This window comes from Amphiura filiformis, chromosome 14, assembly GCF_039555335.1.
Source record: "Amphiura filiformis chromosome 14, Afil_fr2py, whole genome shotgun sequence".
In the NCBI taxonomy this organism is placed as follows: Eukaryota; Metazoa; Echinodermata; class Ophiuroidea; order Amphilepidida; family Amphiuridae; genus Amphiura; species Amphiura filiformis.
Window position 1 is genome coordinate 22,865,721 of NC_092641.1, and position 72,089 is coordinate 22,937,809.

Genomic DNA, 72,089 nt, shown 5'->3' on the forward strand with positions numbered 1-72,089 from the left:
TGGATTTCTTAAACGTACAGTGCATCCCTATGCTATGTACCGCTGCAAGACTTCAGCCTCAGGTCCGATGGCATTAATAATGACTAACCTGTGTGCACGATTCGGTGAACCGGTCAATTACTAATTTTATTATTTGTTTGTAAACAACAACAAATTAAAATTTGACAGATATTAAATGTTTAAAAATTGTTTGAATACGTACCGGATTTACACCAAATGTCATGGTACCCAAGCAAATATTGGACACCGATACACCAGAGCTACCCAGGTAACGATACATGTTGTCGTCGTCAACGATTTGCTGAAAAACGTCTCCAGGAGTTGCTTTTTCGTCAGCTAAATCGGACATCATGCGAACTCGTGCACAACTTGAAAGCTTTGTAGATCGTATCAACGATGGTTTGAAATGTATTATACCGAGTCTGACAGCGCACTTTGGTTTAAAAATAGGTAAGCTTACAGAAACTTCTTGCACGAATTCTGTGCATGTGTCGACTTTCCGTAGCTGTTTCTCTGTTTACACGCCCTCGTGGGCAAATCGATATGGGTTATAAGAATTCAAGGGCGCACACCACCAATTCAGTGTCCCATTAAAAATACACGTGAAAACGAAACGTGCCTTTTCTTTGCTCGATTTTTAGACCTTTTCGGCAACAAATTGAAAATAAAAATAATACCAATGGATTGCAAGTCGATGAAAATTTAACATAATGTTTCAAGGAACGAGTAGTCCGGGGGTAGTCTTGTGATTTATTTCCAGAAATTCAGATAAAAATGTGCGTTTAAACAGCGCCACTGATTTTTCAATCCGAGGGCCTACTTTATTCAAAAATTGTGTTATGCAACATAGCACCCTCTTTTTATGACATTTTCAGTAGATATCCACGGAAAAAGCTTTATAGCCTATTCCAAAAATCATCAGTTGATTCCGATTTTGTTTTGCAAGTTATGCATGTTTAATGTATATAGGCCTAGGCCTACACTAAGCTACACTACTACATAGCATATAGACAATGTGTTGTAATTTCGTATTGTTGTAGGCCTATCAGGACGTAATTCTAATTTCACAATATTTTTGCTAAACAAATTTATAATCTGCATGGTAGGCCTATTGTTCATACATAAACTTTATGTAGCCAGAGGTTTCCAGTGGTATAAAAATCTCAACTTTTGTTGAGAAAAGTGGGGGATGATGCTGAGGGTTACGAAATGCCCTTTGAAAGGGCATATCTATTGCAAAAACAAGTTTAACTCCATTCGAAGAGAATAATTATTACATTACAAGTTGACACTTGTTGCAATTTTTTATGCGTATTTCTCATGAAAAAAGAGAAATTGTGTTGGTAAAGTTTGGCCTCATTCGGGTCCTTCCCGGCGAAATTAGGCCTATTTTTCAAGGCAGCGGGCTGATGACGTAAGAAAATGAAGCGAACACTATAGGGGAGAGTGGGGTAATCCCGAACATCTTCTCATTTACTATTACTAGGCCTACACATTAAAACAACGTATTAAAGATAGAATAAACTATTACCATACCAATATCAAGAGTGGGATTACCCCAGCAAACACAAAACGTTTTCGACATCATTCGCAAAAAGTTAGAAAAGGTTGCTAGAAAATGTTTAAATGTCGGGTTATATAAAGGGTATATATAAAAGGGTATAAAACGTTTGCATAACATTCAAAAACATTAACTTACTGTTATTTAAAGGGGCATTTCGTGATCCACAGCCTCATCCCCCCACTTTTCCCAAAAAAAATTGAGATTTTTACACCACTGGATACCTCTGGCTACATAATGTTTATGTACCAAATATTTCTTGCAGATTAATTCGTTTAGCAAAAATATCGCCAAATTTGAATTTCGTTCTGGTGCACCAGAACGAAATTACAACACATTGTCTATGGAGCAGTGTAATACACATAATCATGCATAACTCGCAAACGCAAAATCGGAATCAACTGAAATTTTGGAAATAAGCTTTTTTTTTGGTTATCTACTGAAAAATGTCATAAAAAGAGGATGCTAGGATCACGAAATCCTCCTTTAAGTGTCTACAAAATATTTGGCCCAAAAATTGTTTGCAAAAATATTTTACAAAAACATTTTAAAAACATTTCACCAATATTTTTGTAGTGAGTTTTCATACAAAACGTTTTAAAACTCTGTCTCGTTCGAAGTACATGTAACTCATCGCTTACAGTTGGTTTTTGCGGAATATCAATTTTACTAACGTCTTATTTTCTCAAAAATGGAGTCATTTTCATTGCCCTCATAATATTAGCTTGCCAATGATATGATGTTGTCCGAGCAATATATATATGACCTTTAAGCTATAACATGCTTCTGAATCTCTTTTTCTTTCAAGTCCACAGCTAGGCCCAAAATACCTCTAAAAAGATCCTGTTTTTAATACCAGAACTCATCCACATTACATCGCGTCGGCGTGCGGAGTGATTTGGTGACGTGCGCCAATAATAAGCAATAGCTACTGTAGTCTTTTTCACAGCCTGTCATAATACTCGTCATTTGATGCTGGTCACATACAGTCTGGACTCAAGACTACAGGTGGGCGGTATTAACCTATGGACTGCAGCAACGTACTGAATGGTCTATTGTTCTATTGTGTCCGATTTGAGCGCTGACATATTGGAAAATGTTGCCAATCAATATTTTATGAGAGTGTACATTTAACGTCCAATTTTCGAAATTGGGTGACTTGTGCTTGGCAGGTGTAAAATACAGTGACTGGGCGTTTTAAATACGTAACGCATAAAGGCATTGGCATCATCGAATGGCTGCCTATTCGCTACTTGCACGGTTCCGCCATTATGCACTATGTGCGGGAGAGCCTCGAACTGGCAGCATACATGAAAGGAAGAATTATGTAACCTTACACAGAACGTTATGACTAGTTCAATTCCCATTCATGTATGCTGCCAGTTCGAGGCTCTAGCTCCGCACATAGTGCATAATGGCGGAACCGTGCAAGTAGCGAATAATAGTGCTGTTAGTGTTAGGCAGGTGTGTGGGGGGGGGGGGCTGTGTTTAGTTTCTATAATAATTATTATAAGGCCTACATTTATTTGTCATTCATTTCTTTTCCTTTCTCTGTACTTGCTAAAGTATCACTCCCTCTTCTTATCTCCCTTCCCTTCTCCATCCCCTCTTACGTTTTGTCCCCTCTCATTCCTATCATTTTCCTCACCTTTCTACTTATTTACGTCTATTTATTTATTTCTCTTCATTTCTTCCTCTTTCTCTCTTCCTCCAGTCCCTCTCATTCTTCATATCCCTCCTTCAACCTCATTCCCTCCCAAGACCTCTCACAGAAGAGCTGCCCCCTTCAGTACGCCACTGATTATGACATTCTCCTTCTTGAAATAAAATAAAATAAAATCTCTATTTGTAAAACAACTTTTATATAGGCCTATACCGGTATACTTATTATATGTTACATGTATACGTAGCTCCCGGGACGTAGCTATTTAATACCATTATAGACATGGCAGCCATGATGTGTAATCATTCAGCAGGCGCATTCAATTTATTTAAATGAAGCACCTAATGTCAGTGGGGTGACAACGAACTATGCATTAGCGGCTAATGTGTGCCTTTTGTGCTTACAGCTACTCAATCACACCCTTGGGTTTATGTATAACAATAGGTACTTTTCATTCCATTAAGGGCTTTCACGCGACTTGCATTTGATCACTTATTGACAGTAGCCTGCTAGGTAAAGCGTTAATACACTGTCGGGTCAGCTTACCGATTTAATGGTGGAAGCCCTTTGTCCCAAACAAAAGGTACCTTTCGATGAATAGCTTGTCAGATTTCAAATCGGCACAAGGTTTCAATGCCTTACGTAATCTATTTCCTCTCCATCTTATAATAGCTCCATGGACTGCAGCAATCTATTCATAATATTCTAATATATTGTGTCCGATTAGAGCGCTGACAAAAATGTTGCCAATCAATATTCATGAGAGTTCAAGTAGAATACTTCTCAACACCTTTAATATTAGGGCCAAGCGAGAAGGATTTCTGTGTGTGCTGCGTGAAGCGATGTTATACCAATGAGGTAGAAAGGATAGAGTCAAGGGGGTGACACTAAACTCACGGTTGTTCTATTAAACACGCAAAGCAATGACAAATCCCGCTGGTTTGCTTGGTAGAAAATGAGTCCAGTTATTAATCGGTTATGAATATTCATGTTCGACCCCTTGGTCATATTAATTACGGTTGACAAATGAAGCCGCCATTCAGTATGCGAACTTTGTCTGTTCAATGCGAGTACCAAGCTTGAAAGTGCGCCCGCTATGAGAGCTGAGACCACTGACCTCTGCACCCGTAATGGCGGACGGTATTTCCATTAGGCACCAGAGATATGTTTTTTATTGAAAGTCTGCTAATTTGAGAAGGGAATGTCTTTTTACAATAGCAATGTCGAAATTAGGACTTGCTGTCAATAATGCGATGGAAATTCGAGATGGTATGAAATACAAGTAGTATTTCAAGTCAAAATCTTTTACACCACATCTGACCGATCAGAAATGAAGACCACTTCATCCCTATTCATAGGTCTATCACCAAACGCCGTTGTGGAAATTACGTAACCAAATGTCCTTGAACATTTTAAGATCTACGGCTGGTTGACATAATATAATGACATTGTGATACTCGATTATATATCTATGGGAATTAACATTTCTTTTCAAAAGCAGACCAATGGTGTTTGCTTGAAATGAATCTGATATAATTCAATATTATTGCAATTGAATTCTACATGCAGCCAGGGACGGCCACGCTGGCACCATCTATAGCTTCAAGCTGCTTCAGTCGGCGGAGCTCTGCACTACAGACAATACAAAGGCACGTAAATGTCACATTTTATAAACTTAACACATTTAATATCACCCCCATTGTTGTATAAAGAAATCGTGTACAAAATATACCAGCCTATACCTATATACAGAACGGTGATTTATGCATCAATTAAAAATGCCTGTACACTTCCACTGGTTGGAACAGGCTCCGTCTGCATGCCATGACTAGCGCCATCTATACGAGCTGAGGCCAAATTTAAATAACAATACGCTATTTAAATAACAGTACAGCTCATACTAATGAGATAGTGCCTTTTCCTACCAATTATTCCATGATAGAGTGCCCTGCTCGCCGAATCTGTGAAGCAGGTTTGGGTCCCGGTTTGGGTGCTGTATAAATACACAAAGTTGAACAAATCATGTATTAAAACGCATTAAATTTCCCAGTATACCATTGTTTTTATCAAAAAATTGCTGAATTATAAAGGCAAGCACGCCTGAATCTGGTATATCACCAGTGTTGCCACGCTAAACAACTCTACCACTTTACGAAATTTCGCCTTCAGTGGTCATGGTGGTAGAGTTGTTTAGCGTCCGCATGGCAACGGGCGAATGAATTAGATTTAGGAGCGTGCCTGCCTTTATTATTCAGCGATTTTTTGATAAAAAATGGTACACAGTAAAGTTGAATATGCTACAACAAGTAATTTATTTAATTTTATTAATCCATACATGCTAGAGTAAATTCAGTTCCCATTTTAGTTGCATTTGATGCTGATTTTGTTAGGTCCCTTCATTTCATAATGGCGTATTCAGTGTGTGATTGTCAATGAAACGGCAACGTACCAGTTCGAGCTCAGCGATCTATGTTTTTCTACGTCATTGTGTTATACTGAGTGTGGAGTGATTTATGACTTCTTTCTCGAATTACTAGTAGGGGCCTATACTTGGACGATTCTATGGTTATGATTTCGTCGGGTAGTTGGTTCCAGTGCTTAATCGTGTTAGAGAAATAATAGGCCTACTAATAATAATCGGTCTGTCATTTCACGTAAGGAGTTTTAGTATTGGTTTTAGTATATTGGTCACATAGTTTGCTATTATCCTGCCTAAGCTCCTGACTGACATCATTATCGATATCTTTGTTTGTACGTACCCTTTGTTAGACAATTTAAAACTTGTAGCAAGAAGTTTCTGTTTTCATTTCAGTTTGTTACATTGAAATAATTTGTGACCATCCACCATGAAGTGGTAGTAAAGTCGGCCCAAGGTCATTTTCTTTTTATTACAGATTTTGAAAGAGTGCACTTTCAGCTTTAAAATGACACCTCAACCAGCTTCATCGGACATCTGGAAGTGGAAGTATCAAAGGTCAAATTCCTAATATACTTTACATAGAAATCCATCTACTGTTTTTGATTGTATCTCAAAATGGAAAATGCCGACTTTACGACCAGTTTGTGGTGGATGGGCACATTTAATCGCTTGGTGTGAAGTTACCTAATCTATGTGTACAAAAGAAATGATTTTGCAGTGTAATATTGATGAGCAGAGAAATCGAACATGTCAATCTACATCTAAAAGCGTGGTTTAGAGAATCCAATGATGTGATCATTTTATTAAATTTTAAATTTTAAATGTTTTTTTGAAAATCTCGCTGCTATTTGTTTCTCTTTTCCTGATGTTTTAATGCCATCCCGGTAAAGATGAAAACACGATTTAAGATAAATAGCGCCATCAGTGTTCACATTTTCTTGACGTACCGGTAGTCTTACATGCTATCAAACAACCGTGGTCTAGGCTTAATCCAGCTGCAAAAAATATAGACCATCGAAATATTTCCACCGAGATTACAAAAGAATAAACACTTGGGGTGATATTATACACATCTATTCATGTGATAATCCACGCAGGATGATCGATAGAAATAGCTATTGGGCCTATGACTTCCATAGGCTAGTTTAATTTCATTCAAGTTATTTTTACTCGAAAGAAGAAATGAGAAGAGAGAGAGAGAGAGAGAGAGAAAGAGAGAAGAGTAGAGGGGGCTAAAGTAAGGGGAAACAGAGGAGGGAGAGCATTAGGAGTGGGGAGGGAAGGAGGGTGAGATAAGAGCTCCAGAGTGGTGTGGAATCACGGGAATAATGTGTAGAGGAGCTGGCCCTGCTACGGGTATGGCTTTGTACATTCAACAGCCAGTTTTCAACTGTGACTTGAGTTTCACTCAGAACGCTAGTCACTCGCTAGCTATTGTTATACAAGGCACATCGTCCACGCCAGGTAAATAATGTTTTGTATATGCATCAAACCACGTGTCTTTGTAAACTGCTAGCCGGCTGCTGAGATAAATAATTGGACATGATTAACTGATAGATTGATTGATTGATTGATTGATTGATTGATTGATTGATTGAATTAGCAGTATTACAAAAATAAGTTAATACTTACACTCCGCTTGTTTTTTTTTAAAGGTAAACTTCATAGAAGAACAGAATGGAAGCTTCCTACGGCCCCGGCCTACAGCAGCTCCATTTGACAAGGGCTGCCTATCAGTTCTTTCAAACCCTTCCAATAGTCATCTATCCTGTTATGGTATATGAAGTGGCATGCCAACTCTGATAATGATGTAAACTTCTTCACTCAGGATATGGATTCGTGCATATGTTCCGGGGCGGGGGTCACTCTCACACATAATTGCTACCCACCCGCGTACAGAGTGCGTCGTAAAGGGTAGATTTTTGACATATGACGTCGTCGACGTCTTTTGCAAAAAGTAAAGTCCATTCGCTCTAAGAGTGAAGGTTTTGACTGGATGTGTTTACTAGTTTAATGGGTTACCTTATTGATATCACTAACCACAAGTTCCAAAGTGGTACTCAAGAAGTCATAACAATGATAAGAGATTGTATAAAATTTAAACTATTTTAGTCTAAAATACTATGCCATTTTATCAGTTGTTGACAGAAAACCTCTCCAGTGTGCAGTAGTGGTGGTTTAGTTTTTATCAATATTGGGAATTGTCAACTCCCAAAAACCTTCACAGTTAGGGCAAATGGACTTATACATTTTTTGCTGCTAATCGCACTTTAGGGGTGCCAGTATGAATCGAGTCTTTGCTGTTTATGATTGAAAACTAGGGTTAATCACTTAAGACTTTCCCCGGGAGACTATCCTCAAGAGTAATTGCCCTAGAATACCCAGATAGCAAGACGGTAATGGTCCAGATGGTCGGCATAGTCGCGGTCGGTAAGCCGACGCCAAGCCAACGTTGGACCAGCATTGACATGCCAACCTTAAATTATGGTTGGTATGGGAACGTCAGGCCAACGTTGGATCAACGTTGTTATAGCAACCTTATATTATGGTCGGTATGCCAACGTCAAGCCAACGTAGCCAGTCAACCTTAAAATGAGGGTCGGCATGCCAACGTACAAAATATGGTTCAAGCATGCATTTAAACATATTCATTCACCAATCTTTGAACAAGAACAAATGATAATGATACAAATGAAAGGGAATAATCCGAAATAATTAGGATGGTTACGTAACTGATGCATGCTTCACACTTTGTTCTTTATTCTCAAAATTACAAAAAATGACTTAGGCAATTAGCGTAGCAGGCTGACGATATGTGCTTTGTCTTTGTCTGAAATAAAGAGAATAATAAAATGTGAGACATCATCTCCTCTGTGTCATTTTTGGAGAAAAGCTTCAAAAGCTAATTGAGTTAATAGAGAGATCTTCATCTTAAGAACTGTTGTTTTGATATTTTGGGGTAAATATGAGTGTTTGTCTTAATTTATTTTGTACGAGAACTTTGTGTCTTTTGCTTGTGAAGAAGTTGTTGTTACCGGGACTACTCAGAACTGAAGAGCAAACTTGAATTCGTGATTGTCAGACCAATGAGGGTTCTGGCACTGTTCTGGTTTGTATACAATAACTGGGTGCGATATGCCACTGGAAAAATCAGTAAAAATGACATTTGAGTTCAGAACCAGAAAGCCGTAACTCACTATGATCATAAAATCAGCATAAAGTTTCCTGATCCACAGCCTCATCCCCCACTTTTCTCAAAAAAGTTGAGATTTCTATACCACTGGAAACCTCTGGCTACGTAATGTTTATGTACCAAACATTTCTTGCAGATAGGTTCGTTTAGCAAAAATATCGTCAAATTCGAATTTCGTTCTGGTATACCAGAACGTAATTACAACAGTGGAGCAGTGTAATACACATAATCATGCATAACTCGCAAACGCAAAATCGGAGTCAATTGAATCGGCTTTTTTCGTGGATATCTACTGAAAAATGTCATAAAAAGAGGATGCTAGGATCACGAAATCCTCCTTTAATTTTAACTTCTTTTTTATTAATATTTTCCATCCTTTTGTTTGTTTTTTGCCTTTTTGTGGTAATTTTTATTCTATAAACTGTTTACTTGTGCGCAAATTGAGGGCGCTATTTACATATACAGTATTTTGAATTTAATTTAGCCAAAGATAATAGTTATATTATTATTTTTTTGATTAGTGTTTATTCCTTCAAAATTGGTGATTACTTAAGGTCAACGTTTCGATAGTATATATATATATATATACAATAATATTTACAATAATAAAAAAAGCCGGATGTTAATAACACTAGATTGTCAGATATAATAATGCAATAATATTTGGCTTATTATTTAGTAATATTAATTAGGAGAAGGTTGGAAATATTACGCCATAATTTATTACGCACTCATCATACTGCTTAATTACCTCATACGTCATGTCTTTGTTACCAGCTTGAACTCATTACGCATAAATAATAATAATTTTTATAAACAGAAAATTTTAATTTTTAAGTGGGTCTTGAGCAACTCTGAAATGGCAAAATTTGATAATAGCTCTTTGTTATAAAATGTCCAGAATACATAATTGAAAATTCAGCAGAATACATAAGAAATTGAAAATTCAATGGAATACACAAGAAATTGAAAATTCAATGGAATACATAAGAAATTGAAAATTCAATGGAATACATAAGAAATTGACAATTCAATGGAATGCATTAGAAATTGAAAATTCAATGGAATACATAAGAAATTGAAAATTCAATAGAATACATAAGAAATTGAAAATTTAATAGAATACATAAGAAGTGAAAATTCAACAGAATACATATGAAATTGAAAATTTATTTGAATACATAAGATATAAGAATATTTAAGATAGTGATGAAAATGATCCTCACAAATTTCGTGATTTGTGTAATGCAGTGTGTGTCAAAAAAGTGCAATAGGATAATAATCCATCTTTATTTTAAATCCTGGTTGAATTTGTTTGGTTTTAAAACGTTTCATAAATGATATATTCATAAGTGACGTTGTGTGAAAAAATGAAGTAATTAGCATTTACCGTTCTGTTTTTATGACACAATTTACAGCGATACCCAATTGAGGTTATCCACTTTACTCATGTATGACTTCTAACAAAAGGCACTGGTTCCGGTAGTATTCCTCATTCAAACCAACTCAATGTACGACTTCGGAGTTACCTAAACGACTTTTGCGAGCTATTTTGAAACAGGTATGGTTGCACATGCAGGTACATCTTTTGAAAGTACTAGACAAGGTATAGCAGTCGCTGATAGGATACGCAGCTTATGAAACGAATCCAACGAGCCAAGTGATGGTCAGAATTCATTCGGCCATTACTGGGTCCTCGGCGCACCAAACTGGTGTTGTGACTGCCCAATTGGGTGGATTAAACCCGCTTAAAAATCGATTTGATATTGTATTGTGCTGTAAACTTTCATCATTCCTTTATCTACGTGTAACACGAGTGATGGAATGCAATTTAACATCCCCGCCAAAGTCGCATCATTTTACACTTTAGGTGGGATGGAGCCAACGGAGACCCAGTTATGGCTGCCATTGAGGTGTAGGAACGCGTGAAATTGGATTCGTCTATAGAACACGGATAACCTCTATTATAATGTTTGTCCATGAGATATCTAAGTTTTTAATGTCAGCACACTGTAAGGTAGATTTATAACAACTGCCTATTTCTTAACTTCAGTGGCACTGAAGTGGAACGGGGTACCAAAGGTTTATTATCCCTGGTCTGAAGAAACATTGTCTTTTGTTATTTTCATATTTATCTCTACTTAAAAGCTGTTCATTCTTCTCTGTACAAAATGTGTGGGCGGGTTATTCAAATGTCGAAAGGAAATGCGTGCAAATTGAAATGGAGTGAATTACAAAATATCCAGTAAGTTGGACATATTTGGAATAGAAAACTGGAATTAGAGTTGAGGAAGGACTTGCAATTTTAGAAAGTTTGTTTGAACCGTAAAAGGGAATTGAAAGAATACACAAAGCTACCTTGATTTAAGTTAAAGCCCGTTTCAGATGTGCTGTCTTTATTGCATATTGTGTGCTCTCATTCAAAATACATGGTGCCTTATGGACAAAAAATGTTATTGGGTAAAAGGACTCATAAAATTACACGGTAGCTGCGATTTACTATATATTTTCACAAAAGGAGACAATTGAGTGTGGCATATAAAACAGTTTCAACAATGTGACAATTCAATTTGGTTCTCACGTAAATATTGATTATTTGCCCTTACAAATATAATGTACAATACATTAAAAAAAATGAAAATTTAATAGAATATATAAGAAATAGAATATCCAATAAAATATATACATAAGAAGTTGAAATTATAGTTCAAGTGATGAAAATGATCTTCACAAATTTCCTATGTTTTTAAAGGGGCATTTCGTGATCCACAGCCTCATCCCCCACTTTTTCCAAAAAAAAATGAGATTTTTACACCACTGGATACCTCTGGCTACATAATGTTTATGTACCAAATATTTCTTGCAGATTAATTCGTTTAGCAAAAATATCGTTAAATTTGAATTTCGTTCTGGTGCACCAGAACGAAATTACAACACATTGTCTATGGAGCAGTGTAATACACATAATCATGCATAACTCGCAAACGCAAAATCGGAATGAACTGAAATTTTGGAAATAAGATTTTTTCGTGGATATCTACTGAAAAATGTCATAAAAAGAGGATGCTAGGATCACGAAATCCTCCTTTAATACAATATATATAATACAAAATTGATATTATTGATATTTAACAGTCCTCGAAGTAAACTTTATCAATCTAATTGAAATTGAAAATTTTGACATTTATGGATTTTCCCGAAAACACCACAAAAAAATAAAATAAAATAAAGCCTTTTGGGGAAAATAATGTATAACTTCATTATGAAAGGTCAACATTTTCAATTGATCGACGGCTTTTCCTCCCAGCTACATACACTTTAAGAAAATACCATTAGATTTTTAAAGTTTACTTCGAGGACTGTTAAATATCAAAATTAAAAAAATAATAATAATTGTCATAAAATCTGTATAATATCGCGAATTTGATAAAAATCTAAATCATTTGATATCGAAAGGATATTCCTTGTATTCAGCATGTAATTGTACTCTCAGCTTCCACAAAAAATACTGTGCAAAAGTTTTATCCGATTCCTTAAGGTTAGCAACTATTTCAAACTGTTGCGGTTTGGTAGTTCACACCATCTTGCGAATGGTAGTGAGCTTTGGCAAAAATTGCATTGATCATTTCATAGCGAGCGTGTAGAAAATTCAAATATCACAGATATACTTTTGTACGTTCTGTGGTTCTTGAGTTATGTAGTTAAGAGGGCGGAAACAACACTTTTGTAAAATGTACATAACCCATTAACAACAATAAATCAAGCAAGTTTTCAAAGTATATGATTTGTAGAATGAACTTTTGAAAAACAAAGTGTTATATTGCAATAATATATTGATTTAGATAATGAAAATCGATTTCTTGGCTGCTTCGACCAACAATACCTAGTCTACCCTTAAGAAATCAAACAATTAGCAAAGTGATGAAACGTTCCTCGCAAATGTCTAATTTTTGAAAGAATACGCCTCGTACGTAATTGAAAATTTAATAGAATACATAAGAAATTGATAATTTAATAGAATGCCTAAGAAATAGAAAATTCAACAAAGTGATGAAAATTGTCCTCGCAAATTTCATAGTTTTTTAATAGAATACGTAAGAAATTATAATTTAACAGAATACATAAGAAATTAAAGCTATAATGTAATGGATAAATATATTTCGGTGTTTTAGAGCTTCGGTGTGTTTATAGAGAGGATAAGAAATCAAAAATTTAACAAAGTAATGAGAACGATCCTCGCAAAGTTTCAAATTTTTTAAGACATAAGAAATGGAAAATTTAACCTACTAGCAATACATAAGAAATTAAAAACTATAATATAAAGGATAATGAATCAAGAATTTAACAAAGTGAAGAAATTTCCTCATAAATTTCAATTTTTATACGAAATAGAAATATAATGGAATGCATAAGAGATGTCAAATTTGATAAAATACGAGTGTAAGAAAATTTTGCAAAGTGATGAAAACTACCCTCTTAATGTCCTAATATCTTAAAACAATACGTAATTTAATTAAGTCGAATACATAAGAAATTAAAATAACATAAGCATTACTAAGCATAAGACATTACAGTAATACGCAACAAGCTGGCAGGCTGGTGATGTTCCCGGGGGGCACTCAACACAAATGACCATACGGGTATGCTCCCCGGAAAGACCCCCCTTTTGGGTTTCGCAGCTCTGAAAGACCCGCTATATTTGACCAAAATAAAGCTCCGAAAGACCCTTGATTTTGATAATTTCAGCTCTAAAAGACCCAAAATTGCTTATTCCTCATATTTCTTGTTTTTTCAAGCGATTTTCAACCAAAAAGCCAAGAAATACCCTTGATTTTGACTTTTCGCAGCTCCGAAAGACCCCTTTTACCGGTACACCGTCAGCTCCTGAAGACCCACCACCTCAAAATTCTGGGGAGCATACCCACCAAAAATTTTGATGTGCCCCCCCCGGGGTGATGTTTTCCTACATCGTGCAGTAGTTGGAAACCCTTGTCCGGATTTGTCGCGTCGCAATTTACGAAATTGTACGGAATAGTGACTTTAGAGCTCTAACGTTTTATAACACTAGATGAAATCGTTTTTACAGACATATTTGAAGATGACGACGCTAACGTCTCTTTATTAGAAGAGAAACAAAGAAGCAAAAACTTCAGATATCCTTCGCGAAAGTTGTTGTTAGTCGCCGCGTATATGACACAGTTTATACTAGAATTAGTGTGCGCAAAGAGATTTGCCGTTATAAAAAACCGGCGTGACCATGTTCCGTAGAAATCAAAGATCACGACGGCAGCGTATGGTGTCCACATCAACATGAATGCTCCCCAAATGCTCCCAATTGATCGGAGGAGCCTCAGATCGGTTTGTTTAATCTTCGTGCCTGCCGTTGATTTATTGCCATTGTCTGCTTTGGCCATCTTCTCTATTTCCTTTTTTACTGAACGAGCATAGAACAAAATGCGAACGTAACAAATACTAATGGAAATCATTGGGGTATAGATACCAAACCCAACTAAGTAGAGCGTGTAACTGTAATCAGCAAGATCATGAGATAGCTATAAACCCATAAATATCCTTTGGTGTTGAACTCGTGACCTCCCCAACCGAAGAAGCTTGGAAAGTCAATGAAAAAGCAAAGCAGCCACAAGCCACAGATGTAAAATGGCACCTTACGTTTGGTATACATCTTAAGGTAGAGCATACGATGGCAAATACAGATACATCGATTGATGCTTATAGCTGCTATGTTCCAGACGGAACAAATACAGCTAGTGACACACAGACAAGCTATAACCTCACAAATTACAGGGTATTTGTAGAAGAACTCTGTTTTTAGTGCGCCTACGATGCTGAATGGATTGATAATGGCAGAGACCATGAGATCAGAGATAGCAAGGTTAACGATAAACGCATTGCTAAGAACTCGGAGTTTCTTGTGAACCAGAACGGCTCCTGTAAACAGAATGCAACAAATTAAGTCTCACAAAAGACAATGGCAAAGATAGTTAAGAACCAACACGTTTGGTAAATGTTAATCAAAATATTTATATATATATAATACATTTCGGGTAAGATGGGGTAAGTGGGACATTTAAGGATATTAGAGACTTTGCGGAATGAAGTTACTTTAACTGGAACGGCAACTTCAGAAATATCGATTGGATTTCCTGCTCAAATTTACTCCAACGCGAACGTATGGTTGGTTACTGCAACAACAGCGTCTTGTCGCTTAAACTCGGGACACGTGTATCAATGTGCGTTCAAAAGAAGGGCATGTGTAAGAGCTTGTAACCGACTACATCCAAATGTCTCTCTTTTGTTTAGTCAAGTGGTTATTAGTCCCACTTCAAGACAAAAGACTCTACCTTAAGAGCTTCGTTTGAGTAAACATGAATGAACTCGCGATACCACTCAACATGGATTATGTCGGGACCCAGCGTTAATCTCCTTATCATATTATTTTGAAACTAGCTAGGCCCTATACGTTTCAATTAATATTCTTACGATAGTTATAGGCCTATATATATATAATATTATTTATTAAAGGCTCGTCAGCTTTGTCAATTTCATATTCCAATTTACTTCGCAAAGTCTAATGAAATACATATTCTTTATTTCTTTCCCCTCCTTCTGAATCTCTCTCCCCCTTCCCCTCCTGTTTCCCCTTCCCTACATTCTCCTTATTTTCCCCTCCTTCTCCCCTCTATCTGTACTCGCTCTCTCAAACTTGACCCTCCTATAATTACTCACTCGCACTCCTGTTCCCCCCTCCCCAGTGATTTTGTCAGGGTTTTTCTGTTAGGAGGGCGTGGGCCGATTCTCAAAGGGAAACGTTTTTACAAAAATGGGCTTAAAATGGCAGAAAAAGGCCTAAAAGCGTAAAATATCACGGCGGCCAGCATCCAAAAGGGGAGGGTCAAGAAGGAAGACAAGATGTCCCACGGGGGAGCCCCCCCCCCCCTGGCTACCAGCAAAGCACCCCCCTGTCCACTTCCAATGCCCTCACTCTCCTCCTCCCTACCCCCTCTCTTACCAGGCACAACCTATGACATGTTATATATAAAAATGTTATGCACCTGCTTTACTCTTCCAGAAGTATCGTATACTGCTGGCTCAAGTAAAACCAGACCATTTTACGGGAACTTAATCCCTTGGCGTTGAAGTCAAGCTAAAACTTGGTTCCGCAAGCTGATTTGGTGTACGCCATGAGCACACACAAAATTATATATCAAGTGTGACGTTTGGAACAAAAATTATTTTGATCTAATTCAATCAATAATTTTCAGCAACATGTAACGTGTTTTTTACCCAACCGAATTAGATTTCCAATAATTGGTCTATTAACTGGTAATTATGTAGTCTATGAGGAAATAGGCAAACTATTGTTCTAAATTATGACGTATTTCATCATAATTTACGGCACACTATAGATTCTCGCGTTAACTTTAACTTCAAGCAGCTTTAATGGCAGAGTGGGTTTGAATACATAATCCTCTATAATCCTCTACACGTTAAAGTTTGTGGTTTCTAACTTCATTTCGCAAGGTCTCTATTATTGGATATAAAACTCACGTAAATGTATACAGATTGGACTTATGTTTTATAATTCAAGTATAATCCTAGGACAATGTATGGTGTTTATTAAGTTTATTATGTTTATTAACTTCATCTGAATGCACGAGACAGATTTTTTCTTGGTTTTGGTGACAAAACCCAAAAAACTCACGATTTGCGATTTTCAGCCACAAAATCAATAATCAAGTCATTCAATAGGCGTTTTCAGTATTAATTTAATTTTTGAGCTTTTTGGCGGCATTATATGCAGTTTAACTTGGTAATTTTGTTATTTTTTGTATCAAAAGTTAATTTCAAGAACCACTGTCCCACCTACCCCAAGTGGATGGGGTAAGTGGGACACCATACTAAATAGGGCCTAATTGGCTAAATTGCATGATTTCATCATGATTTTTTGCTATCAGGCTTGCAAAAGGCGTTCTTTTTTATGGTAAATGAAATATATTATCTCTCAATTTCTCCTAATTCTCAGCAAGGACTTTTGAATATTTGGTAATAAATAATTCCTCAAAGTTGGCAGCCACATCAAGGTAGTGTTGGTCTCAAGCATCTCCCGCAGTAAAATACGAAATAAACTCCAATATTGAGCAGTGAAATTATAACATACATATTTGCAATGGGGTAAGTCACCATTCGGTATGGTATTGGTGGATAATTTTAGTGCTGCAATGAAGATCTAGTATAGTGTCCCACTTACCCCACTGTCCCACTTACCCCATCTTACCCTATTCTATGATGCTATCGACAATTACATATATTACAATACCCCCATCTTACCCTATTCTATGATGCTATAGACAAATATACAAATAAATACCATAAATAATAACGAGGGCTTAGAGCAAGAACATGTTACTCATTTCGGCAACAAATGGATGGTAAATTCTGCCCTCCAAAATAAATGCAAGTGACTTTGGAGAATGAAGTAGCTATCCGTTGATATGCAACACGATATAAACATATCACAAATAATTTGAGATAGAGATGCTTGAAAATACTTTTCAAATTTTAGAAATATAGTCAACATCAAACCTAACAATAACTAAGATATTTCCAAACGTCCCGCAAAATGACATAAGTGCTGTTAGAACAATATAGCCAATTAGAAAGCCGTTGATTTCAACGTGAATAACATCGGAAGTATTGGAAATTAAATTAACAATTGTTGTACTTTTATTCTTATGGAAATGTTCCACTGTATCCATTCTTGCTATTTTTACTGGCAGCGTTGTACTCAATAAACAATGCGAGCAGAGATGAAGTCTGATGGATGTTTAAGGTACAATTATTGGACGCGTACTGATTCATCTAAGTGACGATTTGCCTTTTCTATCAGATCTACTAGAGGGAGGCATCTTTTAACAGACCACCAACGATAATGATTTTGTTAAATACTGGTGGAAAATTGTATTGAATAATAAAAGACAAAATATTGGCAATATTAACCCTGAATGTACACTTAATTTAGGTGTAATTTGTCTTGGGTCCAATCTCTACCATGGAAAGTTTGCTACATCTTTATAAATATAATGATTGTTTGTACTACTACATTTTCTATTTCTTATGTTTTCTACAAAAAAGGAAATGTTCAATCTCTTATGCATTCTATTTAACAAAGTGATAAAAACGATCCTCACAAATTTCCTAATTTTTTAATAGAATTAATACGTAACCAATGGAAAATTAAATAGAATACATATGAAATAGAAACTACAAAAACCTCGTATGTACTTTTTGCCCTTGAACATGGATGAAGCAAACCATTCAATATAAAGTCTACACCTACCAGGCTTTATCCATTTTCAAGGGCCAAAAGTAAATATGCGGTGTTTCCTTTAACGAAAAAGTGATGGAAACGATTCTCACAAATTTCTTTTTTTTTATAATAACACATATTAAGAAATATAAATATGATATAATATTCGTAAGAAATGGCAAATTTGATAGAATATAATAAGCAATTGAGCTTTTAGCAACTTGATGAAAACGATCCTCGCAAATTTCCGATTTTTAATAGAATACGCCTCGTACATAAGAAATTGACATTTTAATAGAATACTTAAGAAATTGACAATTTAATAAAATGCATAAGAAATAGGAAATTAAACAAAGTGATGAAAAAGGTCCTCACAAATTTCATAATTGGCAATAGAATAGAATACATGAGAAATTGACAATTTCACAGAATACACAAGAAATTAAAACTAAATTACAAAGAAATCAAAAAAGTGATGAAAGTGATCCTCACAATTTTTACAATACATAAGAAATAGAAATAGAATTCACATAGAGCACATAATAAATGGCAATTTTTTAGAATACATAAGAATACATTACCAAAGTAATGAGAACGATCCTAGCAAAGTTTCTATTTTTTAATAGAACATAAGAAAATGAAAAAATAACCTACTAGTAATACATAAGAAATTAAAAACTATAAAGAAATCAAGAATTTAACAAAATGATGAAATTTCCTCACAAATTTCATCTTTTTTTAAACAATACATACGAAATAGAAATATAATGGAATGCATAAGAAATGTCACATTTGATTGAATACGAGCGTACATAAGAAAATTTAGCAAAGCGACGAAAAACTATTATGTTAATGTACTAATATCTTAATACAATATGTAATTTAATTAAATAGAATACATAAGAAATGAAATCAAATAAGCAGAACTAAGCATAAGACATAATACGCAACGAGCTGGCAGGCTGACACTATTCTTTTTTTGGTCTCTATATCGGGCAGTAGTTGGTCTCTATATCGGGCAGTAGTTGGTCTCTATATCGGGCAGTAGTTGGTCTCTATATCGGGTAGTAGTTGGTCTTTATATCGGGCAGTAGTTGGCAGTAGTATTTTGCAAAGCAAAATATGTTCCTATCTGCAACATTAAATTCTACGAGGGTAATATGAAGCAAGTTGATGGGTTTAGCTATCTGGGAAGCTGGATCGCGACAGATGGGAGGTGTGACAGAGATATCAATAGGAGAATTGCAATGGCAAAGAGACTTTCACAAGGATGAGCACCCTCCTTTGTAATTTGAATATCACCATGAGTTTAAGACTCCGGCTCTTAGATTGCTATGTACTACCAATTCTGTAATATGGTTACGAGAGCTGGTTAGTCTCAAAGGCAACAGAAGATCAATTGCAAGCAACGGAAATGTGGTTCCTCAGACGAATGTTGAGGATCCCTCGGACAAGTCACACCACAAATGAAACAGTATTGCATAAAACTGGCAGTCAACGGATGCTCCTGAGGAAGATCCGGAAACTGCAACTTGATTTCCTGGGCCACTGAGGAAAGATGATCCGGAGTGTTTGTTTCTTGCGGGTAAAATTAATGGAAGGAGAGACAGAGGGCGCCAGAAGACAACATATCTTCAGAGTATCGCAGCCTGGACGGGTGTGTGGATAACATCAAGTTGTTGAGATTGGCAAAGAACAGGATGGATTGGCATTCCATGGTCGCCCACGTCACTGGATATGGCACATAGAGAGAGAGAGTTGGAAACATTTGTCAAGATTTGTCGCGTCGCAATTTACGAAATTGTATACGGAATAGTGACTGCAGAGCTCTAACGATTTAAACCATTAGATGAAACCGTTTTTACAGACATATTTGAAGATGTCGACGTTAGCGTCTCTTTATTGGAAGATAAACACAGAAGCAAAAACTTCACATATCCTTCGCGAAAGTTTTTGTTGGTCGCCGCGTATATCACACAGTTTATACTAGAATTAGTGTGCGCAAAAAGAATTGTCGTTATAAAAAACCGGCGCGACCATGTTCCGTAGAAATCAAAGATCACGACTGTTACGTAAGGTGCCCACATCAACGTGAATGCTCCCAAAATGATCCCAATTGATCGCAGGAGCTTCAGGTCAGTTTGTCTAATCTTCCTGCCTGCCATTGTTTTATTGCCATTGTCTGCTTTGCTGATCTTCTCTATTTCCTTTTTTATTGAACGAGCATAGAACAAAATGCGGACATAACAGATACTAATGGAAATCATTGGGGTATAAATACCAAAACCAACTAAGAAGAACGTGTAACTGTAATCAGCAAGATAGCTATAAACGCATAAATACCCTTTCGTGTTGAACTCATGTCCTCCCCAAACGAAGAAACTTGGAAAGTCAATGAAAAAGCAAAGCAGCCACAAGCCACAGATGTAAAATGGCACCTTACGTTTGGTATACATCTTAAGGTAGAGCATACGATGGCAGATACAGATACATCTATTGATGCTTATGGCTGCTATGTTCCAGACGGAACAAAGGCAACTAGTGACACACAGGCAAGCTATAACCTCACAAATTACAGGGTATTTGTAGAAGAACTCTGTTTTTAGTGCGCCTACGATGCTGAATGGATTGATAATGGCAGAGACCATGAGGTCAGAAATAGCAAGGTTAACGATGAACGCATTGCTAAGAACTCGGAGTTTCTTGTGAACCAGAACAGCTCCTGGAAATAGAATGCAACAAATTAAAAGTCTCGCAAAGACAATGGTAAAGATGATTATAGTTAAGAACCAACAAGTTTGGTTTATGTTAATCAAAATATTGATATATTATATATTTATTCTATAGTGCTTTAGACAATTACAGATATTACAAAAAGATACCATAAATAATAAACTCCTCAACAAAAGTTTGCAATGGCTTTCCAAGCATCTATATCTCAGATTATTTATGACATGTTCATATCGTGTTGCATATTAATGGAGAGCTATTTTATTCCCTTTGTAATGACACCACATTTGAAACAATCACCTTTTTCACGCCTGAGTACAGGTCTTATGAATGTAGCAGGGGCCTCAAACAGAATGTACCAAATTGACCATTATTCTGTGTAGCAAGCTGCAATCCCACATCTTTACAATCTGATACCTAATGCATTCCTCCAAGCCAAGATGACAACGCTCGCTCGCTCCCATAGAGCCAGGGGAGTCAACGACTACATACAGAATATGGAAGCAGAGAGAATGGAATGGTATGCCATCAGCTCATACCTCAACCCGACTGAACACTTGTAGAACCAGCTTTGTCGTGCTGTGAGTGCCAGAGTAGCCAATGCAACAACATTGAATGACCTGCAACGAATCCAGGTTGAAGAATGGAATGCCATCCAACAGCAACGTGTGACCAGGCTGGTGAACAGCATGAGGAGGTGCCTGACTAATGTGGCTGCGTATGGGTTTCCATCCGCTTGTTGAGGTTTAGTGACTAGTGTTGTTTTGAGCACAGAATAATGACCAATTTGTCACATTCTGTTTGAGACCCACTACATTCTCAAGACGTGTACTCAGCCGTGAAAAAAGTGATTGTTTCAAACGTAGTGACATTAAAGAGGAATAAAGTAGCTATCCATTGATATGCAACACTTTTGTTGAGTTTATTTTAGAAAAAGTCAACATCAAACCTACCAATGACTAAGATATTTCCAAACGTCCCGCAAAATGACATAAGTGCCGTTAGAACAAGATAGCCAATCAGAAAGCCGTTGATTTCAACGTGAATAACATCGGAAGTATTGGAAATGAAATTATCAATTGTTGAACTTGTATTGTCACGGAAATGTTCCACCGTATCCATTCTTGCTATTTTTACTGGCAACGTTGTACTCAATAAACAATGCGAGCAGAGATGAAGTCTGATGGATATTTGAGTTACAATTATTGGATACGTACTGATTCATCTAAGTGACGATTTGCCTTTTATATCAGATCTAGAGGGAGTCATCTTTTAATAGAATATTAATGATAATGATTTTTTTAAACTGGTGGAAGATTATATTGAATGATGAAAGACACAATTATTGTCATGCTATTTAATTTAAATGTAAGTCACTTTTTAATATTATAAAAAGTGAGATAATTATTTTACATTATGTGGTAACAACGACGTAAATTCAGCTAGTCTTGGTGGAATGATAATTGGCAAATAACTACGCATGCTACGTGAGACAAAGAGCTACAAAGCACGGTGTGTCGACACGGTAAAAGCTTCGACTCAAAGCGGGTTTGAATTCCTGCATCACAATAATGTACACGTGGGTAAGAATCATTAATTGGGTCAAAACCGATAAATCGGCAATACTAGGAATAAAAATGTGTCGCACAAATTATACTATTCACGAACGCTTTAACTTCCATTGTTAATTTCTTTTGTATAATTAAACAACCAGACTACACTCAGAAAAAAATGGTTATGTTTTTAATCGAGCATTAATTCCTTTTATAAACCACGGCAGGTTGTTTGAGGGATTTATGGTCAAACACTTTATCGCAGATGAAATAATTTTTGATATTTAATGTTGCTCATTCTTAACCAGACGTGTATTTTAATAGTTGGAACATGGCTCGTATTTAAAGTAACGATCTATACTGATACAAAGTAGATGTAAAAATAAAAGTTCACAAGATTTGATATTTTCCAGAATGAATGAAAGAGACCATGAGATCAAAAATAGGAGGTTAACGATAAAAGCATTGCTAGGAACTCGGGGTTTTTATGAACCAGAACGGCCCCTGTAAACATTAAGGAGGAGAGAATGCAACAAATTAAAAGTCTTGCAACAGCGGTAAAGATAATTATAGTTGAGAACCGTGACCAACAATCAAAATAATAATACACTAATTATTCTATGATGCTATAGACAATTACAGATATTACAAATAAATACCATAAATAATAAATTCCTCAACAAAAGTTTTTCCAAGCATCTATATCTCAGATTATTTGTGACATATTCATATCGTGTTGCATATATATGGATAGCTATTTCATGCCCCTTTGCAATGACACCACATTCGAAACAATCAACTTTTTCACGCCTGAGTATTCTTGTGAATGTAGCGGGGCCTGAAACAGAATGTGCCAAATTGACCATTATTCTGTGCAGCAAGCTGCAATCCCATATCTTCACAATCTGAGATCTAATGCATTCCTCCAAGCCACGATGACAACGTTCGCCCCTCATGAGAGCCAGGGTAGTCATCGACTACCTGCAGAACATGGGAGTAGAGAGAATGGAATTGAGTGTCAGAGTAACCAATGCAACCACATTGCATGGCCTGCAACCAGTAGCGTAGCCAGCGGGGGGGCAAAGTGCCCCCCCCTGACAAAAAATGAAAGAAAAGTGCCCCTCTGACAAAAAATGAAAAAGAAAATCAGGAGGGCAAAGGAAAAGATAAAGGGCAAGGAGCCCTTTTTCTAGCAAAATTCAGGGCCAAAATAGTGTAAAATACAAAAAATTTGCGCGCGAACAATAAAGCCCTTTTAGCCGGATAATGGGCGAAAATAGTGTAAAATACCATTTTTTTTCGCGCTACGCGCGCACATCATCCCAATAAGGCCCTTTTCGGGAAGCTCGAAGACATACAGTCTCTATGTATTGTATGATGCAACTGCAATTTTTTCGTCTGTGCCCCCAAAATTTTATTTTGCCCCCCCTGACCAAGAAAGCTGGCTACGCCACTGCCTGCAACGAATCCTGGTTGAAGAATGGAATGTCGTCCTTCAGCAACGTGTGACAAGGCTGGTGAGCAACATGAGGAGGTGCCTGGCTGATGTTGCTGCGTATGGTTTTTCCACTCGCTATTGAGGTTTAATGACTAGTGTTGTTTGAGCACAGAATAATGTCCAATTTGGCATATTCTGCGTGAGCCCCCTCTACATTCAGAAGACGTGAACTCAGCCGTGAAAAAAGAGGTTGTTTGAAATATGGTGACATTGTAAAGGAGAATAAAGCAGCTATCCATTGATATGAAACACGATATGAACATGTCATAAATAATTTGATATATACGACGTAGATACTTGAAAACACTTTTCAAAGGTTTTTTGAGGAATTTATTTTAGAAATAGTCAACATAAAATATCAAACCTATCAATGACTAAGATATTTCCAAACGTCCCGCAAAATGACGTAAGTGCCGTTAGAACATTGTAACCAATCAGAAAGCCGTTGATTTCAACCTGAATAACTTACGATCGAACCTGAAAATATGAATCATAATGTTTAAATAATAGCCGCGGGCGGCTATCACGTGGCGCTCATACACGCAGGTGTGTATGAGAGGGGCCGTGTGGTGCCCTCTCTGAAGTTAGAAACTTTCACAAAATGAAAGTCCAATTGAAGCCACGGTGCACCATTTTGACGCTATTATTGTGTAAAATCTTAGATGTTTGTTTCCACTATTTTTCCCTATTATTGTATAAATTATTTCTTTAAACATAAAATATACGGGTACGGTAGAAGCGAAAACGGTGACCTGTTTAACCATACACGAGGAGTGCCTGAGAGCCCCAGAATAAAAAAAATTGTGCAAAATGAAGGCCCAATTGAACCCATTCGTGAACTGCATTTTCTTTATTACTCTAATTATTGCTAAAGACTAAAGTTTATCGGTGTCCTAAAGTAAACAAAAATGGCCATTGGTGTCTTCCCACTCTCAAGTTGGCATTTTGTTCAAAGCCTAATTGAAACCATTTGGTTCATCATTCTTAGTTTTTTACATTATTATTGTGGTTTTTTTTTTATATGTGCGGGTGTACAAAACAGAAACAAATGCAGCCACCTTTTCAGTGGCGGATCCAGGAATTTGGTTAGGGGAGGGGCCACACTCGACGTTTTGCCGCCACCATCGCGTCGCGCTTTTGTGTGACGCGAGGTGGGGTGGGGGGAGTGGGGGTCTGTGGTGATGTGTCCAAAAAAGAGAATACAGACACGAAGAGAGTGAGAGAGAGAATGAAGCTAATGCTTTTAGAATTCATTGAGTCGAGAGATCTTTAAAAGATGACATCATAAGTTAGAAAAATATCTCTTTTAATATGAAAGCCATATTATCATGATTATTAAGAAAAAATCTGCAAGTATAAGAAGATTTATTTTGTTTTTTTCCTTTAATTGTATGAAATGAAGTCCAATTTAGAGCACCTTATATAATCCAGTTAGCTACAAAATTAAATACCAATTTTGTTATTGTTACTCTACAGTACAAATGCTTTTAGAGCTTGGTTAGATCTTTTGTTCTATTTTTATATACGTCATCATCGACAACTGTCTTTAATATTTGGCTATTTCATTCCAGTTGAAATCCATACATCCCACTATATGGAAGACATGACCTTAATCTCCCACACAGGGATGTGGATATTGTAGCCCCATTCGAGTGTGGAAGATTAAGGTCATGTCTTCCATAGGGGTGTATGGATTTGAACAGAATAACCCATTTTGACTAGAAGTAACAATAGCTAATGCAATGGTGAAAATGAGAAAAATATAGCTATCTGTCCCTAAAGAGCTTTCAACTGGATTTAATTCCCTTTATAAACGTTACACTTTTATACTTGTTTGAAATGCAATGCAGCAATATATATTTTCATTATTGTGTCTGTATTTTGTCCATACAAATAGAAGGAAGCAATCATATTTGACTTTGAGTATATTACCTAACCCTGTAATAACGTGTTCTTTGTGTGTAGAAGAAAGAGAAATTTCCCTCTACAATAAAATAATATTGCCAATTTGTCGTCCACCAACCAGATGGAAGGACCAAATTCAGAGAGACTTGGGAATGACCCCATATGAAGCAAAGACACAAGCAACAGACAGAACTGAATGGAGGAGGCTTACTCGGCAGAGGGCAAAGGGCCACACCGGCCTGAGCAGTTAAGTCAAGTAAGTAAAGTATTCATAACCGATCGACACCTTGCCTCACTTTGTTAAGAGCAAGCCAACACAATTCATCATAGGTTTGCGTTGCCTTCGTTGCTAATACAAAAACCGTGAATTTAGTGTCACCCCTGGTGTGTCCTTCCTACACTAATGTTGAACTTATTACTTCATTGCTGAGCAAAAAAGCGTTTGGTATTTGACTATTGAAGTAGCGGCGCTTTTCCCAACGCTACAAAAAGCGCTATACCTCATTGGCTAATTGCTATCACTCAGTGATGAAGAACAAATTCAGCTTTCAGCGTAATGATTGCAGATTTTGGTTTCTTTCTGAACAAATCTGACTTTATTGAATAGGCTTATAACCATCATAGCAAAACAACATTGCGAATAATAGTTACTTTATAGATAGACAAGGACCTGTTACTTGGCAGCCACACCACGTTGTTACGGGTAATAGATCAGCAACTCTATTCAATTTGTTTAAATGATGCGCCTCAAATAAGGTGGGTGGTAAATAACTGCACATCGACGGCTAACGTGTGCCTTTTTGTGCTTGCGGCTAATCTTCACACCCGTGGGCTGTATGAGAACGAAAGGTACCTCTCGCACAAGTAGGCGCTTTCACATAACTGTCGTTTGTTCACATTGACATTAGGCTGCCTGGTGAGGCGTTCATAATTATACTGTAATGGCGGAACTCTTTTGTCTCGAACAAAAGGTACCTCTCGATGAATAGCTTGTCGGCAAATCAAATCGGCACAAAGGAACAATGCGTTACGTAATAAATTGCCCCTGCATTCTTATTAAAACCTCCTTGTGTAGCACCAACTTGCGGTACATATGAATATAACCTTCATCTCAGAATACAATTTGTCGACTTTAGTTTCAGTGTCAGTTTCAGTTTTATTTCATCCATTCAATTATACATGTAAACATAATACAGAATAATAATTTTACAAGATAGTGCGGAACATTTAAAATTGTATGACAAAAGTATGAGAAGCAGTGGATGAGGATGTGACTAAACGCACAGCGTGATGTTGCGGCACCCTATACATATGTTTCAATTTTACAATAATACTAAATAAAGCAAAACAAATTTGGTAAAAACGAACAAATACAAACAAGCCTTGTAAGTAGAGAAATTACAAGATTTATCAATGCCAAATTCAACAAAAGTATACAATGCATAAATAAGAACAATTTCATAACCAGTAGGCATATCTACGAGCGGTTTGTGGTGGATGGTCACATATATAATTATCAAATGACATGTTATGAAGAGAGTGCGGGTCCCGATCCGGCAAAGATTAATGACAAAGAATTACATTTGAATACACAAAATATAACGCAAATAATTTATAGCTTCAGAACTTTTTATCATATTCACAATATTTTAACATAGAAAAACAGGTGGCTTTTATCCCGTTCGCCCAAATTCGTTCAATATTAACAACGCAGCTGTATTTATTTTAAAAGAAAAACCACTGAAATTAAAAAAAATTTACATGTACAATACTTGCGTTTACTGTAAGATGGTAAGTGAGAGCTTTTTTCCTTAAGGTTATTAATTATTTTAAACTGTTGTGATTTGGTAGTTCACAGCATCTTACGAATGGTAGTGAGCTTTGGCAAAAACTGCATTGCTCAATTCATAGCGAGCGTGTAGAAGAATTAAAATATCACAGATATACTTTTATTGGTGCTGCGGTTCTTGAGTTATGTTGTAAAGAGGTCTGAAACAACAACACTTTTGTAGAACGTACATAACTCATCAACAACAATAAATTAAGCAAGTTTGCAAAGTATACGATTTGTAGAATGAACTTTTGCAAAGCATCAAGGTGTTAATTTTCAATAATATATTGATCTAGATAATGAAAATCGATTTTTAGGTTGCTTCGACCAACAATACCTCGTCTACCCTTAAAATTACTGCTGTGTTGTTAATGTTGGACGAATAGGGGTATCAAACTGCGCGTACATAAACCATCTGTCTTTCTATTGTGAACACGATTAATAGTTCTGAAGCTACAGGCGTATCTGTATCGGCCCCGTTACTTTTTGTGAGGTCTTTAGATAAGTAGGGCCAAGGCTTAATATAAGGTTAAAATTGAGGACCACTTGAGAAGTACTGGATCCATACACAGTCCATAATAGAACCTCTCACTGGGAGTCTATGGAACTAGAACGACAGTTGCAAGCAGCCTCGACTAATATGTTTATCATTTCCCTATGAATCGTAAAACCAACTGAATGAAAGTAATTTAAAAATCGGTAAAGTTCTTCTAAAATGCAGAGAGTAGAAATAACTGGTGTGGATTTTGAGAACTCAATAAAGAAGAGAACATAAGCAATATAAAGTCTCCAATGCACCTGAAAAGAAAACAAAAAGATGAAAATGGTAATGGTAAGCTATTTATGTGACCCAATCTGATCCACTCAAGCTAAAGTCAGAAGTTTGGAAAATGGTGTTACTACCATTACTAGCTTAACTAGCTCATTGCCTACAATTACTGATATTGAATCCCCAGGTCTCTTGAATACTTGGTTGCAAAGTTATGAACCTTTTATGTGTCCATTTTCTTATGCTTTTTAATTGTTCGCCTCAATTTTTGCTTATATGTGACCCGGCAGCACAAACGAGCCGTAAATTCCCTAAATTGTATTCTGAGTTATGGTGTAAAATGTGTACGAAAGTCGTATTCATCGGTCACTAAAGCTGGCGGCGACATCTGTCTTATTTTGATAGTCACAACACCAATCAATAATCCTATTATTGAATTGGATAATAAGCTTCTACCTTAGATGGCTATAGAACTTTTAATAACTCTGGTCTTTGTTTGCTTTTGCTAAATCCTTTTCAAGTGGTGGGTTATTTGTATAGGTATGCATAACCAACAATTAACAATGAGAGAACCTTCTTAAACCTCGTTGACTTGGGGATGATTTGAAATGACCGCCAATTATGACTGTTTGATATTTATTGCCAGCAATGTGGAAAAAGAGACACACATAGAAACGAAAAAAGCTATAATTTTGTTGAAGGAGCAAAGTTTAACTAACCATAACTCCGCTTCTGGATATCGTTTGAAGTCAAATGATATACCATTTTTAAGTTTATGATGTTTATTTTTAAACACGAAATAAAACAAAATTGACCGGGGAGGAATTTACGGCTCATTCGCCGTGGACGGTCACATATCTCAGTTTCATTTTTGCCGAATCTAGCATGATTGAACCAGATCTGGTCACATATGTGAACTTATTATATCGCATTTCTTCTGTTTTTAGTAAGTAATAACTATACTCAATACTCTTCTATAAGATCTTCTTATCTTCTTAAACTTCATTATATAAACCAAGTTAGTGGTATAAACAATTTTAGCGGGTTCGCTACAACTTGTTTGACGGCGAAACCCTAAAAACAAACTAATTGAACTCCCGGCGTAAAAGTCTATCACACAATTTGTGGTATAAGTTGTGCAAATCTTCGCATCCGTTTTGAAAAGATTTTTGATCTGAAATCTGTCGGTTATTATAAGCATCAATAATTTTGAAAGGTAATCTAATGTTATAGAATTTCTTCCATTGTTTGCATCACTAACATCAAAAAAAGTGCCACACAAGTAATATCAATCAAATGAATAGTGATATAGTCCGTATCAATATAAATACTAGCTTAAAAAACAACGGTACACACTATGTACCAAGATAGTAATAATTCCCCGTAGAAGTGATGATGTAACAGGATTAACTACCATAGCAATAGATGATACGAGTTTTGAATATATCGCCCTGCACTTCAATTTTTACGGAGATGCATTCAACCATAGATGTCAAAGAACAGGGATAAAGACGTGGATCGAATATTCATATGCATGCTGATCACTCGCACCTGTAAGATTAGTATCTTTGAAAAGAGCGGTATTGTATTCAATCTATATATGATCACAGACATACACAGGTGATGAGTGCAACCTACTTGTAGTGAAGGGCGATCTATTCAAAATTGGTTTCCTCTTTTGCTATGGTAGTTTACCCGATTATTTACGTCACTTCTACGGTGAATACATTTTAGGTGGTAGAGCACTGGACACGCGGGCGTCGGTTTAAATCCCGCATCAGCCAAATTTATTTCCCCCTCAAAATCTAGTGCGGAGTATAATGAAAATACTTACCATTAATATTTAGCACAAGGCCACTTTGTATTTATAGTCATGGTATCCTTATAGCACCAGCAGATATCAAATTGATTCTTTGTAGGATTATAGTTCAGGCAATCTGAAATTCAAATGAATAATGGGTGTTTCAATTAGCCTTTTAGAAGTATGGCGGGCACAAAAGGAGAGGGCGTACTTTGGTTTGGGTAATCTTTTGTATGCTCTCAGCTGACAAGAGATTACCCAAATCAAAGTACGCCCTCTTCTTGTGTGCCCGACATATTTCAAAAATGCTATGGCGGGCCAAAAAGGAGAGGGCGTACTTTGGTTTGGGTAATTTTTTGCATGCTTCTCAGATGACAAAATATTACCTAAATCAAAGTACGCCCTCTCGCTTTGTTCCCGCCATATTTCAAAAAAGCTAATAGTGACCATTTCGACTACTTAGTGCCAAAAGTGGATAAATGTAATAGCTGCCATGTGTATATTATATTCATCTACACATGGCAGCTACACATGACAGCTATTACACTTACCCACTTATGGCACTTATCAGTCGAAATGCTCTGGTTCGACAGTTCGGTACGATTTTCTTTTCTGGAGGATCCATATTTCTAGGCATTTTACCCATCATGCGTTGCATGTGTTTTCACTTCTGGGGGTTTTACCCAGAATTAAATGGGAAAATCCGAGTCATGCGTATTTTGTGCACTTTTGGATTATAATCACCTCTGTCTTAAAATCGCTATAGCTTCTAAGATGGAAATCATTGCTAAATCAACATAGTCTTGTACCGGTTGAACATCTAACGGATAATTCCAAATAAACACAGCCAAAATAAAAAGTCTCCACTAGTTCCATCCCCATCCCCACAGAGTCTGATGAGTTTATGGCAAAATAATTCGTATAATAATTTTCTATACACTTTCCGTCGAAGGTTGATACCAAATTTGATATCAAAAGTTTAATCATCGTGAGCATAAGAACCGTTGTTTGGAAATTCGTGTAATTTTAAAAATGACATAGGGAATTGTATCACGTAGCGGAGCTAGCGCGGCCAAGAATTACGTCACCTGAATAGGCCGCCAGGTTAAAGATTTACCCATGCATGTCAAGATGCAAATCAAATACCCCGCTCTTTCAATTGTGCGCAGGCAAGTGTAAAATGATTCCTGTACGGGTTGCTTCGGGCCACATAATAAGCTGATACCACGCATTGGCTTTTGCGTAGTCAATTCGTAATTTGTCATTTTTAAAATTGTACGAATTTCCTAACAACGGCTCCTATGCTCACAATGGATAAGCTTTTGATATCAAATTTGGTATCAACCTTCGACGGAAAGTGCATAGAAAATTATTATATAAATTAATTTGCCATAAACTCACCAGACTCTGATTAAATGGGGATGGAACTAGACGAGACTTTTTTTTGGCTGTGTTTATATAGAAATGTTTACAAGCAAATTAGTATGAGCCAAGACCGTATTCAGTATCGGAAGTATCCACAGGAGGGTGAAAGTGCATATAGGAACAATGCCAAAAACTACGTCACGCCGGTCACGCTATTGTTCGACTTAAACTACATCATTCGCCATTTTGTAAATATTAACGCATGATCGTTGCTTTGAAGTTTCCACCGGATAGTCTGTGGATAGCGCAAGAGCATGCTTTGACCATGCGCAAAAAATGAATATCATGAAGATGTTTAAGATTGATTCTTAGATGTTTCAAAATTACCGTCATATTGCATAGATTCATCAAAGAATGGTTTGAAGTACTAACCTTATTTAGTAATTTTAAAAAATCGGGAGAATTTTACAAAATCAATGTTTTTACCTGTCGGTATTACAACTCGTGAAACACATTAGTGATGTGCCTGGGTGACCTAATCTACTAACCTTTAACGTTTCCTCTATGAACTCTAACCCTCCTGCAATATGGCGCCTATTGTCTAGAGTTAAACTACATCATTCGGTGTGTTACGTAATAGCTACGATGCCTATCCCTTTATATCCCTGGTATCCATTCCAACAGACAACATTCTGTCCCTGGAAAATTGTTTTTCATGCATGTCGTTTTCCAATTTCAAACCATTTCCACATACAAATTGGTCAAATAGGGATAGATATAGGGATCATCCGGAAAAGGAAATCGTACTGAACTGGTCAAAATTCGAGCGCCCGCATCTACCTTGTGAAATGCTTGTTAATAACCGACTGATGGCATCAGTCTAGTGAGCAGATAGATAAGTATTTGTTAGTCTAGGTGCGCATTGGCGATGTGGTGACGCCATATAATTAAAACTGCGGGTGTGAGGCAGTTTGGGTTTCTTGATAAATGATTTCAGGGAGCATACGCATGGACTTAGGTTTCCCCACACTTATTAAGAGCGCTGTTATATCGAATTTGTGTAGTTCATATACATCCCTTGTCTAAACTCAATTTAGCCAAAATATGGATTTGGGTCGTGTGTTTTTTTGGCGAGCCATTCATGGCGCCCCTTTCCCCTGATGGTAATAAAATAGTACACAGTTACTGAAAATTACATTGCTAAACAACAAGTAGAAATCACCCAATTTTTTTCAAAATGTCTAATAAGTATAATTCGTCGGCTGTATTCCATAGTGGCGTATAGTGATTTTTGGTCATTTTTTTGAAAATTGGCACATATGCTTTTAATTATGTTCTCTTTCATTTGTTCTAAGTCTCATCAGTCATAATTAGCTAATTAATTAGTAATTAATTAATTAAATGTGGCGTATAGTTACAAAGTGACATTTTTCGTATTCCATAGTGGCGTATCGACCATACGCCACTTTTTATACACATTTTATAATTATAAAATATCGGCAAAAATGAAAAACATCGTATGTCATAGTGGCGTACACGTATCGGACCCATACGCCACTATGGAATACGAACGACGAAAAGTAACGCCATAGGGATTACACGGCGACCGAGGTGGCGTACGGTTAACGTTAGGTTAGGGTATTGCGTTTTGTTCGTTTTCCATAGTGACGTATAGTTTTATTTTCAGTTTGCCAGCAATAGTATGTATTTATTTCTTTTGAAAAATATATAACAATAAAATCTATTTAGTTTACTACAGAAATTTCACATCATTTACAAAATATAATGACTGTCTGATTTACACAACTCGATTTTAAATTGGCATTTCTTCAAACCCGATTTTCTCGAAAAGTTGTTTATTCGCGGCGCCCTACTATACGCCACTATGGAATACGGACGACGAATTGTAATAATAAGTGGTGTCAAAACTTCAGATTGGTGTCTAAGTTATGCCAGAAAAGTTTTCAGAATTTTCATCGAAAATGTTGCACAATTGCCTATAATTCTGTTACCAAAAGAGGAGCTTGGAAACACCGGCTATTGCCAAGAAGATAACATCACAAAAATCACTTCCCGTGGCATAATTCATACAATCTGTATTGGCTGTAATGCGTTTATCAGATTTTGCCATCTGTGTATTGCGTTCTTGCCGTAATTAAATGGATCACTTCCAATGTTCTGAACCTTCTTTTAGCATGTTTCAAAATTTTACCTCAAGTTAGGTTTTGTACCCAGCACAATCTAAGACCATTGGAGTTGAACTGATGTGTCCTGCGTGTAGAGCATTATTGAGAAACTACTATTAAACTGAATGGTCACAATCACAAATACGAAGCCAGACAGTTATAGTTGTATTATCTGATCCTAGTATCCTCTTTTTATTCCCAAAATTTCAGTTGATTCTGATTTGGCGTTTGCGGGTTATGCATGATTATATAATATTGCACTGCTCCATCATATGTCACAGTTATTATACCAAAGACAGGTACACCAGTAAGCTTTTAATTTTAAGTATACCGTAATGTTAAGATTTCGAATACTGTGACTTAAAAAATAAGGTTAGTTCATGGTAAATACACATGGGTTACCGTACTGTGCATGATTCAGGTTATAGGGTTTATTTTTAGAGAATTAGAGCCATAGTGTGCTTAAAAATATTGGTGTGTCAGTGATATTCACATAGTGGGGTATTTCTTTTGCATATACCCCATATTATGTAGCTATACTATGCCGCATTATGATCATGTATAATGGTCGTTTCAATAGATAATGACTTTGTCTACTCTATGCATTCATTAACAAGACCCACTTACATCGAATTAACATAACATGAACATAACTGTAATTAGTGGTTATTAGATCCGAGTTACGGATGGTGCAGGGTGATCAAAAAATCTTCGTGACCTAAATTTCTAATCGACAGTGAGCTCGATCACTTTGCAGAAATGCATCTATAATGATACCTATTACTACTACCAACAGCCAACATTTTGACGACTTTTAAGTGCCTTTCGTCTAAGGCATATTAAAATATGCCTTAGACGAATGGCACTTTTTGGAAAGGTGGACTAAGACCATACAATGTAAAGGGAATTCCTTTGGGAACAAAAAATGCTTAAAACTGAACGCAAACAAGTCCATTTTTGTTGTTTTGAGTTGTAAGCCCTTCGCAAGTTTTCATGATTATTTTGTAGGAAGTTAATGGAATGGAATGAAAAAAAAATGTGATCCAGGAAAATTGATTATTGGATAAATCAATATAATATTGGAGCAGTAGACCGTTTTCATGACTAGAAATCGTCAAAGATTTCGTAAAATTGCTAAAAAGGGAACCTCACTCTCTCCCTAAAAATCAGGAAAGAAGAAAAAATAAAGCAATAAAAATCAAATTCAAAATCACATCAAATGCTATTACTCATTCCATCAAGCAATGCCCTTGGCATACCATTTGTAACTGACTATCTGGATGGAAAGTACGATATTACACTATAGCTGTAGACCATCTTAAACTAGTCATTGGTGTCAGCCCATTTATAGATAATTAAATAATTCAGTGGAAATTCCAAGTTGTCAAACGGAACGGCAGTTTCTCTCCACTTCTTGCAGCCAAAAAGATGTGATTATTCATCCCATCGAGCAGTGCCCAAAGCATAACATTATTTTGTAACTGACCATCAACTTGCCTATACTTTAGGTGAAGACCGCCTCTCAGTCTGGGGACTGCGTTATTGCACCTTATCGTATATATATAACTCAATGATACATGCGGGTAACAAACTGGTTATCCGTGTCAGCCAAGTGATAGATAGGAAATCTAGTATAATACGTACATACTGTTATTGCAAACCGTAACAGTACGAAACTAATGAATACTTTCAGTTTGCAACATCTAACTTCATCTCTATGTCTTGGTCAATTGTCAAGAGAAAATGACGCATTTTGTAAAGAGAGGTGTAACGTACGTATCATACTCACCTACAAGCGCTCTTTGGTAGTCATATCTAGCAGCAGCTCTTTTGAAAATTTGATCTAACCTCAGTTCTGTGTCTTGTTCAAGCCCGTTTGTAACAGTCGCTATCATTCCAATACAGAATAGCACCACCAGCCATTTAGATGGTCGCATCTTGCTTGTGTGTGTGTTCTATTGAAGAGAAAACAGATGGATACACTTGATAAGTTGAAGACCTGAGCGCAAGAAGACCGTAAGTCCACTTGGCCTCTCAACATGTATACACTAAAGTTACGTATAGTTTCTTAGGGTTTTATAATATTTAATACATGTTCCAGGGTGAAAACATCATGAAAGATTTGTTTTGGCCCATGAACATGTATAAAACATTACCAAACTATACGAAACTATACGAAACTATACACAACTTTAGTGTATACATGTTGAGGGGCCAAGTGGACTTACGGTCTTCTTGCGCTCAGGTCTTCAAGTTGAAATAAAGCAAAAGTGGCAAAACTTTATAATAACCTGATGTAAACGTTTGGGTGTTTATTTTAGTTTGGGATTCCGGTGGAGATGTGCAGTGGCCACTGGCGTAGTGTGGGGCGGGGCCGTGCCCCCTCCCTCCCCCGCTTATAATGGTCGTCGGTTCATCAAAGGCTGTCGGTACACAAAGGATGTTTGTTAAAAAATGGATCAACAGTAGACAAATTAGTATGTGCACCGCATATGCAGAGTGAAGAAATATAAATAATACATGTCGCCCACTCATTCCAATATTGGGATGTGACACTTCCCTTTTTGCCTGTTGACGTTTGGAAATTGAATTGAAAAGCGTGTTGATCTAACCCCCCCGCATACCGACATTGCCCGGTTAATAATTACATTATACAGCCAGAGACACTGGAATGCACGATTGATATTTAGACGATAAATCTTTGGATACTGGGATAGAAAATGATGAATATCTCCCGTAAATGATTTCGTATAAAGAACCCAGATTTGGTTCCTTGCACTTGAACATATATGTTCAACGGATATTATCGTCGTTAGCTAGCGTCTTGAGAAAGAGCCTTGCGTCTTGACTCAAAAACTGACAGAAATATTCTGATTTTCTGATGTGAGCGCTCACTCACATGACGTATACACACATAGGTCACACACAGCGTAGTGTGAGCACCCCCTCACATGGCGTATACAAGCTCACTTTACACACAGAGAAGTCAATTACCGAGCTATTGTCAGTAGCCTTAGTCGGGATGTCCCTTGGCTCATTATGCGTCTCAAAGGTCGGAACAAAATGGCCATGCGTGGCTGTGGATTCAACCTACCATGCTGATTTCTGTCATGAAGATATAGGGGTGATGACACTGTGCCCCGTTTAGATTCTTGAGCGCCACACAGATTTTGACAATTTGAAAAGATAAACATCAATATGTAACACAAAACATACCATACGCTTGATTGCGCAGTATGTGTGACATCGAAGGTGTGTCACATGTCTGGGTTAACATATATAATCAATTCTCTATTATACTTATAGTGCAATATATTTCAGATCACATTGCACTACAATCGTGCAAATCATGTTAAAGCTGTCATATTTGGCAGATGAATAGTACTACCGTAAAACCTAGTCTACAAGCATAATATAGTGCTTTTGATGAAAGCTTAATTAATCAAGACGCCACCTATAGTATGGAGTTTGAGCAAATTAATTACAGTTACAAGCATATAAACAATACTTTTGTAAGACCAATCCACTGTATTGGCACATTTACGGATGTCTCGTATTAATTTAGTTTTCATCAAAAACACTCTACATGCTTGTAGACGAGGTTTTACGGTATATATATATAGTGGTAAATGTACGACGAATGCATGATTAAAGCAGAACAGCTGCCGCATTTGCTAAAGATCGATGTGCATAGCAAAATCTTGTGGTCGCCTTCTCCGCAGCCAAAGAATGATGATGATATCATGTACTCATTGAATGCATCTGCCATGCTGATTTCGAATTCCGTAAAACCTCGTCTACAAGCATATATAGTGTTTTGATGAAAGCTAAATTAATACGATACATGCGTACAAATGCCAATACAGTAGATTAGTCTTACAATAATACTTGTTTGTATATGCTTGGATCTGTAAATTATTTGCTCAAATTCCATAATGGCGCTTGGATTAATTTGGATTGCATTAGAAGCGCACTATATGCTTGTAGACGAGGTTTTACGGTAATTTAATATACATTTGCTCGGCATCCATCTTGTTATTTAGCTTTATAAGGGTTAGAATTGACAATACAAGAATAGTTATATTAATTATGAGTAACATATTAGTTTATATGATTACCGTAAAACCTCAATAGTTAGCACATGTGCTTCCTATCGAGCGCTTTTAAAAACAGGAAATTGTACAAAAGTCCGGCGCTTTACCACCTGAGCTAATGGGGTTGAGACACACATTTGCAGTTTTACTTGTTCGTATATAACAATGTTTATCGATGATTTGCTCAAAACCCTTTACACTTTTGTGGCTCTTCATGTTTGCATGTTTTAATAGCGCTCGATAGTAAGCACATATGCTAACTATCGAGTTTTTACGGCAAGACTAATATAATTATTAAGAGACAGCACGCAATGCATTAATATATGTGACAGCAAGTCATAATACTTATATCCAATGATAATTAATCAGCATCAATCTTTGATCACTGACACGGTTATTATTACTCTGGTTATTTATACGGTAACATTGCTCCACACAGGGTAACCCGACCCTTAATTAGAGGAAGAATAATGGTCAGAAAGATATTCACGCAATTGGGTTTTGCATTTGAAATCCGTACATTCCCTATATCTGCATATAGATAGGTACATGCATACACCCATTAGAAGCATACCGCTGCATTCATAAAGACCGCACCGCATTTTTACAAAAATGCCAAAAGAAAATGACATAAGATGAAACTAAAAAAAATTAAATACAAAGAATATACAAAATATGACCACAGAGGAACGAACTATTCATAAACAGAAAAATAAGTTTTTAATGTATGGAATAATGGATTTCAAATGATATAAGCCCACTGTAGTTATGACTATGTGTAAAATGCAGTTATGTATGTGTATAATTAAGAGACAACACGCAATGTCATTAATTTTACTTTAAAAAACCGCATTAGTGGATGTGACAGTAAGTCAAGTATAGTACTTTATCCAACGATAATAAATCAGCTTCAATTTGTCATCACTGAGGCGGATATTATTACAGTAGTTATTTATACGGTAACATTACTCCCCATATTCAACCCCTTAAAGGAAGAGTATGGTCACTGGTCAGCGAGATATTCAGGTCATATCAAGACTTGGCATGCTTGGCGAGCCAAAAATACTGCGAAAAAAAAGCGGAAATCATATATAGATGTCCAGATGTGTTCAATATTTAACAGATGTTCTAATTATATTGATATAGCCTACATGAAATCTTTAATGAAAAACAGTTTGGGTTTCGACCAAGACAGTGAAGACAACAAATTACTATATGCAGGGGCGTAGCCAGCTTTCTTGGTCAGGGGTGGGGGGGGGGGCAAAATAAAATTTTTGGGGCACAGACAAAAAAAATTGCAGTTGTATCATACAATACATAGAGACTGTATGTCTTCGAGCTTCCCGAAAAGTGCCTTATTGGGATGATGTGCGCGCGTAGTGCGAAGAGTCCGACAAGGCCCGTAGAGCTGGCAAAGTATTTGCTCGCGGGCAACTCAACCCAAACCTCCACGTGGTGTCGGATGGATAACGCAAACTTGGGCTCTGGGGAACAGGCTTGGATGTGAGGAAGTCAAGCTAGCGTAGGATCATGCAAAGTAATTTGACCACGTTTTAGCCCTTCCTCGGCTGACTCAGCCTGGTGTGGCTCTGAAGACACACCGTTTGGTTTTGACCACGCAGACAGAGGAAAAATCTGGATTTTATTGTACGAGCAGATACAGCAGGAGATATCAACGAGCTAGGCATGAAGAGGATAGAAATAAATAAGATGCAGTGAAGCAGAAAATTACGTATTGTTACTTGACAAAGGAGTGAGTACTGGCGCAAATAACCTCAGTAGTTGAAAGCGCCATACAAATCAACCAAAAACAAAACAAAAAAGCGTAGTGCGAAAAAATGGTATTTTACACTATTTTTGCCCATTATCCGGCTAAAAAAGGGCTTTATTGTTACAATGTGCACGCGTAGCGCGGTAAAATTGTGTATTTTACTCTATTTTGGCCCTGAATTTTGCTAGAAAAGGGGATCCTTTGCCGTTTTTCTTTTCCTTTGCCCTCCTGATTTCCTCTTTCATTTTTTGTCAGAGGGGCACTTTTTCTTTCATTTTTTTTGGCAGGGGGGCACTCTGCCCCCTGCCCCCTGCCCCCTGGCTACGCTACTGACTATATGGCTCTTTTACCATGTCCTTAAAATGGAAACGAAGCTACAATAGGAATCTTTCTAGACTTAACAACAGCATTTGATATCATTGATCATAAAATACGTCTGTACAAATTGGAACATTAAGGATTTCGTGGACAATGTTTCATATAATTCATGTTAATCTAAAGCATAACGATATTATTTGTCGATACTATGATTGAGTCATGTGAGTCATTTTTGCTACTAAAAGCTTATCAGCATGATTAGTGGCAGTTAAACATGAATGGAATTAAAACAGATTATAAACGCTTTACGAAAAGGCTCGATTTTCGTTGTCTGCGAGCCACAAATTTTATATGAAAAACTTGAATCAAACTATTACATCATCCTTTATTTTCTATTTTCACCACGATACGCACTGTTATATAACTGTAAGCAACTCAATATGACTAAAAGTATAAATATGAGACTGACCATGTAATTTTATCGTCGTATTAAAGTTTCAGTAATAACAATTATGGCACGTTTATTACCTTTTCATATCAAGCAACCTATTTATATAATGACAGTGATGTACCTGTGTCCAGGGGATATTCTTTGAATTTAGCCGGGTATTTGAATACCTTCGAATGCAAAAACAAAGCATCGGTTAAAAAATGCATGTGACCTGCTACCACGACATGAGCGTAAAGTCGCAAGTTGGTAGTTTCGAAACGCCCTGCCTGCTGCGTTGGTGTTTCACACGCACCCGTTCAAACCAGAAGTATGTCCCTGTGCCCTCTTGGGGCGAGCGACAATGGGATATTCACGAAGGACATACAGTTCGCTTGTACAGGTGCACGGCAAACAAACAAAATCAACTCAGTCACTCGGGATGTCTCGAAACTACAGCTCAACTGATCATACTTTTCCTACATTCTTCCTTGCATGATTTTTGAGTTGACACCGTCATGAAAATAACTATAGATACTTGACAGACCATTAGTAGCCCAGTTCTGAACCTTTTCATTGATCATTCATAACAATAGGTATCTGATGGATCAGTGAAGATAAGAAGGATTATAATATATCCGTAACCTTGATATTATAGTACATCTCGAGGAAAAAGTGCAATGGACATGTTTTCATTTTATGTTTCAAATATCCCGCGCATGAAAATTGAGTATTTAACCCAAAATGGAAATTTTATTGGAAATCTGTTTAACAGATTTTTTTGATATCTTTTTCTGCACTGTATTATACCTAAATTAAGAAATTTGATAAATATTCAAAGAAAATATAGGTCATCCAAAAAATTTTGATTTTTACACATTTTGGGGCAAAAAAGGAAAAATAAGGGAAAATATCAAAATCTGTTTTAACAGCTTCATTCATCAAGTCATAACAAACGGCCTACATGCTTAATTTCTAATAAAATATTGAAATTGTGAAAAATATAGGTATTTATTGATTTTCATGTTTTTTCTTGCAAATATGCTAATAATATGCAAATTATGAAATTGCAAAATAAAGTTGCTACATAGCATACATCTTTCAAGTGTGATGTTCAAAATGACAGACATCAAAAAGAGATTCGATGAAATGTAAAGGTGTAGTAACAATTTTGGCATGGACTGTCTGGTTAGGCAAAGTACGGTAAGTTGAGCTGTACCAATTGTGACTTTATACTCATTTCGTTGTAGCAGGCCAGGTCACAAATTACATAATTATTTAGGAGGCAGAAATTCAAAGATGTGTGACCAGATTGACAGCCTCATCACCCCTTCCACACTTCCTCCTCTAAAATGGAAACACTATACATGTATGAGAAATCTGACCACCCGCCATAGATAACCATTACACAAAGCACTTGTGTGATTATAACTATATAGCCTTATGAAATGGCAAGAGAACTGCCGACAGCATTGTTCAATTCACTTTTGCATAGCTGGTATTTTCAGAATCAGTCTGCCCCGGGCAGTCTGCTCCAAGTAATTTAATGCAGTATAATAACTTGGTATATATTATACTTAAATTTGGTATTTGAATCAATTTGGTCCAAATTTATTATAGGTTATTACTAAATATTACTGAAACAGATATGACTTTATTGAAGCTTGCGTACAGAGCTAGACTAGAGGACCACCAATAAAACAAATATCAAATTGCACTGAAAGTTCAAGCAAGCAAAGTGTTCAAAAACATCTTTCTGTCGACATTTTCCACTTTTTATCACTTTTGCACGGGTTTCATAAATGGTCCGGATAATGATTGGCAACACACTTCATAATGATCATGTCGTATGCTGACTAACATGGCCCAAGACACATCGTAATCGTATAATCATGTGACGAAACTATTAACAGGCGCAGAACCCCAGTCAGCCTTTACATTATATAATAACCATCGCAGCCAGGAATCAGCTACCTGATGAGTATCGTTCAGGACTTCGGGTAGACTCGAATAACTAATAGCACTTAGGGCCCGGCCAAAGAATTTCAAACAAGCTCAATAATATTATCTACAAGAACAGGCACTGCGGTGGCTCGAACTCACACAGTCAAGTACTCGCGAACCAGAGTCTAGCGCCGTACCAAGTGAGTTAAATGGACTTGTAATCCAGTTAACTGGACTGCCAATCCGGTTAGCTCAATCCAGTCCTTATAAAAGTCTGTATGTGTGATTGCGATCAAGCAAAATCAGTCTGAAGTAGGCCCAGGTTAATTTTGGGATTCTTGCATTTTCATTTTCAACGTATTCAAAGCCCCACGTTAGTCTTTGGCTACAAAGTTACTTAAATTTGAATTAGAGTACTTTAATTAAGTCATTTTAGCATACTAATACCCGTAACAGCTGCATTGTGGGGGTAACCCCATAAGCTTTGTGTATATCATGTTTATTGGGTACAACATGACATTGTAGTTGTATAGATAGGTATGAACATACATTGTGCAGGTACGATGATATTCCCATAGTGGTTGATGGTGGCATACACAATGTGTCACTTTGGGGGTACATTTAATACCCATCCCTCCCCCTGTAGAGGCCCTAAAACACCATTTGCATGTGTCTTCATTGTGGGTGTGCTCCGACTGATTTTGTTTGATCGCTTCACATATGTGACGTGTAATGTCAAAAGGAGACACTTTTGGGCAGGTTATGAATTTTGAGGTTATTTCATATCTTAAATATAGAGATATTTTGCTCCACAACGCCGTTTTCACCAATGAAATCGGACATTACTAAGAGAAGATATTGAGTTCGGAAGTTATGGTATTATAAAATAGGAAATTGAGATATCGGCCTTTAAAAATATTATTGACAATGTTGAGAGTAGGAATTAACTTGAAAAATGTCTCAAAAAATACAAGATGCCAGTTATATTCCGGTCTGAAACTATGAGACAATATTTTTAACATTAATAACATCCCAAATTCGCAACAAACCCAAATTGTGAAAAAATCACCCACCGGCAGATTTTTGGCCGTTTCTCCATTTACGATCCTGCCCAAAAGTGTCCCCTTTTGACATGACACGTCACATATATTCTGATTACTTCCTAAAACGATAATTATATAACTGTATTCAAATACAATCAAGGATTAGCCTAGTTACGTTTAAGGGTGTTTACAAAATATCAAAAAGAACTCATATCTCATTACATCACGATATTTGTTGAACAAATAGTAGACCATGTAAACAAAATTTTGGTGTTTATGTATGTGTACGTTTTTGTAGATGTCGGATCATTGAATCTGTTCATATATTATGGACTTTATTATAGACTCCGACAATTCGGCGTAGAATATTAGATGTAACATGTCTTCAATGCTTAATTTGTTTATCTATTCCCATTTTATTTCCAGTAATGTTTTAATTCTAACGAATGTTTGATGACGTAAAATCGATAATATATTTTCACCATTCTTCATAGTATATTCTCGATTTTACGTCATCAAACATTCGTTAGAGCTTAAACATTACTGGAAAGGGAATGGGAATATATTAGGGACCGTTCAAAAACACTTGTAAGGGGGACCTGATGCAAAAGGAGGCCCTGAAATTTTTGACCCTCCTAAGGGGGGGCTGAAAAATATGACCACAAATTTTCCTGAAAAAATTAAGTTTATATGCTTTTCTATGGGGTTGACCCATAATTTTCATGTCAAAAAGGGAGCCCTGAAATTTCTGAGGTCTGTAAAGGGGGGCCCCGAAAAATTTTCGTGATGAAATTATTTTGCATCAGCCCCTCCCCCCCTTACAAGTGTTTGTGAACGGTCCCTTAAGAAACGAAGACATGTTACATCAAACACCCACTAAAAGTCTATAGCTTTCCTCAGGGTCAGACATAAATATTTCCATCACAGACATTCTACATAACACGTTATCAATGTAGTTACAACTTACTGGAAATAAAATGACTCTTAATTACTTAAACGCTACTTTGGCTCATAATTTGGTACCATACAGGTGAGAAATAAGAAGATACGCACCAACTTGCAGTGGGTCTGGGGCACTCTGCCCCCCCCACCTCGATCAAGAAAGTCAGTTGGATTATCCATATCCTACAAATAAATTATGCACATCGACAAGCAAATGCAAACATTGTAATTGATGTCAATTCGTCAACTTATGGCGAGATTTTTCTGGTCAAGGAGCACAAATTAAAATTCACGGTTGTTTGATGACATGTTAGACTGAGTAATTTTAAAGTAAAGTTGAACAATGATGGCGCTATTATCTTAAATCTTTTTTGCATCTTTACAAGGGGTAGATACTTGTATAATGATATCAGAACATTAGCAAAATGATATCATGAAATGTAAGGTATAACTTGTATTATTTGGCTAATTTGAATTTAAAATATATGTAAATTGCGCCCCCAATTTGCACACAAATACAGTACAAATTACCACAAAAAGCAGAAAAATATGGATAAAGAAACGAAAATCTATGTTCAAAATAGGTACAGAATACATGTATATGTGTATACAGTATATTAGTGTGATAGCCGTTGGTATTAACATTATATAATGTTTTGATAGAAAAATTTATTTAAAAATGGTGACATCAAATAACTGTGAATTATTTATATCTAAAAATACTGAACAGACAAAAAGATAATGTGTTTTTAACGATGCTAATGTTAAGATTAGTGCATTATAGAGAGTTTTAATAGCTGTATGGTAATACTATATTATAATACATTAAAAACACGTTTATGGACAATATTTGTAAAGTAATAATCATTACATGGAGAAACAATTATGGTTCATGATGACGGAGTGCATGTACAGCATTTTAAACCGATACATGTCAGACTATACTTCAACATTAATGGAGAGTGGTCCGATCAACGACCGCTATTTCCCCAACTCTTTCAGCATCAAAATTGTGATTTTGATATTAGTGTAAATTAAGCACCTATTTTTCTTGTTACCGGAAAATGTGACACGAGTTTGTCCATGGGGTGAAATGCGACAACTTTATTTTTCATGTATTTTATTTTTTTAGCAGTTGACTAAAACAATGAGGGGAGAAATTAATATCAAAATTTATATCAACTGAAACTATGTTGACGTTCTACTTGTGAATGTAAATAAACATTTATTATTAGCTTTTATAAACGGTTATTTGGTGTATATAGAATTGGCTTCATTATTAATTAAATGCAAACTATAGATAGCGCTATTTATCCTAAATCATATTTCTCTATTTGCAAGAGATAGGTGATTAATACTGCCATTAAAACAGGTGGAATAGTTGAAACAAGCAACAAGTAAATTTTATAAACATATTTTATCAGACTATAAATGGAATTATTTGTATTAAAAGCTTGAAAGAGTAATTTTCAGTAACTAAATAGCGCCACCAATTTTGTCATTAATGGGCACATTTTAAAAAGCTTTAAAAATGCTATAAAAGTGAATAATTTTGTAAAAGAGGGGAAATCAAAGTTGCAAATGACTCAAAAGCATCTGTATACATTAGCATGATATCGCTTTTAGCTGTTCAAGCCTAAAATTTGGATGTATATACATTATGTTTTGTTTGAAAAACTAATAAATGATCCCATCAAACAACTGTGTATAAACACTTATATTTCAGTTATCCCTTTACCATATTTATCCGAGCCCTTTATATCCCCCATGTCTTTCATCTCCGTTTGCATTCACACAATACTCATTCAAATCGTGCGCGTAGCCAGACATTGGGCTATTCCATTTAAAATCCACTCTCCCCCTGTGGAAGATTTAGCTCAAGTCTTCTACAGAGGGACATACGTTTCTAATCAAATAGATAATTGGATAACATGCACTTGAAATACTCCAGTTATAGACGATATAGGTAAAGCCATATTACAGGGGGTGTATGGGATTCAAAATGATTAACCCTGACCAGTTACATTTGAAAACACATACTCCCCTGTAGTGTGGATTTTAAATGCATTAGGAAATGAATTTGGAGAAAACCTTCTGTTAATAAAATACTATGCTGAGCCACCAGCCTGGGTGGCTCACGCTCCAGTAATTTCAGATGATTGAGCTCAGTAATACATCAAAGAATGTCTTCCAATTCATGAAAACAAATAGATAATCAGCTTATCGGAAGGTCTTGCTGCTCAGCGAGTGTTTGTAATTACCAGAAGGTTTTCTCCAAATTCATTCTCTAATGGGAATAGCCCATTAAATGAGGTGGTTGTTTCTTCTTGGAAACTATAATTTCAGGTAAGCGAGCGTTTCATTAAGAACAGCACAAAAATGAAACAGTCCGTCTTGAAACTATGCGGTCTAATATTTATTTCATGAATCATTGATTATTTCAAATTGAAATATCCATGAAACATTACCGCGGTAATGTTTTCGGTTCGCTCTCTTTTATTTATTATTCATGTATATAATGTCAGTTTACCAGAGCGGCATATGAAGTCATATAAACATCATTATGTCACATGATTGTCCTAACTGCCTTTGCAGCAGAATTTTTGCAAAACTTAGAAGACAATTTTTAAACCCATGCACTACTGATTTTTTTCAAAAACGAATATGCTATTTGTATACCGGTATACCGTAAAACCCCGTCTACAAGCATATGGTGTTTTTTATGAAAGCTAAATTAATTCGAAGCAAGCGTAAACATACCAATTCAATAGATTGGTCTTAAAATAATACTTGTTTGTATATGCTTGAATTCGTAATTTATTTGCTGAAACTCCATAATGGCGCCTGCATTAATGTAGCTTTCATCAGAAGCACTCTATATGCTTGTAGACGGGGTTTTACGGTACTTCAGTAAACGCTAATTAGAAATGGTTAATGGATATCGACGTTTTCACGTATTTTGTAGGACCCGAGAGTACATCAGACACACCAAATTGCATTCTTAATACGAGGAATATATCATAAAGCAGATTTTTTTAAATCAGAGTTATTTGATATCATCAGGACATTCCTCGTATTCAGGCCTGTCTGATGTGCTCTCAGGCCCCACAAAAAATACTGTGCAAAGATGGGTGACCGACCCCTTAAAATATATGTGGCACCAGCCGTGTGGTAGTCCTGTATAGCAAAAATTTCCACAAAACCTACTTCACTGTTTTTCACTCATGTATTGGTCTTTTGAAATGAACAACATATAAATTACAAGACCCATCTAATGAGGGTGAAAAACATAAATATTCATTTCAACATAAAACCATTGTTGCAGGGAACCATTGTTGCAGGGAAGCGAAATCACGAAACAGTCTTCAAGTAACTATGCGGTCTAACTAAAACACAGTATAAAAATTAAAACTAAAGGGCGGAAAGAAATATGTTTGGTTAGTGTATGAACTTTCACGCATTTAAAAACGAACATTGTGTAAAAACGACAACTTTCCTATGTATACTTTTTTAGTGAAGGTTCGGATCTGAGACTAACAAATCAAAGAGGTGAGAATCGAACCAGCGCACTCAAGATATCCATTCCAGATCTTATCCAACTGCGCCACACGGAACAATAGCTATTGCGGGTGAATTTATAGTATTACCAGTCTTCCTCTCTCAAATAAAATAAATGCAGAAACTGTATAATTTTCTCGTGTCAGAAAATTAGAGACTTTATTCAATGGTTCCTTAATCTACGACCTACTTAATTTAATAATATTATTTTCAAAAAGTATAATTCTACTCACCATGTGCAACATATAGTAAATCCAATGATAATAGTATGTAAAGAAAGACCAAATTGGCGGTGTGTTAGTCCTCAAAGTAGCGAAAGTACGTTGCTAATGATATCGACCCATCAAGTTCTCGGTGATATGCATAAATGATGCGATAGGCTTTTAGTGATGCGAACTCCTTAATGATCGCCGATGAAGAGCTGAATGAACATAACTCTTTCAGTACGGACACAGTATTCGCATTGCAAATGGTAACCATGATATCATCTTTAGAAAACGTCATATTGAAAATAATCCCAATTTCTGGTGAAATGTTTATTCAGACATGTCGTGTCAAAATCGAGACATGTCGTGGCAGAATTGAGACATGTTATGTCAGAATTGAGACATGTCTCAGAATTGAAATATGTCGTGACATAATAGAGACATGTCGTGTCAGAATTGAGACATGTGTCAGAGTTGAGACATGTTCTGACAAAATTGAGTCATGTTGTGTCAGAATTAAGACATGTCGTGTCAGAATTGAGACATGTCAGAATTGAAATATGTTTTGCCAGAATTAGGACATGTCGTGTCAGAATTAAGACATGTTGTGTCCGAATTAAGACCTGACGTGTCAGAATTGATGGATGTCGTGTCAGAATTGAGACAGGTCGTTTCAGAATCGAGACATGTCGTTTCAGAATCGTGTCAGAAATTAGGCATGTCGTGTCAGAATTGAAACATGTCGTGTCAGAATTGCGACTCATTATTAACATTATTATTTGATATTTTAATTTATTTTTTGTATTTGTATATTTGCAATACTATACAGCATCTCACATGGGGATCTAGGAGGCAAAGTGCTACGCCACTGTAGCAAACGTAATGCTAACAAGTCAGCACATACATCGCTCTGTGCTCCGAATGTTAGCTGCCTTTCGACAGGGATCAAATCCGGGGATCAAATAATTTACAATGTAAAAGGGGAAAGGCACTGGGTATTAATTTAAAACAGGAAGTACACATTCTGTACACAACTTCAAGTGAGCAAAAGCCCTATGGAAATTATACTGTCAGCACTGAGATACATTTTGAGGAGGACATGTCATGAATAAGATCGGCAGGGATGATATATTATGGGATATTACGATTCCCATGTTACGATCGAACCAATTTCTTTTAATGAAAATCTGTTTGAAAAAAAAAAACTTGAATTAATGTCACTTCCAGTTTAGCTCAACCAGCTGATATGCGAAGTTACTCACTGAAGACTTCAACATCTATTCATTCATGAATAGCCCTGGCGTCCTCTTTGTATCTATTACTCCCGCGATTCTCTCGATACATTTTCGACGCTATCGTGGGTCTATGTTTCTACTATCAGGATCATAGTATTACGATTGTAGTAACATAAATAAGAACACGCCAATGACAGATTAGGCTTATATCAGCGTTGACATGTGATCAATCTGCGCAGGCACGTGTCTTTTATTCTGGCAGCTCAATCTTGTTTGCATCTTTACAAGGGGTAGACACCTCATATTATTTCGCTAATTTAAATTTAAAATATATGTAAATTTGGACACAAACGTACAGTTTATAGAATAAAAAATACCTCAAAATAGCAGAAAAAGATGAATAATTTGATATAGAAACGAAAATCTTTGTTAAAAAACTGCTACAAAATATTAGTGTATATAGGGGAGAGTGGGGTAAGTTGAGCCACTTTTTACATTTACTTTCACTATGCTCAAATAAATAAAGCAGGACCCAAATGCAGTGTTACAAATGAAACATATGTATGTTTACTTGGTTATGATACCACAAAATTGTAATCAATATTTTGCACTTTCGCACAGTGAGACGCCAAAATCATTTAAATTGGCTCAACTTACCCCAACGGTGGGGTAAGTTGAGCCAGTCATGAGGGCAAGTTGAGCCACCATAGAAATGCACAGTATATGCCATAGCTGTGAAATTCAATTTTGCCTTTTTTTTAAATTGTTGTTTTCAGGTGTTTATTTCGAAAAATAGTTTGATATAGAAGCAGTTTGATCTAAATATTGCATACAAGTAATTTCTGACAAGATTTTACTTTGAAAAAAAAAATTGAGGAAATTTCTGCAGGTTTTTCCTATGCTCAACTTGCCCCATGGCCTGTGGCTCAACTTACCCCATGTGACCCTTTTGTCAACAACCAAGTCTCCCGCCTGACTAAAACTTGTTACTGTTGTAAATAACGTAGTTTTCTAAAATAGTGTTCATATATCACATCCTCAATATCCAGAATGCTATCATTTTAGCCTTTTTCTTTCTGGGTGAAACATGAAAAAAATTGTTTTTTGCCAAAAGTTCAACAAAAGTGCGAAATATGAACTTTCTAATGCAGCTTTCTTACCCTATGTGCAAGTGATTCCATATTACACTTGAGAAGCCTCTGTTATGTCATATACAAATAAGTGGAACTGCAAAGTAAGATAAGTTTTTAATTTTCTTTCTAGAGGGTGTGGCTCAACTTACCCCCTGGCTCAACTTACCCCACTCTCCCCTACGGTTTATTAGTAGTTGTTGGTATTATTCAGGTCTAGAATTGAACATTATAATGTTTTATTAGAGAAATTAATAAATGATCACATTAAACAACCGTCACCTTGAATTAATGTCACTTCCAGTTTAGGTCGACGAGCTGATATAGGAAGTAATTCACTGAAAACTTCCAACTTCGCAATATTGCTCGAGTCAGGCGCTTCCTTGATACAGACTCATGCCATCACATCATCCGTGCACTCATATTATCTCGCCTCGACTACGGCAACTCTCTCCTTGCTGGCACCACCAACATCAATTTATCCAAACTGCAGCGTATTCAAAATAGGGCAGTGCGTCTCATCTACGGCCTCAAACGTCGTGACCACATAACCCCATACATCAAGGACTTACATTGGTTGCCCATCAGGGAGCGTGTCAATTTCAAGATCCTCACCATCATATATCAATGTGTCAATGACATAGCTCCACTCTACCTTCAATCTGGAATTCATTCCTACACCACATCTCGTCATTTACGCTCTTCCATGGATACTACTCGGCTCTCCATTCCTCCCACAATCAAATTAGCTGGTGATAACGCCTTCACTTCCTTTGGTCCTCGAAATTGGAACAACCTCCCATGCAACATCAGGGAGGCCCAAACACTGGCCAGCTTCAAAAAGCTTTTAAAAACCCATCTTTTTCCAATTTGATCCATTTCTTGTTATTGCTATTTCTTTCTTTGTTTTCTCTTATTGTAATGCGCCTAGAGCTAAAATTGTATAGGCGCAATATAAATCGATATATGTATGTAACATCTATTCATTCATGAATAGTCCTGGCTCTTTTTTGTACCTGCTATTGCCCCCGAGATTCTCTCGATACATTTTCGACGCTATCGTGGGTCTATGTTTTCTGCTATCAGGATCATATATAGTATCACGATTATAGAAGCATAAATTATAACGCTCCAATGATAGATTAGGCTTATATCAGCGTTGACATGTGATCAATCTGTGCAATCATGTGTCTTTTATTCGGGCATCTCTATCTTGTTTGCATCTTTACAAGGGGTAGACACTTTATAATGATATTAGATAATCAGCAAAAAGACTAACAAAATGACAAGGGACTTTTCAAAAAAACAACCCTTTTTATCTGAATTTTAAGGTATAACTCATATTATTTGGCTAATTTAAATTTAAAATATATGTAAATAGCGCCCTCAATTTTCACACAAACGTACAGTTTATAGAATAAAAATTACCTCAAAATAGCAGAAAAAGATGAATAGGCCTAATTTGATATAGAAACGAACATCTTTGTTAAAAAATTGCTACAAAATATATACAAATAATAATGTTATAGCTGTTGGTATTATTCAGGTCTAGAATTGAACATTATAATGTTTTGCTAGAGAAATTAATAAATGATAACATATAATAACCGTCACCTTGAATTAATGTCACTTCCAGTTTAGGTCACCGAGCTGATATAAGAAGTTACTCACTGAAGACTTCATCATCTATTCATTCATGAATAGCCCTGGCTCCCTCTTTGTATCTAATATTGCCCCCGCGATTCTCTCGATACATTTTCGACGCTATCGTGGGTCTATGTTTCTACTATCAGGATCATAGTATCACGATTGTAGTAACATAAATAAGAACACGCCAATGATAGATTAGGCTTATATCAGCGTTGACATGTGATCAATCTACACAGTCATGTGTCTTTTATTCTGGCATCTCAATCTTGTTTGCATCTTTACACGGGGTAGACACTTTGTAATGATATTAAAACATCAGCAAAATGACTAACAAATGAAATTTTAAGGTATAACACATATTATTTGGCTAATTTAAATTAAAAATATATGTAAATAGCGCCCTCAATTTGCACACAAACGTACAGTTTATAGAATAAAAATTACCTCAAAATAGCAGAAAAAGATGAATAATTTGATATAGGAACGAAAATCTTTGTTAAAAAAATGCTACAAAATATATGTGTATACGGTTTGTTAGTGTGATAGCTGTTGGTATTATTCAGGTCTAGAATTGAACATTATAATGTTTTGTCATAGAAATTAATAAATGATCACATCAAACAACAGTGACCTTGAATTAATGTCACTTTCAGTTTAGGTCAACGAGCTGATACAGGAAATTACTCACTGAAGACTTCACCACATATTCAGTCATGTATAACCCTGGCTCCTTTTTGTAGCTGCTATTGCCCTCGCGATTCTCTCGATACATTTTCGACGCTATCGTGGGTCTATGTTTCTACTATCAGGATCATAGTATCACGATTTATAGGAACATAAATAAGAACACGCCAATGATAGATCAGGCTTACATCAGCGTTGTCATGTGATCAATCTACACAGTCACGTGTCTATTATTCTGGCATTTCAAGTGTGGTGATAATTTTTAATTGATCCGTTTTAAAGTCTTCAAAGTTATTTTGGATTTTTTTGGTCGAATTATCTTATCCATTATACCCTTCCCCATAAATAAGGAGTAGAATGGAGGTCAGTCATGTTAAAACACGACCGAAGGTGTAGCAATTTGCCTACACTTTAAAGTAGAGTGTCGTCAACAAAATTGCTTGATTGAATCTGAATGGCTATTGGACTATTCCATTTAAAATCCACACTCCCCCTGTGGAAGATTTAACTAACATTTTCCACAGGGGTAGTGTGGATGTTGAATAGAATAGATAATTAGGTAACTTCCATTTGTAATACTCACTCCAGTTGTGGAAGATAGAGGTAAAGCCATAATACAGAGGGAGTATGGGTTTCAAAATGATTTACTCTGACCGATTACATTTGAAAAACATACTCCCCTTATGGAAGATATTGCCAAAATCTTCCACAGGGGTAGTGTGGATTTCAACTGAAATAGCCCATTAAGGGTTTAATTTAGATCGGGTTACTACAGTGTGTCTCATCTCAAGTTGAGAGTATTAACGCCATGTTGGATTTCGCAGTGACATATTCGAATCAGTGTGTTTACGCGGGTGCGTCATCAATGTACAGACAAATTGCTCGCCTACGCGTATGTACACACCGCGGGATTAGGTTTGCGCGCGATTCGAATCTGCCGCTGTGAAATTCTTAACTTGAGACGAGACAGACTATAAAAAGGGATGCATCATTAGATTTTCAGTGGGACGGGGGTCTTGGAATTTTTGGTCGGGTGGAAATTTGTATTTTCAAGTCATCCTTATGCAGATTTAGTGGGGGAAATTACTATGTTTTACGTATACTCATCACTGGAGTTATTTTTTGTCTCACTTTAGTAGGCAGGTTAAAAAATATATTCCATGCAGGAAATAATGGTGCGTCCCTAACGTGATTTTTAAAAGAAGTGGCTCCTCTGTACGTGACAAGCATGATTGATAGCGAACATATTAGGGTGCGTCAAAATAATTTGTATCCAAGCTTACTATCATCTTTAAAATACTTACTTAGCAGTGTTCAAATCATTAAATATTGCAGGATATGATGAATTTTTGCTGTTTATTTTTTTGAAAGTTTTAGTTTGCAAGATCTAAAAAGACACCCCGAAACAAAGTTGATCAATATTTATTAATTATATTCGGTACCAATATGTATAGCTATGGGCTTGTCTGCCCTGTGATATTGAAGTAAGTACAAACATCCCCAAAGTAAACTGCAAAAGTGTCGTTATGATGTCATTAAATGTGAGCGCGCCCTCGCAAAATTAGGGAATTCTGGCTATGTATAAAATGCATGTGTAATTGTGTATCGAGTTTTTAACTTTGTGTATTTATTTGTTTTTACCACAGTTGGGTGTTGTGTCACATTTTCGCTGTTTTGAAATATATATGTATTAATATAATGTTGTAACTAAAATATTGCTAACATCAGTAGATAGGCCTAGTTTGAATGTAACGGCATTGTTTGCAGCAGTAGATAGCCTGATAGCACTTCGCATGACCAGCTTAAAGAAACGGGTGTTTTGTGATCCATCTATAGCCTCATCCCCTACATTTCTAATAGGGCGGGCTACATAACGTTTGCGTGCAAAAAAAATCCTTCAGATTCGTTCCATGTTCTTTCTATTGTCAATTATTGTATTAATCTATGTTATGTTAACAGAACGAAACTCCAGAACAGTGGGTTATGGACCAATGTACTCTCTAAATGTAAAAGAGTGAAAAACTCACTCCCCAAAAGAGTGATTCACTTATAAGACCACTCAAAAAAGAGTGAAATGTGTTTTTTAACTTTAAAAACACTAAAAATAGAGTGAAAACCACTCTAAAAGAGTGAATTTCAACTCTTTCAAGGAGTTAAATGAAGGACAACACATTTTTCGATCCTTGTGGAACACCACATTGGATAGCACTGATAGACGATTTATGATCCCTATAAACAACAAATTGACTTCTGTTAGTGAGATAACTTTTGAACCACTCGAAGGCACTCCCACGAATACCATAATGGTAAAGTTTGGCAAGAAGAATATCATGATTGATTGTGTCGAATGCCTTCGAGAGGTCCAAGAAAATACCCAGTGTGTGGAAACCTTTATCGAGATCAGAAGCAATTTGGTTATATGCTTCAAGGACAGCCATTTTATGAAGAGTACTGTTTTCTGCAACCAAACTGACAGTTTTGAAATAAATTATAGCGATCAAGAAAACTGTAGAGCCTTTTATGAATAACGCATTCAAATATTTGTGAAAAAACTGAGAGAATTGAAATAGGGCGGTAATTATTACATTTTGCCGAATCACCAGATTTATGAATTGGAACAATTCTGGCGATTTCGAGCTGGTCTGGCACAACACCACTACTCATTGACAAATTAAATACATGAACTAAAGGTACTTTAATTAAATCAATAACAACTTTGACAATATCGGGTTGGATATCATCATACCACAACTAGTGCATGATTTAAACGAGGAACAAATATCAATAATTTCATCAAAATCACAAGAAGACAAAAAAAGTGAGTTCAAAAGAGATGGAATACTAGAGAGAAAATCTCTTAAAATTAGCTTGAGAAATAGGAATATTGTTAGATAAATTAGGACCAATATTGATAAAATAATTATTTAAACCATCAGCAATGACTTGAGGATTAGAAATACATTTACCATTAATATCAAAAGAGTCGAGCAGATGCTTTCTCCGATTTCCAAGTCTACTTTAGATTACACTTATGTTCATAAAGTAAGTCAGAATAATAATTTTTCTTAGCAGCTCGAATAAGTGTTGTCAAAGTGTTCTTATAATTAGACAAAGCGATTTTGTTGGAAGCAATCGGAGAGGATCTTATGTGCCAATTGGCAACCTATAAATACTAGACATGAATTGTGACAGACTGCCAATTGGCAATCCCTGGTTGGAACAAATATGTGCTTGGCAACCTATAAATACTAGACATGAATTGTGATGGACTGCCAATTGGCAATCCCTGGTTGGAACAAATATGTGATTGGCAACCTAAAAGTACTAGACATGAATTGTGATGGACTACCAATTGGCAATCCCTGGTTGGAACAAATATGTGATTGGCAACCTAAAAGTACTAGACATGAATTGTGACGGACTGCCAATTGGCAATCACTGGTTGGGACAAATATGTGCTTGGCAACCTATGACTACCAATTGGCAATCCCTGGTTGGAACAAATATGTGATTGGCAACCTAAAAGTACTAGACATGAATTGTGATGGACTGCCAATTGGCAATCACTGGTTGGGACAAATATGTGCTTGGCAACCTATGACTACCAATTGGCAATCCCTGGTTGGAACAAATATGTGATTGGCAACCTAAAAGTACTAGACATGAATTGTGATGGACTACCAATTGGCAATCCCTGGTTGGAACAAATATGTGATTGGCAACTTAAAAGTACTAGACATGAATTGTGATGGACTGCCAATTGGCAATCACTGGTTGGGACAAATATGTGCTTGGCAACCTATAAATACTAGACATGAATTGTGATGGCCGACCAATTGGCAATCACTGGTTGGGGCAAATATATTCCAATTGGCAACCTAAAAGTACCAGACATGAATTGTGATGGACTGCCAATTGGCAATCCCTGGTTGGGACAAATATGTGCCAATTGGCAACCTATAAATACTAGACATGAATTGTGATGGACTGCCAATTGGCAATCCCTGGTTGGAACAAATATGTGCTTGGCAACCTAAAAGTACTAGACATGAATTGTGATGGCCGACCAATTGGCAATCACTGGTTGGGGCAAATATGTTCCAATTGGCAACCTAAAAGTACCAGACATGAATTGTGATGGACTGCCAATTGGCAATCTCTGGTGTTACAAAGATCTGCCATTATTGGCAACCTAAAAATACTAGACATGAATTGTGATGGACTGCCAATTGGCAATTCCTGGTGTTACAAAGATCTGCCGATTAGCAACCTAAAAGGAGAATAAATGTATTGTAAAGATCAGCCATTTATCAACCCTTAAGAATAAGATTGATAGTTCTAGGATAGCTAATTATCATCTAAATGGTTCCCATTTAAGTTCATGATATGCATGCCAATTTTATCCATCTTCATCTTAAAAGCAAGATGAATTATTCAGCTCATTAGGGATTGCAGAAATGTACTGGTTCAGATCATTGATGAATAACTATTATTTGTTATTATGGAAAACCAAATTACTTTCAACTCTTTGATTAAAAACCTATAGCTGTAGTAGAACTGGTGGATTATTTTTGTATTTGTAGAATTGTGATGTAATGGTTGTTGTTAACACCAGTGATTTGGTGTGAAAGAAGTGCATGGTTTATAACATAATTTGATGACAATAAAAAGAATTTGTACATACAATAAATCAGTTTCTATTTTCTAATTATTGGGAGTCGTATAAAGAAAAATTGTTTCTAAAATGAAGCCCATTTGTTGATAAAATACTAATATCATAACAATTAATCATAAAATCCGGTGCCAATCCACTATAAAAATTGAAAAAATAAAAGTTGTTCAAAAAGACCTGCTTTTTGTGTTTTTTAAGAGTAAATGTATCACTACTTTCAGATGTAAAAAATTGCCAACACCACTTGCATATATTTCTTTCAGGAAGTCATGATGTTTTTAACACTAAAACTCAATGTAATGTGAGCTACGTTACCGACTACAAAATGTGCTGGTTTTACTCAATCCAAGGTCATAAAAAGCAAACTAAAGATCACTTGAGTGAAATGTAAAACAGATTTCACCATTTCATAGAAGTTTTGAAGATGCGTAAATGAGTGTGTAACGTAGCTCACAGTAACGAAGTTCACTGGTTTTAATGTTTTAATGTGATTTGCGAACGTTAGAACGTTATGTCGGTTAATTCTAATATAAATGGGGTTCGACCACTGGTAGCTTTCACATATTATTAGGAAGTACATGTAATACAAGTGCATACTATAGAATCCTGGTAACGTAGCTCACCAATCTTAACATGGTCGGTCGAAATTTCAATGTTTACAACATTTCTATGCCAAAAATGCTACAGCATCACGATTTTTACTGTGATTTTTAAAAACCTATGAGTGTTTCCTTTCAAAACCGCAAATTACATTGATACCTCTGTTTTACTTCTTTCCAATAACGTGTGTTAAAAAGGGGTAACGTAGCTCACAGCGTTTTGGTGGAAAGTGCAATTTATTTTAGAATTACACAAAGACGTTTTAATCACTAAAAAATAATGTTGATAAACAAAATGATGGTGCGTTATCTAGTTAAAAAACAACAAATATGTAAAGAAATCGCATTTATTCAAAGAAAATATTCAGGGTTAGATGTGACACTTGAGCAGTGGAAACGCATTTTTAGCGATTTTTGAGCCTTTGCGGGGGTTAATCAGGCTGAAGAAAGCATTTAAAGTATATATGAAAAACTATATATGTCCGTGTAGATCTCGTTGAGTTCTACCAGAAAAACAACATGTTTGATGCCCTAAATGCTCGACAAAGTGTTTGTGGACCAAAGAATGGGAAAAATTGGCACCGGATTTTGTAGAATGAGCGAGATGTTGTGACTGCCCTATCAAACACAACATTTTCCAGTTGTCATTGGTAAAGTAAATCATTGTTACAATTAAAACGGTTGATTTGAAGTAAAAAAGCTTGTAGGAAAAATCCTGACAATTGTCTACCATATTCATGGCATGGCATTCATGAGTATTATGAGTCTTATTATTGACAGCACAAAAAAAAATTGGATTAATAGGATTTTAATAAAAAAATATTTTCAAAAATATATAATTATCTGTTTTATCTGCTATCAGACCATATAGGCTGAGTCAAAAAGAAGTAAACTTGTGTTTGAGGGGCTGTATCTCGAGATCTGTAAGGAATCTGCTAAAACTGAAAATACCACTGACAGAATCAAATTTTACACGTCTAAATAAAAAATAATAATTGTTGCAATTACTCACAGCAAACTCAAGTTATACTCATTTGAATACAACCACCCATTTTTGTAGCTGCACACGGTTTCACTTCCCAAGTAGGGGCCTACCTATTATATTGATTGGTAAGGGGCGATATTCAAATACAAAATAATAAAGTTCTGTGGCAAGTGTGGTTTCGATCAATAATTCTTACAGGTTAAAGGGCTCTTTTCAATATGAATTTTACCTCATTGCACTACATTATAATAAAACGGGCCAAATGACAACATGGCACCACAATATACCGCACGGGAGCGCACGGTTCTGTCGACGAAGTATCGTGAAACTAAGAGTCCCACTGAAGTTCAGCGTCTTTTCGTCTCCAATTTCCTACAGCTAACCGGGTTTCATGTAAGGGAGATGTATATAAGAATGTGAACAAGCTCAATGTGCATGGGACACTAAGGAACAGACAGCTGGAAGCTTCAGGCAGAAAATCACAAGTGAACATTGCTAGAGTTAGACATGCGTTATAGCAAGACCAAAGATCAGCTCAATCCTTTACCCAACATTCCCCAATCAAGCTTCTGCCCGATCGTTCGTAAAGACTTGAATTTGTATCCCTACAAACTATAGTACCGTCATGGACTTTGTTGAATATAAATTAAAAGTAAAAGTTGTCTTACAACAATAAATCCTGTTAGCACTTTGCTGATTCGTCGAAATTGAAATGGATGAAAATCAATCAGCCGTGTGCAGCTGCAAAAATGGGTGGTTGTATTCAAATGAGTATAACTTTTGTTTGCTGTGAGCAATTGCAACAAATCTTTTTCTTATTTGGACGTGTAGAATTTGCTCTTTCCAGTGGTATTTTTATTTTTAGCAAATTCCTTGCAGATCTTGAGTTACAGCCCCTTAAACATGAGTTTACTCCTTTTTTACTCAGCCTGTATGGTTCAACACTACTAATTATCTATTACAAGGTTTTCAATGGGAAAATGGTTAATTTTGGGTGGAATTTTCTCATATCCAGAATATCCAAATGAACAAAAACTCAACATAGGTTGACCTGAGACTTTTCTTGTTTTGACGCTTTGAACCGTAAAGACCTTAAAATGGCGGTGCGCCATCGAAGCTGAATGTTACATTATGGTAGCGTGAATATTTACTAAAAACAGATGCCATGTGGATGGATTTTGGTAATATTACGCTCGTACAATAAAAATGTCATATAATGAGAAAAAATATACCATATTCTCATTAGGGTTAGAGTTTCATAGGGCTATGCTCGTGGGTAGGGATAGAGATACGGCTAGATCCGAGGATTAGATATGGGTTAGAGTTGTAGATCAACAAGGCCCGCGGAAGGTTTTTGAAAGTGAGGGGGCGGAAATTGTTATACTATACTCTCTAAATGTAAAAGAGTGAAAAACTCACTCCCTAAGTGGGGAGTGAGTTTTTCACTCTTTTTTATTTAGAGAATAAAATGTAATAAATGGCCGTGGGGCGGTCATCGCGTTGCGCTTGCGCGACGCAGGGGGGTGTCTGAGGGGGACACATCCCCATCAGAAGTAAGAAACTTGTGCAAAATGAAGACCTAATTGAAGCGATTTGGTGGCCCATTTTGGCACTATTAGTGTGTAAAATTTTAGTCTGAAAAAAGCCGACAATTTTTTCATGCCGGGGCTCCATGAAGCCTTTCGTGGACAATTTGTCCTTGTTATCATGGTTATTGTAGGCCTAAAAATTGTGTTTTAAAACATAAATTGCCAAATGTAGAAAGAGGAAGCGAAAATGGGAACTGTTCACTACACAGGGGGGGGGGGGGGTCTGTTCCCCCTTCAGAAGTTGAACAATTTTGCAAAATGAAGGTCCAATTGAAGCTATTTGGTGCATCATTTTTACACTATTTAAATCGTTTCTTTAAACAGAAAAACTCTTTTGGCAAAATTTTACACAAGTCCACTGACACTTTTCAAGACTTGAGACTCGCGATTACTAAAGCATGATGTATGGTTCGATGTTGAAGTCGGCATGGAGTCCATCTTAATACTTATTTGGTGACAAAATGTGACCGGCCCTGCATATATCAGCGGGCCCGCAGTAATTTTCACATGCTTTAGGACGAGGACCCGCCTTCCGATCGACCCGATATAAGCATGGGCCTACTCAATTACGTGCAATTTAACGTTTTCTCTACTCCTTTTCCCTTCTATTTTTCTCCTTTCCCCCCTTTTTCTTCTCTCCTCTCCTTTCCTCTTCTTGTCCCCCTTCTTCTCTTTCTCTTTGCTAAAAAGTGAGGGGGCGAATGCCCCCTCCCCCCGCTTCCTAGGGCCATGATCAAGTTAGGATTCCGGCTAGAGTTAGAATAGAGTGAGGCCATACAGGATGTTGTAGAGGCCCATAGAACACGTGTACACGGAGACTAGGTTTTATTTACACGTGAATATAGGCCCTACATGCACCTGAAAGCTAAAGCAAAATGCCTAGCCTAGGCCTATACTGTATTTATACGGCACATGTACATGATATTTAGGGCAATAAAATCACAAATAAAATGTGAATGTGGGTCTAATTTACAAAGTGGCATGTCTATAATAATCAATATTGAGTTTTCATCATCATTGAGCTATTTAGCTTTCTATATGTATACGCAGGCAAGCGAAGGCTGTTGAATTTAGAAGCCCTGAAATCACGGAAATCAGCCGTAAACTAAATACTAATGCTCCAACACCCCGACCCGTAACTGCCTAAACGGATTCTAAAAATATACCTTAGTAGTCGAAGAAGAAGTACGTCTTTGTGCCAGAGCAAATACAGTTAAATATTGCGAAATGTAAGCAAAAATAGCTAGAAAAGCTTCCATGACGAATATCAGATAAATCGGTAGTACTTGCAAAAATTCGTGTCGCACACATTAAATTATAATTTTCACGAAATGCTTTAACTTCCATTATTAATTTCTTTTGTATATTTATCAAATAACCACACTCAGAAAAATGGTAAAGTTTTTAATCACCAATGATCACTGCCTGGATTATGCGAGTTGGTCTGTAACTTGAATTCATTGTAAGGTTGAAGTAGGCCTATCAATGCACACCGCATTCCCCGCAAACCTTGGATTACAAAAGCCATCCTTAAGTCTATTCATCGTTGAGTTTTAAAATATTGGACAAGACGTAGTTGAGTCCAAAAGTTTGAAACTCATCAAGCGAGACCAATAAATATTGGTCATCCAATATATAAAACATCCACTTTTATCATTCATTATTATGAGTTGGATCCAATATTTTAACACACTTGCATTCATCAAAACATATTTATAACCTCATATGCGATACATGCGATCCAATCATTTTTATTTATTTGCCCAAAACGCAAACGCTGAACGCGGTCACTAATAAACCACAGTGGACCTCCGCGCCATCAGCGTAAATATTAGTAACCTCCGCGTGCCGTGTTGTGCGTCAAATAAATGTGAGAGCGCTGGCCGCCGTATTTGGATTGCGCGCTACCATATTTGCACAGATTGTGATTCGCACTTTTGTTATTGGTCGTCCTGTTTTAGCCTGATCGATTTTTGGAAAGGCAAAACGCAAAAATTGTTTACTTCTTGAGGAAAATTTTGTGTTATTTGGTAAAGTGAAGAGATGAAAGTGACGGTTATGAATGAGGTTAATAACTTTGCATCTGTAATATGTCGGACATTGTGAAAAATCTAAATATTTTGCTTTGGACCTCGGAATATTCTCAGGATATTCCTCGGTTCCAAAGGCAAAATGTTTAGATTTTTCACAATTCCCTCCAAATAACCGATGCGCAGTTATTAACCTCTAAATAATGTATGAAACTGGCACCAGATTTTACATTCTTCTTTAATATGTTAGGGTTTCTATTTTTGATAGTGGAAGATTGTATAGATTGGTAGGTCAGCTTTTCATTGCATCAAACAGAGTCACTAAAGGTGAAAACATCATATACTGAGTAAAATGAAATCATTAACATTTGATAGATTATCAGATGACTTTTCCTTGGTCCAAAATGAAAGCCCATAGAAGCTCTCCCAGTGAAACAATTTTTTTATAACATCATGGTCATTTAAATAAAACTTAACTGGGTATTTTCTTGTTTTGCAAGGTCTCTGGTGACAGAATTTCAACTTCCAAAGAACAAAATTATAAGTGATAAGATGGTAAACATCACCAGCAAACATTCCTGACATGGATATCTGGAAGTTGATATGTTACTGGAAAGATTGCCAAAGGTCTTCTTCATAAAAATACCCTTTGAGCAAAATTAATTTAGCAATAAGTAAGTATGAGGCTGTATGTGAAACATTTTGTCCATTTTCATATAGAATCATTTGACCGACAAGATGTATTGTTCCTTTCTACTTGCTTTCAGTGGTGGCGCTGCTGGGGAAGGGGGGGGGCATTTTCCTTGCCCCTCCAGTTTGCCCCCACTTTTGAAGCACCAAAATTATGTACATTTCCACTTTTTGCCACAATGTTGCGCCAAATTTGTCGCTTTTGCTCCCCTGAAATTCACCCCCCCCCGTAAAAAATTCCTGGTGCCGCCACTGCTTGCTTTGTGGGCTCGTAAAATGGAACATCTTACACCTTATGATTCTATTTTGATCATCATATTCATAGACAATTAATATTTGCTTACTATCAACCAACTAAGATGGTAATGGAATTACATTCTTCTTTATCTACTTCTTACATTCTACTTGTAAATACTTATGATACTACACAAATAATAAACTGTAAAAGATACAATAGATATTCTAACACAAAACAAAACAAAAAGGTTAATGCTACTCTCAGACTCTGTGCATATATTAAAAAAGCTTAATGAAAGTCTTACACCAATGTGTACATGTTTGATGTGGTAAAACAGCTATAATTTGTTCGGTTTATAATTGGTAATGAGACTCATAACATCGTGTATTGATATTGAATGGTGTGCACGCAGTTGGTCGCAGCACCAACGCTAACTGCGCACTGCGTGACTGGTGCATGCTTATGTGAATTTACATGAACTGTAAGTTAGGACTTTATCAACTCACATAGGAACGTGTAATTTTCACCAAATATACATTCTAAGCCGAACAATAACTTCGGAAAGATGATAAACATCTTGCTCCTTGTGATTTTATTTTGACCATCACACCCACAGACGGTTAATATTTTGTATTATATCCATCATTAATATATTCTCGTTCATTAATTGGTTAAACCAGTGTGACCAAAAATAGTTTGAACTATTTGAACTATCAAAAAGCCGATTGATGAGGGAATGAGGTACCATTCAAGTACTATTTCCATAGAGAAATAGTACTATTATATTATACACCTTATACATATTTTTCTGTCAACTGATTGGTTAAAATGGGTTCACATGACATTTGTTATTTCTACTATTTTCTGCTTTCAGGCAAAAATGAACTATCAAAGGGTGATAGTACCTATAGTACCGTATTTGTTCCAACAACCGCCCAGGGCACTCAACAATGTCATTTTGTATGGGCGCTTATTTCTGACATTGTTTAGGCCTACACTACGTAAAAGGCCCAAAATATTTATCCATCATCATCAGTGTGTATGTTTCAGACCATGATTCAGATTTGCATGGGTAGTTAGTTAATAAACTAATACTACAGTTTGCTTGTTGTTATGTCACTGAGTGGGTGCTTATATGGGTATGGGGGTTAATGGCATTATTTTGCCCCCCCCCGACCAAGAAAGCTGGCTACGCCCCTGGTTAATGGAACAAATACGTACTTCTCCTAAAAGCTACTTCCACACTGCGATAGTTCATGGGATACTCTTATACATTCTAACAATTTCAATGTGTAACATAATATAAATATAAAATGCCAGAAGACACGTCTGTGGAAGCGATGGTTACACTCAAACCAGAAAACGAATCATGACCGACTCGCTGAATGAAATCCACCGCAGCACTCGACCAGTAAATCTTGTTTTAGCTTGGTAAGAGTTGAGGATTAGTTCGGAATTAAGTAGCATTAACATTAAAAAGCAAATTAAATTGGCAATAACTGTTGGAGCAATATTTGGAAGCAAACAGGCTATTCGTCTACGGCGGTGTTAGAGAGGTTTCAACATCTTCACGGTTAGCTTTAGCCGTTCAATCATGCCATGTGTGATACGAATGGATATGGGTGTGTGGGTGTTCAATCAACAAAAGACAGCAAGCAAGGCTGGCCTAACCTACCTTGACAAGGCCTAGCCTATTAATGGCGGATGCCTAGTTAGATGCCCGAAATTAACCATTTTCCCATTGAAAACCTTGTAATCGATAATTAGTAGTGTTGAGCCATATGGTCTTATAGCAGATAAATACATTGATTTTTAGTATGATGACTTTCAATAGAAGTGATTAGTTATAATTACGGGAAATTTGGTGTCACAATAATACCTCATTAATCTTATCCGGAAACGTCATTTTGTATAATTATCGTCTAATTAATTCACCTTTTCGGTAAATCCCATAAGCCTTTGCGAGTACACCTGAGAATTCGTCATTTGACGTCACGCCGACTTGCAATGCGCAGTAACGATGTTCGACAAACGATGTGCGCATCGGCGCAGATCGGCGCGACGTCAAATGACGAGGTCTCAGGTGTACTCGCAAAGGCTTATGGGATTTACCGAAAAGGTGAATTGCCTAACTTAACTTGGGAGTGGCAGTGTTTTTAGAAGATATATAAAACAAGATCAATTCATCGCAGTTAACATTACTATTTTGCTGGATATGAATTTTTACACTCTTCATACTAACTAATGGAAATATGGGCTATTTCAGCTGTATCCCTCTCTTCTTCTGGCTTATTACAATTTGCGTTGGGAAACCTGTTACTGTAAAGCACCGTAAGTAAATAGTTTTATATAAACATCGTCTCTTTCTATTCGTCTTTCTATCTGTCTTTGTATTTCCACCGTCCTCCTTTCTCTCACTCTCTTTCTTCCCACTCTTGCGTGCACTAGCCTTCTCTTCGCGTACAACACTACGTTGTATTAATATTGTTTCCGACATAACCCCGATGCAACGAGAACCTTGAGAGTTCAGAGGGCCTTAACATGGGTTTCGGAATATACTATGAATGGCATTTCCAATACCTTCCGAAGTGAGGACTTAGTATAAAAGCATACCGACAGAGAGAGGACTGTTAAACTAAAAATTTCTGTTCGTAATTTTCAGATTCTCGGAAACATACGTTACAAATATAATGTGTCAATTTACTATTTTCACAGAAAACACTACATACGAGTGGCGTTTGGTTGGAGGTAACACCGAATTTGAAGGGCGTCTTGAAATCCGCTTTGGTAACCGGACATGGGCACCCATGGACGGATCTTCATGGGGTTACGAAGAGGCCGTAGTAGCATGTCGTATGTTTGGATTCTCCTATCCTTTATCACCTGTGATGGGCAAATTCGGATCTCGTGCCAGTGGACCGTTTTACAGCGCGTTTTTTCAATGCAATGGGGAGGAGCAACATCTGCTGGATTGCCGTTTTAATTTCAACATAGAGGACTTCACCAGGGATTGGGAACCATTGATAGATCCCACGGATGTTGGCCTTGTATGTTTACCAGGTAAATCAACTACTATGATCGAAATTGATCTTATCCAACAACAAAGAAGCACACCTTTCACTTCATAATTAATTTTCTCGGTCAAATGAAAAGCAACAATTTTCATTTCTTTCACTATTAGTATGTCAGAAAAAAATATAATAATTGGTACTGTATATTTTTTTTAAAACCAGGTGTGAAATTTATAGTTTCATAGTTTTGTCAGAATTTTGGTTTTGATTGCACCATTTTTCAGTTCCGGTTTTGTCAAAATTAACCATGAATGGATAATTTTGCAAGACACAATAGAAATATCGATTATTTTTGCTGGTTATATTAGAAATGAAGTACTGAGTTGGACATTTTAGCAGTCGCAAGTGAAAAAAAGGTGAAATCAAAACGGATATTCTGACAAAACTACAATATATAGACCCACACGATGTGCCTTTTAAGGGGGGATCTTTCTTTAGCAAACTATATAAGTTTGAAACGCTAAAAGTTAATTCCAAAAACAAAAAGCCTACGGGCGAAGTTTTTTTAAAAGGTATATCCAAGCACAGTGTTTTTATACGACATTAGTGAAAAAATGAAATTACTGTTTTTACTTGACCGAGAAAATTAATTTAAAAGCAAAAAGGTGTACCTCTGAATTGTGCTGATTTCAAAATGTATCATAAATTTATATTTCAGCACGACTATGCATAACAATAGAGGATGGTCATTAGCATTTTGAGTGTACAGACAGTGTCTAAAAGCTATACAAAGAATTGTAATCAAATTACATTTAGGGGTTACTTCCGGTATGATTATATGTAATCCAATGGCTTAAGGTTACACGAAGAAACGTATAAAAAACGTATAAAAGACGTATAAAGTTGTTCTCTAAAACCGCGTTTTCTCAGCAATCAAATATCGCAGTGAGTCAAATGTTGGTGCATGGATGTATCTTTACATTATTTTTGTGTGTTTATAAAAATTTTAGAATCCGTTTGAAAATCCTTCGTTTAAATCATTTTTACGCACCATGTTCACAAGATCAAAAACACGTTCCATGCATTTTTTTTCAAATGTTCGCTCCGTATAAAACCACGCCGAGTGATTGTTTTCTCCTTTTTTGTATTGTACTACAAATCGATTAAAGAAATAATGTTGCCATGGGGAAGAACCAAATACAGTACCGATCAAATTTAAAAAGCCCGTTTTTGGGGAACATTTTCGAGAATCTTGTCTGAGAAAAAACTGTTTTGTGAAATTATCGATATCTTGATAACGGGGCGTTAATTTAGACATCTGAATACCTACATTATTTCTCAACATTCTGCCAATTGCTATCCCATTTGATTTTCACTCCAAATTGAAGCTAGTATTGCAAAAAACGAGGTTTTTCCTCCATCAGTTCGTTCAAAATTTCAGCGCCGACATGCGTGTTTATTCTATCTAAGAGCCATTGTGCGGACGCGATTGTAATCAAGTAATTACATCAAATTATAGTTACATATCCGCTTCGAGAATAAGAAATTGCGTAAGCTGATGTATGGTCCAGTGGATAGAGCGTTGGACTGGGAATCTGTTATGAACAATTTTTGTGGGTTTGAGTCCCCATGTGGCTGAATTTTCTTTCCTTTTTTTCTCTCTTTTATCATTTTTACTTCCTTTCTTTCCTCTTTTCTTTCTCTTTTTCTTTTTTCATTTTTTTTTCATTTCTTTCTTTCTTTCTTCCTTTCTTTTTCTTTCTTACTTTCTTTTTCGTTCTTTTTCTTTCTCTCTCTCTCTCTTTCTTTCTCTTTTTCACTATTTCTTTATTCTTTCTTGCTCCTTTCTTTTTAGTTTTATTTGATTGATTCGCTGACTGCAGTGAATCGTGATTGATTGTTTTCACTTTATATAATTCAGAAATTTGTAGGCCTGCTAAGTCTGTCTTTTTGAATATTCTTCCCAAATTCGATTTTGCTTTTTGATATTGTTGTTGATGTTATTGTTGTACCCTATTACATTTTAATCAGGGGAATAGCAGCATTGATTTATTTCATCAAATATATCAAGGCTATAAATTCAAAATCAACACATTTTCCAGGGCGTAGTTTGACGAAGTGCCCCAATCAATTTTAAAATTTATAAAATCCTTATGAAAATTGCCGAAAATGGCTTGTACCCCTCCCCCGGCATCCGACCCGGCATGTCGCCCTTCATGTAACCCCCCGCCCGCCCCCGACTCACGAGCTCCGGGCACGAGCTAAGCCAAGTTTCATGTCTTGACCGTGGATCAATATTCTATTGTAAGTAGGCTTACATGTACGTCCCAGTACGCTTATTCATTTTCTGCATGGCTGTTTCTGTTATGAACTTACGCCCTCTGAAATCAAGCGCATGAAAAACTCTCGGCTAACCTTAAAAATGATACTGCCTGCACACATTACATAGTAGAATGATAGTACTTGGTCACTAGAAAAATTGGCTGATGGCACAACTGTCACGTGGACAAATCGAGCTCAAATCGAGCTCAAAAGTCACGTTATTTTCCCCAATAATGCTATTTCGTCCACAAATTGCATTGCACATTGACGTTACTTGCATATTGTTACCCTGCTACGATAATTGCTATGTTGTAATTTTGAGAACACGTACAAAAAATGGTTCAAGTATGCAGCAGTTACGTACGTAATCACCCTGATTAGTTCTGATTGTTCCCTGATAATTTATATCATTATAATTAATTCTTGTTCAATGTCGTATTATGCCACCCGTGGCGGGTAGGCTAGGCTAACAGAATAAGCACAGCTATTACGATATTGTACAGCTGTACTCTATGGTTGCAGACTACTATGGTTGTATGACGCCACTGTTGGTATATTGAAAGACTAAGACAAAAAAGAGTAAATCGCGTCTGATGTCATTTGTCAATCAAACTCGAGCTGGGTTTGTTAACGTCGTGATGATGACTTGCTGAACGCGGCGGTATAAGCCCGGGGGGGGCACTTCCATGATAGATATGCATCATGTGCCTCGGGATAGACCTCCTTTTCAAACCGGCTTGTACCCAATGACCGCCTTTTTTTGTGTTATGGTCCTACCTATTACCCAATGACCCCTTTAAAAAAATCATGTACTCAATGACCCCCTGTTTTCTATTTCCTGCTATACCCAATGACGCCCCTTTTAAATCCCAAATTTTGGTGGTATTTGTGTTCTCCTCCAGAAATAATGAGATTTTTAACATTTCCAAGGTGGCCAAGTTGTTTTTACGCAGTTTGGCACTTATTTATGTGTACTTATACTCTTTTGGCAATCCTGTACTCAATGACTCCCATTTTACTTTTTGTTACCCCAATGACCATCCTTTTTTCAAAGTTTCATATCGAATGACCCCATTTTTATTCAGGTTGTGTACTGAATGACCCCATATTTTTGTAATTGTACATTTGTCCTGAATGCCCCCTACTTTTAACATGGCCGAGGCACATCCCTGCCATTTCAGATAGGGAGTGCCTCCCCCGGGGGTATAAGTGGGCGTCTCATTGTTAATTTTGCACCTTCAAATATGTGATGCATTCACGCAAAGTCAGTCGGAACTCGGACATATTGAATTTGATATATAGCCAGACAACGGGAATATTTCCTTCTGTCTTCTGTTGTTTTGGAAACTCTTTAGTTGCTCATATCTTTGGAACTGGTTGTTCAATTTCAATGGGGTTTTCTGCAAAATGCAGCTTTGTAAATGTTTTTTACTATCCTCTAAGAAACTAAAATATTTAATATTTCCGAGTTCCGACTGATTTTGCTTGATCGCATCACATATGTGAGCCATCACATCAAAACATACCTCTTCAATCCTTTTATAATTTCAAGATATGAAGTATAATGTCTATGAAAGTATAAGGGAAATAAAAGAAAATTTGAACCTTGTCTTTTATCACATCCTGTGATGTGCCAGGCAAATATTCAGTAATGAGGTATCATTTTAAAGCTTGATTTTAACACTTTCTGATAAGGTTGAAATCTCACTTTTGAAAAAAGCCTCCAAGAGGTATGTTTTGATGTGGCGGCTCACATATACAAACCATCTCAAAACTTTTTTCCCGAAAGCACCATGTCAACAATGCATAGAAAAGTTGCTTTTTGCCTTGTAAAGGTATGCAATTTTTCGTCATTTTCGGCTATTCCCTTTCTCCGATCGGCACCAGGTAAATCGCGGCCTTCCTTTTACGCGATATTAACTAATCAAGGATCGTAGGGAATTTGATTGACAGTGACGTCAGACGCGATTTAGTCTTTTTATCTCTGTCTTTCATTATATAACATGAGATGGTCGTTGAATAGAAAAGATAATTAAAACAATCCTGTAGAGTAGACTCCCTATCCCAAATCAGAGAATCAAGAGGAGAACTTTATTGGACATAACAACAACAACAACAACAAACAAACAAACAAACAAATAAAACAAAACACACAAAACCACTACAAACAAACAAACAAATATAGTTTTGTCCAATTTTATCACGCAGGAAATTCCACTTACCAGATACGACAACAGGAACACGGCGGAGCAGTGGAGATTTATAATGGTGTCGACAAATGGGGCTACATTTGCCTGTCACGTATATATTACAAGAAACGTTTCTCCACGGCTTCTTTTATTTGCCAAAGTCTTGGATACCTTGATGCAATGGCTATGACTCAGATAGCCATAGAGAATAGTGCTGCCAACATTTTTCTGACGCATCTGGAGACAACAGGTTGCGTTCATACTGGTACTTTTGCGAACTCTACTATGAATGATTGTCTTTTGTTCTCAATTACCGAAGTGTGCAGCTGCTACAATAACCAAGTGTTTGGAGTTTTCTGTACTAGTAAGTATTTTGCTTTAGCCGTGCTCTGATATCTTTCATTCAAAGCTGATGGTGACCCTTTGATCTTACATTTTCTCGCATTTTCTGGACATCTGTAATGGATGTGGTGCTCAAACTCAGTTACTGCAAATCTCATGACCCGGGGACATTACGCATGGTTCGAGTCAAAGGTCATGTAGAGGTCAAATCCTAGAAATGCCTTTTCTGGACATCTTAAGGGATACAGGGGTCAAAATCGATGACAACAAATCTCATGAATAGGGGAACATTATGGAATATCTTGCAGGGGTCGGATCAAAGGTCACATAGGGTCAAATCTTAGAATTGTATTATCTGAACATCTGTAAAGGGTACGGGCCCAAACTCGGTCACAACAAACCTCGTGACCAGGAGAACATTTTGGAACATTTTGCGGAGGTCAGGTCAAAGACCATCTGAGGGGTCAAACTAGTTGCAAATGGTGGTCATAGACCACAAACCTAGCTGGGTGTGTCTGTGTTTTGGAGGTATCTGACCCCTGCAAAATGTTCCAAAACACAAACCCCAGCTAGGTTTGTGGTCTATGACCACCATTTGCAACTAGTTGCTTCTTCTTC

The 72,089-nt window shown here is 36.6% G+C and overlaps 1 protein-coding gene and 1 long non-coding RNA gene across 2 annotated transcripts in view; both read right to left on the bottom strand.

The window, feature by feature from the left end:
* Positions 1 to 544, bottom strand: part of LOC140169846 (uncharacterized oxidoreductase YrpG-like) — a 15,863-nt gene extending 15,319 nt beyond the window's left edge. Inside the window, exon 1 of the mRNA XM_072193158.1 lies at positions 203 to 544. Within this exon, the coding sequence (XP_072049259.1) occupies positions 203 to 352 (150 nt within the window). The 5' untranslated portion in view covers positions 353 to 544. The remainder of the gene's footprint in view (positions 1 to 202) is intronic.
* A 27,397-nt stretch (positions 545 to 27,941) lies between these two features.
* LOC140169847 (uncharacterized) lies at positions 27,942 to 48,313 on the bottom strand. The gene is made up of 4 exons (XR_011861418.1): positions 48,133 to 48,313; positions 35,592 to 35,757; positions 30,285 to 30,387; positions 27,942 to 28,479 (listed from the first exon to the last, which is right to left on the bottom strand). It is a non-coding gene; the product is annotated as an uncharacterized lncRNA (long non-coding RNA).
* Between the last annotated feature and the right edge of the window lie 23,776 nt (positions 48,314 to 72,089).